Source organism: Pyrus communis, chromosome 1 (genome assembly GCF_963583255.1).
Source record: "Pyrus communis chromosome 1, drPyrComm1.1, whole genome shotgun sequence".
Taxonomy (NCBI): Eukaryota; Viridiplantae; Streptophyta; class Magnoliopsida; order Rosales; family Rosaceae; genus Pyrus; species Pyrus communis.
This window is the reverse complement of record NC_084803.1, coordinates 34,887,828-34,958,924: the sequence shown is the minus strand read 5'-3', so window position 1 is coordinate 34,958,924 and position 71,097 is coordinate 34,887,828. Positions and strand designations below refer to the sequence as shown.

Below are 71,097 nucleotides of genomic sequence, written 5' to 3'. Positions count from 1 at the left end.
TTTGCTGCTCAAAGACCATAACGCCCTTCCCAACTTATTTTTTGGTTGAACTGTTTATACTTCAAATTTAATCTCAGTTGGATATAAGTTTGCACAACAAGAAGGGGAACAAAGAGCGCAGATCAAATAGTAAGCGGGTTCTTGAGTTCGATATTTTGTAAGTTATGAATCTGCTTGGTTGTGATTATGGATAGGGGCAATTCTCAACCCGAAAGTAGGAGATAACTGTGGTTCGCGCACTAGTTATCCCTTGTTAAAAAAAAATAGAAATTACATAATCTATTCTGACACCAAAACTATACTCTTATCAGTAAAAAATCGTAATTCAATGTCTTTTTATTTAGAAGATTTAGTTTAGTTAAAACAAATTTTATATTTTGGCATAAGTTGATAGACATTTCATATTTTACCATAGGTCAATAGAAGCAAGTTTCTTCTTCAACTCTTTTAATTAACATTTTCGCCACTTAATACTACGATCTAATGGTATTTCTCTTCACTTGTAGGTAAGAGTTCTTAAGTTTGATTCTTGTCAAAGGAAAATTTAAACCACATTATTAATAGTCCATTGTGAGGCCAAGTCCACCAACTTTTCTTTTAGTATAGATAATATCGTTTATTAAAAATAAAATAAAAATTCAAAAGTCATTAGTATTGAAGATGATATCTCGCTATAAAAAAGAAAAACAAAAATGTTTTTATATTTAAAGATTCAATAGTTAAAACGCACAATGTCAAGTTTTTAGTAAGTTTCAATAAAACGAGAAATAAGGTTTAAATCCAAGATGCAATGAATATGAGACGAAAAGTTATAAAATAAAAAACACTAACCACCGAGGCAATGACTCGCAACGTCAATTTGATAGCACGTGTTATGTGTATTTTCATACTTTCATACTAGTAAATTATACATATTTGATCGTCGACTCTACACGGCTAATTAAGTTGTTTTAATGGCATTGTATCTTTTTAGAAGAAAGAAAAATGGTTCACACCAAATCCACCTAATAGCTACTAGTCATCAAGCAAAATCTTCAAGACTACAACGTGAATTCCAACTGAAACGCACTGAGCTAGTTCTATTTCGAGTAAACTTCAACTTAAACAGTGCTTATTGGATCGACCTAAATTCTAATAAGCTTCAACTTAATTTGTAATTGACACATTTCTAAGTAAGATCTTAAAATTAAAGATTCAAATCGAAAGTTTTATGTTTTACTGCACTATTGGCGTGTTTACATAACCGTAATGAAAATAGGAGGAATTGAATTGAGGAGGAGGAGTTGGAATGAGAAGAAGTCGGAATCAGATTCCTGTTGAAGCTATTTATATAAATATTCTGGAATCAGAATAGAAATGACACTAATTTCATAAAGCTGTTTACTAAGTTAGGAGAATCGGAGTGTAAACCAGTATAATTACTAAAATGCCCTTATCCCAAATCAAATATTTTATACTTTTTTTAATAAAATTTGATATAACATATAATGGTAAGAAAAAAATTAAATTGCTTTTTTATTTCATAGACACACTAAAATGCTTTTGTTTATTTTATTTTTTTTTATAAATTTAAGTATTTACTTTAATATTTAAATTTTCTTGCTCAAGTTGTAGTTTCTTCTCTTCGGTGTATGCATGGAGTTGTGCATAATGTGAATGAGCATGAAAATAAATAAAAAAAAGTAAGGAGTTCTGCATAATTAAACTAGGGTTAATGGGTTTATAAGGAATAGTCTTGGAAATAAAAAAAGTAAGTAAGGGCATAAAGGGAACAAAAGTGTCATTCTGATTGCCCAAGCAATCAGGAATTAGATTACCACCCATATCTAAGGAATCCAATTCCACCAATACAAGGAATTGAATTTCAAAATTTGTGTGAGCCTCACTGCTTTTTTGATTCCTCAATGTTTAGTAAACACCGGAATACTCCGTAATCGAAATTCAATTCTACGTGTTCATTCCGATTACGGATACGTAAACACTCCCTATACATTGCCGACATGAATCATGCACTTGATAAAAACTCACATAACCAAACATTCAAATCAAAAGTTCCACATCATATAAAACAGGTCAAACTCTCTCGATACAACCAACTCTTTCCTCTGCTTTTTAGGGTTTTCATTGTCTCCTAATTTGAATTGCAATAAAACAGTCATTCGACTCATTCCTTTTGTATCATTTTCATGCTTGAGAGAGAGAGAGAGAGAGAGGGGGAGAGAGGGAGGGGGGGGGGGGGTGTGGTTCTGGACCATCATCCAGTTGTGTCCATCAAAGCTCATTCAAGAAGAAAATGAAACATTCTTCAATAGACTTTTATTGGTAATTATCATGATGAGGATGAAAGGGATGTGTTGGACAAATCTAGCCATCAATTGCGTTTACTTTCACCTCAAATGATGGATCAACATGGGGTGTCAACCTTTTTTTTCAACCGTAAAAAAAAAATAATAATGCTAATAATTTTGTTCTAGTTTGAAGTAGAATTTGAATCCGAAACCCAATGACTATGTCATTGATGATAAACTTCAATAGACAAGAGATGCTAGGAAGTAAGAAATAAGAATGAAAATCCTTATGACTACATTGAGTGTATATACGATATATACTCAAGGAAATGGTAAAGTACCATTTGACCCGAAACAATGAAACCTTCACAGCTAATTGGTAGCTTAAGGTGACTACACTCAAAGAGAATGGTTGACTTTGAAGAAACCATCTTTGACGTAGTCTTGGTTTCAATTAATTCGAAGATTGCTAGCTACAACTAAATGGTGATTTAATGTTTGGACATAATATGGGTTTCCGAAACCATTATTAAGATAGTATTGATAATATATGTCTAAAACTATAAATCACAAGACAGGTTAGTTGTAGAGATCCATCCATCATGGATCTTAGCAAGCTAGTGGGAGCTATAAGCGTCTTATGAGAAAAGATCAATTGTTTGATTTCTCATAAAGATGTAAATGAATCTTTTGTTTACTAGGTTTACAAAAGATTAGTGGGAGTTAATCGTATTCCTAAATTTAAATATATATGTATATGATATATTAATTTTTGGAAATGAAAAGAGTACTTCTTCGTTAAAGTTATTCTATAACGATAGAATGTATATGGGAGATATAGTCTATATAATGGAATGGAAATCTATAATGATATATTTCAAGATATAATTGGATTATATCAATCCCTAAAATAGACAAGAGATGCTAGGAAGTTTCTCATTTGATGATAAACTTCAATTAGAATGACAATTCTAGTGAGACTAGGAAGTTGTTCTTCTCAAAGGGAATGTACCATTTGACTCCCAAAGAAATAATGCGTAAATAGAATCCTTTATGCATAAGCAGAAAGGTGATTTATGTATTTCATACTGTATGAAAAACATTGATATAAGATGTACCTAGAAAGGTACAAGACAATATCAGTGCAAGCCCAGGATCAGAACCATGGCAACTGTCAGTGAGTCCTTAAGTATTTGAGAAATACTAAAGGATATATTACTCAATAATTGAGAAAGAATTAGAGTAACGTAATGGAAGCGTAAATGTATTAGATTATGAATCTAATCCATCATTGGATATTTCTTCATTATGAATGAAGAGATAAACAGATATCTCTTTATTATGACTAAAAAGATATTTGGATGGAAACATTAAAGTAATGACTTTAGTGTGTTCCATTATGATTGCAAAATATATTGCCATATAGAAGTTTACAACAATGATTGTTTGGATGGGAAAGTTCATTTATGAACTCTCTATTCGGTTCCAACCAGAAAGTGTATGACACTAATGGGGCGATAGCTCAAGCCAGGGAATCAAGGTCTCATCAAGGTCCGAACTCAAATGAGAGACTGAACCACATGATTGAGAATCATGTATAATGGTGACGTCGTTATTCTCAAGGTTGCTTCTATGGATAACATATAGATATCCATTGTCTAGGCCTACTACTCAGCCATTTATGAAATGACTACAGAAGAGGTATCATCACTGATGACTAAGCTGATTGGCTCTAGTGCAAGTGGGAGATTGTTGGAAATGTGCCCTAAAACCAATCATATAATGATACTTTATGGACATTTCACATGTTAAACTAATCTAGTTTAATATTAAGGGCAAACATTATTGTTTGAGCCGTCTCATATAAATGTTATATGCTTAAACGATAAGTCCAAGGAATATGTGATTGGAAGAATGCGATCTAAAGAAGTTAGATTCATGAGACCATTCTTTCGTTGACACATCCTAAACGTTCCTGATCATAGGATTGTCAATTGGGCATTGATAGTCCGTTAAGATCAGTACGTGTTATGTCTTCTCTCAGGGAGAGTGACTAGTCTCGAGTCATTGGTGTGTGTGACATCAAGACAAGTACGTAGGTGCTCAATAGAGAATGAGTTCACTGAACACGATCAACGAAGAGTTCTCATATTCATGTCACATGAGAACTCATGGTTGGGATAAAGCAAATTAGTCTTTTGACCTGAGGCATCACAGTTGTCTTGTGGTTAGGTCCTTAATCTTTGATTATGTCAAAGTCACTCCATCAGGAGGGTGTCCACGGCATCGTTGGGGTTAAGCCACTTAGCCATGGAGGCAAGTGAATGCGCAACAAGGGATCTCTAACCTTCAAACTGTTTGAGGGAGAATACTCTATGATATGATTAAGAATCTTTGGCCAAAGTATGAATGAGATTTAGGAATGTGTTCCAAATCACATTCAAGGTAATCATATAAGCACAAGACTCACATTGGATAGTAGACATGAATAAACTATCAAACCAAACAATGTGGTCAAGAGTATTGTATTAGAGAAAGACCGTATTGCATTTGTAATCCTAAAACTGAATAGGTTCTCCACCTCTTCTGATTAGCTTGGGTAACCATGACATGCTGCTAGGCGTCAACCATGGTTTGTAGAAGCCCTAAAAGTGTATTATCACTAACGGGAGAATTGAAAGTAAGTTTCAATTCACAATCGATTTGAAAGAGTTTGAATCGCCCACTGCCTCGCTAAAAGGAACCTAATGGATCGTACACCGTGTAAGGTAGAGATTGAAGATTCAACGAAGATGAGTAAGAATAATTAAATGGTTTAATTATTTATGGCAAGGATTAATTAATATGTTAATTAATCAAACGAATAAGTTCGTTAAAAGACCTCGGGATAGTTTTGGACCTTAAGGCCCAATGGGCTTCGAACGTCAAGTCCATTGACTTAAGTTGTGTGACAACTTAATGAATAATGATTCACAAAGGCCCAAATAGCCCAATGAATACCCTAAGGCCGGCCATTTAGAGAAAGAGTGGGTTTTGGACTTATTTACAAGTTTGCCACTCAAATGAATTAAGGTATAAGTGTGACTTTATAGCCAAAATTGATTTAGGGTTGTTTTTGGGGAAATTGGAGAAACACAAATTCTCCTTTCTCTCTAGAAATGGCCGGCCACCCTTGAGGAAAATATTTAGCAATCTTACTTCCTCAAGGTCACTCATTTCTTCTCCAATCTTACCTTGGTGTGGAGACTTAGAGGTTCTCAATTTTGGGAACTTGGAGAAACCTTTTCATCCATCCAAATCCATGGATCTAAGATGCAAGGAATGAAGGCCCTCTCTTTGGGTGATTAGCCTTTGCTTATGCAAAGAGGAATCTACAAATGTATTGATTTCTCAACTCACTTTGTTTTGAGTTGAGTCTTGGTTCACCTATCTACTAGGCTTTGAAGTTCATGGGTTAAGTTTTGTTTTTTAGTGCATATAAACATGATTCCGCCTTTTAATTGTTAATTGCATGTTGTTGATGTTGCTCAAATGAACTTGTTTTTCAAAAATCATCCTTCAGAGGCCTTTTGGGACCTTATTGGCTTCGGATTCCATCGGAACTCCGAAGTTAAGCAAGTTCGCGTGAAAGCAATCCTAGGATGGGTAACCCATTAGGAAGTTCTCGTGTGAGTTTCCAGAAACAAAACTATGAGGGTGTGGTCGGGGCCCAAAGCGGACAATATCGTGTTGTGGAGTCAAGCCCGGGATGTGGTGGGGCCCGGACCAGGATGTGCCAATACAAAACTTAATTCCAAAATTGTTAACAAAAAAAAAAAAAAAATCAAGGAAATACAAAAATTTAACAAATTATCAATTTGGGAGTGAGAATTATAGGTCCCTTACCGTTAAAGGAAAAATTGACTAACCTCATACATAATTACATATAGCTGAATAATTAAAAATACGAGGTTAAATTTTGGAATATCTCACCTTTAAATTGGAGATAGCCTAACCACCAAAATAATTCAGTACTTGCGATTTTCCTTATACTTTCTATGGGAAAGTTTATTTTACCATTAATAATCAAACAACCCCTCACCCACCCACCGGATCCTAAATCCACAGCCACCCATTTTCACTTGGCAAAATATGGATTCTTGGAAGCCCCTTTGTTTGCTTGGCAAAAATGGGAACTCCTTGCATGCAACATTGAACAAAATTCCGAACTAAATAAGTAGTTTTCTCCCTTTATGTTGCGTATAATTAATTTAAGCAGATCGCTTGTCACTTCACTTGGAGAAGTCCTTCCAGGGTCAGAATACACCTATTTTGTGACGTCTTGTGTGTTATTAATAAATCGTTACTATGGTGTTGCATGACATTGTACTATTAACAAGAAACGTTATGGTAGCGTTGTAACTGTGCAACAAAGATTTTTCTCTTTCCATGGTGGTCTTGTTGGATTCAAAATATGAAGATTGGTGTAGTACTTAAATGTATTTAACATAAATACCACAACGATCATGTAGTGATTGTATAAAATACATATATGTTATATGTATTGTAAACAAATCTCAAAATATGACTCTTTTCAAAAAGTAGAGGGCAAGCCATCTTCTTCCTTCTCTACTATAATGGCGAGTATAATGGTGAGTATGGGGTACGGCAACCTATATATGGGATGGAATTCAGTAGGTGAACAATTCAATTATTACAGTTCACCTAGAAAAACAAATTAAAAATAAATAAAATAAATCCACTTTTCATGGTATATATAAACTATCAAACTGAAGTTTCTCAGAGAAAATTAAATTTGAACAATCAAATTTTTGGTAGAGTCAGTCAGGTTAGGGTTTATACTGCCCCAAGTATAGTAATATAAGAGATCTCACAAATATACTAGGATAATTAAAGTTTATTGGCTCAGTTAGATAGTTAAATAAATTTTGGATCCAAGACAGCTTGAATTTTATTCAAAATAATGTCCTTTTCACCTAAAACAAAGTCACATGAAATGAAAACGATTAAAACAATATCACACCAATTGGTACTAAAATTGTAATTTTATGGTAGTGGTTTTTATCCATTGTGTCTCGTAGCCTAATCTCTCATTTGCTAATATAGCTGTATAAAAAAAGATAAAAGTACGAAGATGGTAACATCACCACCACCATCCGTTTTAGTGTAAACCATAAAACTAGGGACACTCGTATCAATGCCCTCCACCTCAATCACTGGTCCTAACAGATAATACTCGGGAGAACAAATTTTTAAATCAAATTTGCAAATCAAATGATGAATCACTAATAGAAAATAAAAACGTTAATCAATATTTAAATAACAATCCAAATTTTTTTTCTTGGTCCCTGTGATGACACAGTACTTTCAATGTGACCCTTGTGGTGAAAAAGTTATTAATTAAACTCTTGTGGTAAGCCCTGTTAGCAATTGAGGTCCAAATCCAAACTTCCGTTAGTGTTCTGTTAAATAAACTATGTGACTATCACGTGGAAATTCACCATTTCAATCCAAATTACATCCTATTCCATAGACATCTAGCATGACTTAGGTATAACGTATATATGTGTTCTTTCTGGATGAGTTATGACATACACTTGTTTCTTTTGTGAGTTGGCATCTGATTCCAGTATACAAAGCAAATTGAAACAAAGGGGAGATAATTTACATTAACCGTTCACAAAAGAAAAAATAACTTCATTTCTCATACCATAATGTATTTTGCACACTAATGACAAAATCATATATCCAACCCCACCCCCCCAAACCCACCCCAAAAAAAACAAAAAAAAAAAAAAAACAAATTCAATTCCCTTCACTTCATCATTTTTTTTTTTTTTTTTTTTTTGCAAGGTAGTGTGCTTTTTCATTTGTTGATTTTCCATGTTGTGCATTGGGGCCATTCCAGAAGGTCTCCAAGGATTTTTAGCATTTGATGATATTGCAAAGGTCATTCGAGGAGGTCTCCAAGGTGCATTGAAAGGTTGTGTACTGCAAGACAACAACCTACATCAAACCACACTACCAATTAAAGACAAAATTGAAAGGCATATATGTAGACCGGTACAAATTGATAGAAGAATTAAAATTCAAATAAGACTAAGTCTCTAACTTATGATCAAAGACGTGTTGGCATTAAAAAAAAAAAAAAAAAAACAATAGTTTATTAAAAGTATTAGGATTTCCAAACGAAATCATACCTAAGAAATTAGGCGCAACTTCACGTTCACCTCTTCTCCTAGCCATTGATATGGTTTTATAGGTTTAGTTTCACTGCGTTGTTGTTTTTTTTTTTTTTTTTTTTTTTTTTTTTTTTTTTTTTGTAAAATCTAATTTCAGTTAAACCCTAAAGTCATACTAGATGTCCACCACATACAATGTAATTTGGATTGAAATGATGAATTTAACTCATCCATGTGATAGTCACATGAGTTTATTTAACGGAAGACTAACAGAAGTTTGGATTGGACCTCAATTGCTAACAAGACTCACTATGAGGGTTTAATTAACAACTTTTTCACCACAATGGTCACATTGAAAGTGTCGTGTCACTACAAGGACTATGAAAAAATTTGACCTTAGAATTTTAATCTCTCTACTATTACCCGATCCTAAATAAGCTTCTTCTCTATTTCAGTTTCCAATGAAATCTCAAAAGACCAACATCCTCTTAAGGTCATTTCATATTTTCCAAAAACCCACGAGCACCCAACCAGACTAAAATAAAATCAACACTAAACTGCACATACCCCAACATAAATTGGATTTCCTGGTCCCCACCCCCCCCCCCCCCCCCCCCCTCTCCTCTCCCACATCAAGAAACAAAAGACCCCTTTAAATAATTAAATAAAAATTTCATAATTATTAAACTAAAACAATTAATTAATTCATAATTCTTGTTAAGCAATAAACGTATACACACATAAAACCCCTCTTAACTTTAAACATATTTATATTACCCATATATTATTGTCTTAAAGCCAACTTAATCATGCATAATCCCATTGGGTGGACTGCATCAAAATTTTGGGACCCATGCAGTTGATCGTTTCCCACTTTGGTTTGCTTTCTCCGCCGTTAGATGGGTCCTGAAGAGTACCATTAAACGGCTAGGATTAATTTATTGGGTCATGTATTGATATTCGATTCAACTTGAAAGCATAATTCGTGAAGAAGCATCATCCATTTTGTCCCCCAAGGAAAAAAAGTAACTAACTATAAATTATGTATTAATATAAATGTTCTCTTGATCATCTAATAATCAAGTAATACAATCACATATCGTTTGTTTTGATATTAAGAGTGAAAAATAAATAGATGTTTTTTAATGTTTAATTTCAACCGTTGATGTTAAATTCAACGTAAATAACTTTGAATCATTGGTCACCAAATGATTAAGAAAACGAGCATGTAGAAGTTACATATTAAAAGAGAAATTTGGCCTAAAAAGACTGATTTATGCATGGTTGGAATTGGTAAAAAGGTTAAAAAATTACCAGACAAATTACAACATAGAAGGAACCTCATCATTCCATTTTTTGAAAAAATCAACAAAACAAGAAAAATATCTAGGAAATAGAAAATCCCACGAATTTCAATAGAGTAGAAGGGGAAATAAGGAGCCAAGTCAGTAGCTCGAGGAAGGAAAGGAGGAAAGAAGAAGCCAAAGAGCATGCAATTTTAGGTAGACCAATTTTTAGATTAAATTTACAAACTATGTCATGTATCACAAATAAAAAATAAGCACGTTAATCAATGTTTAAACTCAAGTGATAATTCAATTATCAACAACCACGTCATATGATTTACAAAATTTAATTAATTAGTGTCTTCCTAATACTACCCAAAGAATAATATTGAAACCAAAGGAACTAGAAGATGAAGAACTGATAGTAGAAGTAGAAACAAGAGAGAAAAAAGTCGGTCAATCCAGTCAAACACTTTACAAACCAAGAACCTCAAATCCAAAAATAAAAATGATACACAATTCCAACTAAAATTTTGTAAACATACCCACTTGCATTTGCACCTCTCTCTCGCCTTCTCTCTCTAGCCATTTTTCCTCCCCACCCCCCACCCTACATGTATAAAATTGATCATGGGCAATCGGGCATGCTGCTTTAAATAAGTGGGAGAAATGAAAGGCAGAAAAGCAAGAAATTGGAAGGGAGCTGGCTCATGAAAACTTCATGCTCTGTTTCTGTTTCTTGTATAAGTATACCTCTCCTCTGCTAATTAGCCAATGACCCAAAACTCCTCTCTCTCTCTCTCTCTCTCTCTCTCTCTCTCTCTAGCTTCTCTCTCTGAACTAAGAAGACGCACACGCAGATACAGATAGTCAGTTTCTTTTTTGGGTATTTTTGGAGGCTTCTATTTTGTTTTGTTTTATAAATCTTATGTCTTTATAATTATTTTCCACACATCCCTTCATCCCATCCCATTAAACAATGAAAATGGCATATTACCATTCATCATTTTCCCTCTATAGGAAACACCCATCATTGCTCCCAACAGTCGTTTTCAACCTTAGAAACCTGAGCTTCTTCTTCTTCTTCTACTTGTAAAGCTATTCCCTCCTTAGAATCCCATTCCTCTCTCTCTCTCTCTCCCCTCCTTCTTCTTCCTCTCATCATTTAAATACCACCCTCTGTTTTTTAATCCCACACAAAATTTCAAGCTTTCAAACACAAGCAAAACAAAAGAAATTTGAAAAGAAATTGAAAAGGAGAGGAAGATTAAAAATGGATCCTTCATCTACCAACTCTGTCAATGGCTTCTACTCGTTTCTGACTCGAGGGATCGACGATCTCGAAAGGGTTTTTCTTTCCAACAACTTTATGTCAATCCAATTCCTCCAAAGGGCTCTTTCCCTTCTTCGATCTTTCCACTCCCAGCTGACCCTTCTCGTCCAGAAGCTCCATTTGCCCGTCGGAGACAAGTGGCTCGACGAGTACATGGACGAAAGCTCCAAGCTTTGGGAAGCCTGCCATGTCCTCAAGTCCGCCGTCTCCGCCATGGAGAATTACTACACTTCCGGCCTCAACATCACCTCCACCCTCGACTCCCACCGCCATCTCACTCCCCAGCTCTCTCGCCAGGTGGGTTATTCAATTCGATCACAAATTCACAATCTTTAACTTGCTTAATACGTTTGACTGATTCGTTGTGGCATTTAATCAAACAGGTGGTGCGCGCGATTTCTGGGTGTCGGCGACAGGCGTTCGGATTGGAGGAAGAGAACAGGGGGCTGATGGAGACGAGAATCCAGCCGCTGTCGCTCAAATTCGACGAAAGGGTCATCGAATCGAAGCTCAATGGATTTAATGGGTTCAGGGGAGTCCTGTACGCAATGAGGAACGTGAGCTCGCTGCTGCTAATTATCCTGCTGTACGGACTGGTGTTCTGCTGGCCGGAGGAGGAGTCGAGCTTCTGCAGGGCAGGGTACAACGAGGGGTGCGTGATCTTCGGATCGTCGTTCATGGTATCGACGGCGAGGCTGCAGCAGAGGGTTGCGGCGGAGATCAGGCAGATCAGGGAGAGGCCGGGGGTTCTGATGTGGGAGTTCAGGAGGTCGAAGGCGGCGATGGAGGAGCTGAGGGGGGATCTCGAGAGGAGGGGGGCACAGGGAGTGGTGGAGTGGGAGGAGGAGGGCGGCGGCGGCGGGATTAGGGAGGGAGTGGACAACTTGAGAGAGTGTTTTGGGGTGTTGAGATCCGGTGCGGAGAATATTGTGAACCAACTTGATGATTTCTTTGATGAAATTGTTGAGGGGAGGAAGAAGCTTTTGGACTTTTGCGGTCATAGGTAAAAGTAAATAACTAAAAAAAAATTACAGAGTAGAGGAGTTAATTAGTAGGGTTTTGTTGTACCTTTTTAACCCTCCTTCTTACTTATGTTTGTATTTTTAAAGTTTTTTTTTTTTTTTTTTTTTTTTTTGGACTTTTCACTTTCCCTCGAGTGTCTTCTTCTCTTTTGTTCTAATAGTTAATAGTTATTCGTCTATAATCAAGTTTGAATTCTCTTTCGTGTAATCTAAGATTTGATGTAGCATAGACTCATCAACAAGTAGTTACCAGTTACCATGGTTGTATTCATGAAGAGTTTTTATTTTTAAACCACACCAATAAAGCCTTATTTCACTAAATAGATCAGCTAAATATATAGGTGAATGTTGTTGCAGTCGGTTTTATGCCAAATATTTCATCAGCTCAAATACTCCTATCTTTTCTTAAGAGAAGTGTTATTAGTACTTCAAAAATTTCATTTTACACTCCTCACAAGTGTATTTTTCTTTCTAAATATAGAAAGTTTGAAGTGTAAAATGAGATTTTTGGAGTGCCAATAACAGTTCTCTTTCTTAAAATCTCTTTTCAAGTCTTCCTAGGTCCTCTATCTCTTTCACATTTAGCCTCTGTTTCATAACACATTTTAGCCAGAGTATATGTGGGTTTTCGTTTCCCATGTACAAACCACCTTAACCGATTTTCTCTCATCTTATCTTCAATTGTGGTCACTCCTGTTTTACCTCAGATATCCTCGTTCATAATCCTATACTTCTTGTGTGCCCACACATCCAACGAAGCATTCTAGTTTTCGCTACACTCATTTTGTGCACGTGTTGATGCTTAACCGCTCAACATTTTGTGTCCTAAAACATTGATGGCCTTATTGTCGTCTTATAAATTTTCCCTTGAGTTTTAGTGCCATACAACGATTGCACAACACACCAAATGCACTCTTCAACATCATCCATCCAGCTTGTATTCTATGGTTGAGATCTTCATCTAATTCTCCGTTCTTTTGCAAGATTGATCTAAGATAACAAAAATATCCATTCTTTAGTACTTCCTGATCTCCAATCCTTACTGTTATCTTATGTGGACCCTCATTATCGTTGAACAAGCACTTCATATACTCTGTCTTTGACCTACTTAGGCAAAGACCTTTAGATTCCAACATTTCCCACCAAAGGTTAACTTCGCATTTACTCTCTCCTGCATTTCATCTATCAACACTATATCATTTGGGAAAAGCATACACCAAAGGATATCATATTGAATAGGTCATGTCACATCCCGACCCTGGCTCCACCACATCCAGGGCTCAACTCCACCGTAGCACGATATTGTCCGCTTTGGCCCCTGACCACGTCTTCACGGTTTTGTTTCTGGAAACTCATAGGAGAACTTCCCAGTGGGTCACCCATCTTGGGATTGCTCTCGTGCAAACTTGCTTAACTTCGGAGTTCTGATGGAACTCAAAGCCAATGAGCTCCCAAAAGGCCTCGTGCTATATGGAGGTGGGCATGTACATATAAGGCATAGAGGATCCTCTCCCCTAGGCGATTTAGGATCTAACAATCCACCCCCCTTAGGGGCCCGACGTCCTCGTCAGCACACTTCCGGCAAATGATTGGCTCTGATACTAAATTGTCACATCCTGACCCGAGCTCGACTTCGCCGTAGCACGATATTGTCCGCTTTGGGCCCCGACCACGCCATCACGATTTTGTTTTTGGGAACTCACATGAGAACTTCCTAGTGGGCCACCCATCTTGGGATTGCTCTCGCGAACTCGCTTAACTTCGGAGTTCCGATGGAACTCGAAGCCAGTGAGCTCCCAAAAAGGCCTCGTGCTATATAGTGGTGGCCATGTACATATTAGGCATAGAGGATCATCTACCTTGGGCGATGTGGGATCTAACAAGTCATGTTAACTCATCTATTACCAATGCAAAAAAGTTAAGGACTTAAAGATGAGTCTTGGTGCAACCTTATTGTTATGGGAAAACTTTCAGTTTTTTCTTCATAAGTTCTTACTGTAGTCCTTGTTCCATCATACATATCTTTTATTGTTGGAACATATGTTACTCGTACTCCTTTATTCTCTAGAATCCTTCAAAGAATTTCTATTGGCACCTTATCATATGCTTTTTTCATATCTGTAAAGACCATCTAAGACTCATGTCTTTTGCCTTAGTTATGGCCCATTAACTTAATACTAGAGTTAAAATTAAAAGAAAATTGCAATTCTAGGTTGAGAAGACCTAGTGGAAAATCCAATTTGAGGACTAGTTTTCAAGCAGGTGCAAGATCTTACAAGTTGATTAAAAAAACGAAAAGAAGAAGAAAAACGGGGTTAACAAAGATAGGAAAAAGAATGGAAAAGGAGATTCTTGTTATACTATTTTTACACTTTGTTTTTTTTTTTTTTTTGGGGGGGGGGGGGGGGGGGGGGGGGGGGGGAATGTGTGTGTGTGGGTGTGCGAGTCACTGAGTTGAGTTGTTATAGTAAATGAGTCATGATTCCTGGCTTTGCTTTTATGTCAAGAAACCCACCTTTTCATCTTGGGAGGAAGGTTTTGTATGATTCTTCGCTTCCCTTTGAAAGCAATGGTCTTGATCTTCATCAAACCTTCTCCCCACATCACCCTCTCTGTTCCTTCCGACTTATTTTTCCCGTCAGTCACATAATAAGAGCTATAGACATATAATTATATAAAACCGACCACACTTACGAATCTGTCTTCCCTCGTTTAGGCATTTCTCTTCTTCTCCCTTCTTTAGGTTTTTGATAAAATATTAGTCACGTAATAGTTTAATCACTCCTCATAGCCATAAAAAAAATTCAGTTATTGATCAGTCATTTATCGGTAGGCAAAACAATATTTCTTCGGTAGTCTGAGAAAAACAGTGATAATTGACTCTAAGAAATTAAACGGTTGACTGTAGAAAATAGAACCGTGAAGATTGTTTAAAAACTCAGAATACTTGGTTGTTTAGACTACTGAAGACAAAGTAGCAGAGATAAACATATCAATAAACCCGTCATCACTTATGTAACATTTTCCCTTAATGTAACGTAGATAAGTTTGTTCTTTCTTCCCCTTGTTTGGGGGGTTTTGGATTTGGAAATATTATTAAAATATGGAGGGGGAGAAAATTGAGGGTCACTTTCTTTGCTTGTCAACCGTATCTCATGCTTTTTGTCCCTTGCCGGAAATTCATGCCTTGCCTCCTTCCAAGGGGATCCATAGCAGCGTCCAACGTAAACAAAACTGTCCAAGGTCAAATATTGAAATAACTTTAGAGGTTTTCCTTGACTTTGTCCTAGTCAACAAACAACTAATATAATATTTCAAATCAAAGAACTAAAAGAATACTTATTATTTTAATAAATTAAAAATCGTAATATCAGGAAAAATAAAAAATAAAAAGAAAAAAACCAGCTTAAAGAAGCACTTTTGGCAGAAGCAGCAACAGCAGAAAGCAGAAGCGGCAGCTCTCTGAGTTTCTCTGACCCAACAAAACAGTATTGTCCTTAAAGCAGCAAACAACGGCTTAAAATTCATAACCACCGCCATAAAAAAAAAAAAGGATGAGGATCCCATCCGGATCCAAATAGTGGGGATCCTAGGGATCTTCACATTCTAATCATTCATTGTATATCATACGGTCAGTTTTCGTCAGGTACTATTTATGTTTAATTTTAAATAATAAAATTCAAATGATTTATGACCGTATGATATACGATGAACGGTTAGGATATGAAGATTTTTAGAATCCCCACCATTTGGATCCGGATGGATCCTCATCCATAAAAAACCCACACCATCAATTATTATGACTCCTTTTAAAAAAAAATAAAATAAAATAAGTAAAAAAGGAAAAAGAAAAGTGCAGCGTGACAGGTTTTTGAGCTTCTTTGACAGAGGAGGTATCGTATAAAATCTGCAGAATGTTCAATAAGTTCCGACAAATGCAGTCTCTGGCTGCCTCTGCTGCATTCAAGAGTGAATGCACTTGAGTTTTTTGTTGCATCAACTGCTGCAATTGCTAAGGCTCCGTTTGGTTCTCGAAATAAGGCTATTCGGGGATGAGAATTGAAGACTTCATTTCTTGCGTTTTGCACACTTCCTTTCTCAAGCCTTTAAACCGAGAAACAAACGGACCCTAAAGGATGGACAGCGTCTTGAACCAATGATAGAAAGTCCTATATTGGTCTCGAACACCACTAGTCATTCCAAGTTGGATTGAAAGGTTCTTTTTAGCAGAGCAACTCACATAAAACAAATATGTCGTCACCGTTGCTTTCTATTCCAAAATACATTGCTATGTGAAAAAACTTACACATAACAATAAATTATTATACCAAAACGTCATACATTTCATTCCTTCTTTGTCATCTCCAGAAGAATTGCCAACTAGATGAATGTACGAACGGTTAACACAAGAAAAGCAGGTCTAAAAGTGAAATTGACAACCACCCAAAGGAAGCCTATCTGGATGACAGATGGGCAAAAGTACCAGGTACAACTCTGTTCAATACAGTTTCAATAATTACGGCTTTATCTACAATCCAGATCAACAACATCGAGGCTAGCGAGAGAAAGGGAGGAGAGAGACAGCAACCAAGCCCAATAAATTTGGTTAATTACACCTTCACCAAAAGAAGTAGAATATAACCACCTAGTAATACGGTATAGTAGTATTCTTTTTTATTTATAAATGAGAAGTTTTATGTTTAATTTTCGAGAAAGGTAAATTTGAACCAAATTATTACTATCTTTTGTTCAAAAGAAGTAAAATGTTAATCATTTATTTTCTATAATTTATACAAATCAGAAAGAAATAGCGAGGGCGGGAATGTCAATATCGTATCCTTCTCCTCCTCTAATTTACAAGAGATTAATGGAGGGAAAGAAATAAGAAATGAAGATGTTCAAATGTCAGTCATATCCTGGCATTTCAAACTGGGATGCAAATGTTTCGACCCGATTTCTGAGCTCGACAATATCTTTGCTGTTGTGGAGACCTCTGATAAAATCTTTCTGGAGTTTTCCATATTCCCTCTGTATACAAACAGTGATCTGGGCAGCCCTCAGAAGAAAATCTGCCATCATTTCGAAATCGGATTCCACACAACCTCTGGTAGTCATAGCAGGAGTACCTGCAAAGACCAACAAAGAAGGGCAAGCTTAGTTTCCGTTATAATACAATGACCTGAGAATGACCGTACTTTGAAAAAGAAAACCGTTGAACAAAGCTGCGTCGCAGAATTATTCCACCACGAAATTTTAAAAAGAATCAGAATAGAAAGAAGAAAGAAAAAATGAAAGGAGATTTGGACTAATGAAATTTAATAGTTACATCAGCGTACAGTTAAACCTCTATAAATTAATCTATTGGGTATTAAATTATCGAGGTTCCACCGTGTGAATGAATTCAAGCAGAAAGTACCCTAGTGTGCAGCTTTCAGAATATTGAAGATCAAGTTCAAATGCCAAAGACAACTTACCGATTCTCACTCCCCCAGGAGAAAAAGCACCATTATCACCAAATATAGCAGTTTTATTGAGAGTAATGTGGCACATCTCACAAACCTTTTCATAATTCCTCCCTGTATCAATAAGAATGTGAACAGGAAAGGGATTAGATACTGAAGTGCTGAATTAGAAATTGAAATTCCATATTACGGTAAGTCTAAGGAAACAAAAAGAAAGCCAACGAGGGAAGCGGAAATAGCGAAACAATTCCAAACTTGGTTATGTGCAGATGTATGCTTTGGACTGTAAAATTGGAACACAGATACATGCTCGTATGAATGATGCTTATTAAACTACTGAAAACATAAGACCTCCAACTACAACACACTTGGGAGTACACCTTTGCTCCTTCTGAAGCTATCACTTATGAACATCAGATTTGTACAGCAAATCAGGGGAAGACCGTCCCCCTCAAAAACTTCAAAAATTAATTTAGTCAAGGGTCTCAGGGCACAATTGTTTAAAGCAGTGATTGACAAATTGTAACTTCGCCTAATCGTTTAGCAACCTTGACCACCAGAACCCAACCTGGCAGCTCTGGTCACTTGGTGTTCTCTTTCTTTTTTAACATTGCAAATAACCAAAATATCACTACTAACGAAAAGACGTTTCCGTTGACATTAAAGTTAATCAGCTTCTGTTGACGTATAAAAGCTATCATGTATTTCTATTGCCAAATGAATTGGGCTATAAACTTAAATGTTGGCCTAATTACAAATTGATTAGACATGGGTCTAAAATCATCGTGAAACTCAACAGGTAAACAGTACAGTTACTCTAAATGTTCATGTACATATAATTTTACAATCAGATCTGTGAAAATTAGGATGGTAAATATTATACTACCTGTTAAACCAAGAGCGGTCAGATCCCAAAGCAACAAGTGATTGTCGGTGCCCCCAGTTACCAATTTGCATTTTCTTCTTAACAAGGCATTAGCTAAGGCCTGTGCATTCTTCTTCACCTGTTGCATGTATGCTTTATATTCTGGAGTAGCTACTTGTTTTAAGGCTATGGCAAGAGCAGCAATATGGTTGTTGTGTGGCCCTCCTTGTAGTGATGGGAAAACAGCAAAGTTTATCTTTTCCTCAAAATCATAATGGTTACTACCATCCGCATTAGTATGATGCATGCCTTGCTTCCTTAATTTTGGGCCTTTTCTGTAAAAAATAATGCCTCCCCTTGGACCCCGAAGACTTTTGTGAGTTGTTGACGTGACAATATCACAATAATCAAAAGGACTTGCACATTCCTGCAATAAAGAATTGCAAATAAGTAAGAACTAAAAACGCATTTGGCATATTTCTTTTCACAATTATTATGAGTCCAATAGATTAATATATAGCTAGAATGTCAGCTCATTATCGTTCACAGGGAAAAGGGAGCTTCTAAATAAACATGAACAACGCACTTTAATTCTTTTGTGTCTCTGGGGAATTGAACACCTTACATGTTACAACTTGTGTACAAGCTCATGGAAGAAAAGACTAGTCAAATATACAAAATTACACCAAGTTCCAAATAGCCAAATAATGTTATTTGATGATTCTTAAGCACGAAAAAGATAATGCATACAAAAGGACGTCTTCCGTGGCTTAACATATGTACTACAAATCAATGATTGAAGGCTTAAAAAAAATTAAAAAAAGATCCTTCATCCCTCCGAAGAGATTAGCAATATCACAATATGTTAAAATATCAGCTAGAACACTCATGAAATATGAATATTTAATAACACAAGATAATCTCACACTGGAATGAAGAAGACTTCACATACACAAGAAACAACAAGATGAAGAAAGCAGAAGAGTATACAAATGAGACACTGGAACTAAGAGCATGGTAGATATGACTTTGGAAAATCAGGAAGCCCATATATATCGGTTAGATCTAGGGTACTTGATTTTTCCAAAGTCTCCATCATGTTATAAAATTGTGAAGGGAGTGGAAAAACTTTTTCGCATTCAAATCTAATATTTCGATGAGTACCCTCTCACATTACAGCTTACAAGATTTATACTTAGAAACAAAAATCTATCACTCGTAACAAAAACCAGCAATTCTTTGGTGTACAAGAAAATAAGCCCAAAGAACACTTTAATGGAACATGGCAAATCTAAAACCAATTTGAATTAGCTTATTGGAATTGATTGGGTAACTAATAAAAGTCAAGGTACATTGATGGTAGTGGTGAATGATTTTTCAATTTGAGGTGATTAGACATAAAGGAAACTTGTCCCTACCAATCCTAACACTTTGGGAAGATAGGAATGGATAAGTTTCCTTAATGTGTAATCCGTTTCCTACCTTTTAAGTTAGACACTATTATTTCATTTCCTCCTTGAACTTTCCTTGAATATAGTGGGTTATCCAATCCAATCCAATTCTAGACACCCAACAAGTCTATACACTTAAGTTAATGCGTTTGCATCTGATATCATTTATGAAAAACCGTTCAACAGAATTTCTTATTGATGAAACAGTTCAAATAGCATTTAGTAGCGGCCAAATAGGACATGATATGATATCTTCATGGCTCAGTTAATTGTTTTCCCTTTTTTTGTTTCGTCGATAAAAATGAAGGAATGTTTTAATTACTGTTACTCCTAGTTAAACACATTTTCAGCCTATTTTTTAACATTAATACTATGTATGGTTTTCTCTATTGCCAAGTAGTAAATGAACTGCGAAACAATCGGTCTCTCCTACAACAAACAGCCTACAACTTGCCAACTAGCTCTCAAGCAACAATAACAGCATCGATCATTAACAGAATAGGTAACAAATTCAGCAGCTAAACAAAGTAAAACAAAAGTTGGGATGTCAAATTTTAAACCTTAGCTGCCGTAAGACCGCTGATATGAGCCATGTCACACATCAACACAGCTCCGCATTTATCCGCAATCTGCCTAAACCTGGCATAATCCCACTCCCGAGGGTATGAACTCCCACCGCAAATAAGTATCTTGGGGCGATAATCAACCGCCTTCTCCTCAATCTTATCATAATCAATGTACCCTGTTTGTGGGTTCACCTTATAAGGCAGACTCTCAAAGAAAATCGAGGCAGCCGAGACCTTCTTCCCACTAGGGGTATAATACCCATGACTCATGTGCCCTCCAGAAGGAGAATCCAACCCCATAATGCGATCATTCGGGAGCAAAAGCCCAGTGTAGACTGCGAAATTTGCAGAGGTACACGAGTAAGACTGGACATTGACACCCCATTTATCCGAATCGAGACCGAAAGCCGCCAATGCCCGTTCACAACAAAGCAATTCAATCTGATCAATGTGCTGATTGCCCGTGTAGTATCTTGCTCCGGGAAAACCCTCGGAGTACTTGTTCGTCAAGTGGCTGCCCAGAGCTTCCATCACAGCCCTGCAAACGAAATTCTCGGAAGCTATCAATTCAATGCCTTTGTACTGGCGATGCCTCTCCTTCTCCATAATTTCATGGATCTCCGGATCCGAAACCGCGAGCGGTTGGTTCCCCCAAGACCGGACCGCCGCTCGCCTCGCCTCGAGCCCACCGGACTCAACCGCCAAACATTTGGCCGGGTTCGCTCCGAACCCAGACCCATCCCTCGGCCTCTTCGGGCAAATCGAGTGCCCCAATAGGTTAAATTTCTCGTCTCCGTCGCGATCGTCCCCGTTCTCGGCCCTAATTTTCTCTTCGTTCTGATCGAGCAGCTGGAGCGGGACGGATTGGACTGAATTCGACGACGTCGTATTGTGATGGGAGTTTAACCCGAGAAATAAACCAGGCTGAGCCTCCGTGTAAACCATCAGCACCAAAATTTGTCAAATTTTGAAAAACCAGGGGCTAAAATTTAAAAACCAAAATGTCGAGGGTCTCGAAAGAGAATATGGATGTTTTGTTGCACAAGCAACAACAGTAGCAGCGACAACAGCGGAAGAATGACGATCGTGCAGCAGTCTCCGGTGAAGAGGCAGAGTTTTCCATGCACAAACCCTAAAAGTCGCCGGAGATTGGTAGCGAGTTCCGGTGAGAAGAGAGAGAGAGATACGAGAGAATTGGGCCATTTGCGTATATATTGGAAATGGTGGGTGAGAGATGACGGGGGGATGAACCTGGACAGGTTCGGGATTAACCGCCGACCGGGAGTAGGCGGTAGCGTTGGGTTTGGTTTCGGTAATGAAAAGTGAAAGCAAGTAGTGGGACAGGGACTTGTGGACGTTTGGTCCACCAGGACGGGATGACGCCCAGATTCGGTAGAAGAGATTTGGCGGGCTTTGCCGCGTCTGCCACGCTAGTGGGGCCCACACTTGCCAGTTGTGATGCTGTGACGCGAGAAGATTTTAGTGATCTTGAAAATGTATAAAAATTGAAGGGTGGATGGAGGTATTCTTTATTGTGGAGTGATCAGAACCGTCCAACTGTCGGAGGTGATAAAGTGGGAGCGTCGTATAACCGCAAAGATTAGAGAAAGCGATGGTTTTCGTGCCTTCAACACGGAAAATTTTTAGGTGTTCCGGGTACACCAAAAAATTTTGGTGTACCCACACTCATTAAAATTTGATTTTATTATTTTATTGAAAAAAAAGTGAGGGTAGGGTCCACCATTATGAGTGAGGGTACACCAAATTTTTTTGGTGTACCCGGAACACCCAAAAATTTCTCCTTCAACACGAGTTAACATTATGATGACATCCGGATAGCATGTGAAATTCTTTTTTTTTTTGTTTTTTTTTTTTTTTTTTGTTTTTTGGATAGCATGTGAAAGTTGCTACAACTTTTATGAATAATAGATACATTAAAAAAAATGTGTTCACCAAAAAAGCAACATATCGTCTTATTTTTGGCTATGTTCATCGTGCTTTTTATAACATCTCACTTTATTGTAGTCTTATCACTTTATTAACGTAATTTCGTAATCATAAAAGTGATATTCTATTTTGTTTTATCTTACTTTTTATTTTGTATCGCATTTTACTTATTTCATTAAGTGAGTTAAGAAAAGTGTTAGCGAAGCTAACGTGACACGAACTCTTTGGTCATTTCAACCATGAATACAAGGATAGGTTATATAAGGGAAATTGTTATTAGCACTCCAAACTTTTTATAATTAGAAAGAAAAAAAATACTTTGTGAAGAGTGTCGAATGAGATTTTTGGAATGCTAATAACAGTTCCCTATATAAATTGTAAATTTAATAAGCAAGCTTTAAGAGATAGGGGGATGGGAGCAAAATATGCATTGAACTTAAAGAAAATGTGGTTTCCCCAATTGTAGTGCGCCACCTGAGAGAAGATTTCGTCCACCAAGCGAGAGAGAGTGTGACCCCTAAGCAATTGGAGGTTCTTGCCGAGGTCCATAGTAACCAATTAGATTTACGACGAAACCTAGAAATCGATCACTAATCTTTTATAATAAAAAAATAAAAAAAAAATTAAATTCCATTAAATTTTAATATAAAATAAAAAGTTTAATTTTGTAAATTTCCACTCACGTTATCAGTTTGTCAACAAGTTAGAAGTTGAATTTGAAGTCGACTTGTGAAAATTGGGTGGGCCTTTCTACCAAGCAAAGTGGACCAAAAACGATAAGAAAGCTAACCAACTCAAGCCAACCCAATAAATATCTTGTTTGATTAAATTGGGCTTGCAACCGTGATCTCATCAGCCCAAAACCGAAATTCTATATATTTTTTTGATCGCAGCTTTCCTCCTCCTCCTCCTCCGACGTTTCCTTGTTGCTGCAGTTGGAATCCACACGACAACCTGCTCATCCAAATCAATTTCACCACCCATATTCTTCCACATCGTTCTAAACCCAAAGCCCAGATCGCTGTTGCTCATCCAAAACCCACACAGCCGCCGCCACCACCACTTCATCCACCACCACGTTTTACAAATTCCTCTTGACTGAAGGTAAGCGAAAATTGCCCTCTTCATCTCCTCAAGTAAATTGGATTATCTATTAATTTCCCCCAATTTCTTTTGATTTCAAATTTATATCAATTGCTAGGATTTTGGGTAATTTTCATATTATTTTGGGAGTTTGCCCACTTGAGGTAGAGCTTTTGTAGACAGATATTGGCTCTCTGGGCAAAGTTCTTACCTGTCCAAAATGTTGAGGAGGTCATTGAAACTAAACTAATTGATTAAGTTAAAAAAAAAAAAAAAAAATTTATCATCTTTTAAACCATTAATTGATAATTTTGGCATTTGAATTTGAATTGGTATTGATTTTTTTTCATAAATTTTGGAACGACGAGATGAGATGGGCCGTAGTTTGGCATATTGCTGTGGTCTTGAATGATATTTTGTTTGGCATATTGCTGTGATCGGATCCTGGTTGCTTTTCGTATGAATATTATTATATCTTCAGGTCATATCTTATGCGATTAGTCATGTTTGTACTTTAGTACACGGTATGAGTTAGTGAACATAATGGCGGGAAGAAGACTATGGTGATCCTTTTTAGGTGGAACATGTTAATTTGCAGTCTTCTGTGAACATTATCTGTATTTGCTGTGTTCTGTGAAGATTATTTGTGTTGCTATTCTCTCTCTGCATATTTTGTTTGTATGAAAGTCTGTCCTTTTAGTTGTTGATATCTGCTTTTTTGGTTGTACATAGAACTCTTAACGTAGAGTCAGTAAAATGCAGGTGCAAACTGAACGGACTAATCATTGTGGGAAACTTTTGGAAATGTATATAACTGTAACTTAGAAATCTCCCCTTTGGATTGCACATATGCTCTTGATGTAAAGCACATAGAATTTAAATTTAACTTAAAAGACTTATTTTACCATGTTGGTTTAGTTGTTCTGTTAATTTTTTAAATATTTAGATGAATGTATTGATTTGTGGTTTTATGGGATTTTTAGAAGTAAAATACATAGTAATGTGTATAGAGATATATGTGTTTGTGAATGCAGTTAAGCCGCTGCTAGCTTTTGAGTATCAATTCATTATTATGTGCTGTTATCGGAACTGTCTCTTTTTTTTCGGAAACGATTCGTAATTGCTGTAAACTACGAATTTAAACCCACAGCGGAGCACAGACACTTTTGCTTGTTTAACCTAAAGTCAAAACCCAGTACACAAAACCAAAACCAAAAGGCATTGGAAACTTGTTGAGCTCATCAAAGGAGTATTGTCTTCTTCGGATATGTCTCTTTCCTACTGGGACTACCTCAGCCTCCTCCTCCTCCGTCCTCTTTTTGCCATCATAGTCGTCTTCTCATTTATCTCAGTCGGTAATTACTGCTCCTCTGGATTTCCCAATTTTTAATTTCAACTTGTTCGGGAATTTTGATGGTAATTGAATGTGAATTGAGAATTTGGATCGGTGACAACTCTTGTACATGATCGAATTTTCAGGTTGGTGGCTGGCGTGGAAGCTGGTTTTGGTTCACGTTCCTCTGGTTCAAGAGATTTTCGGGTTGCGAAAAAAGCCAGTCCAGCCCAAACCCCCGACTCGTCGCTTTTCTAAATTTTACAACACCATTGAAGCCCACAATTGAGCTTCTAAATGGTAAAAAAATTATTTTACCTTTTGTTTTTATACCCTTCTTTTTTTTTTTTTTTTTTTTTTTTTTTTTTTTTTTTTATAATTTCTGCTTCTGCAAGTCCAAAAATTGATGTCGGATAACTTTTGTGCTAGAAACATGAATGGTTGGGTATAAGAGAGAATAAAAATCAGAGGTAAGTAAGGATTTGAGTATAATCTGTGTTGTGCGGCGGTTTAATCTGGTACTAGTCATATGTTGTTGCTAACTAATGCGTCATATGTTTTTTGCTTTGCATTCAAACCAAGAACATTTGGAGAAGATGGTTTTTTTAAAACACATATGTTGGGCAGCATTGTCTTTGATGAATTTGTCCACAAGGGATTGAAGTGTCAAAAGTCCAATTTCATAAATTCATCATAGTTTTAAATACAGTGTCATTGAATGCTTCTTGCAATAAATAGGGATATCAGATATGTGACTCAAGAAATCTAATCAGGGGATCTGATCGTATTGCAGACTCGGTAGTTTCCTGTGTATTTGGAGGGCAAGCGACTGCGAACACCAAAGTTTGTTTCTTTGATGCAACAAACAAATTGTCATTGGAAATTCAGGTACTTGAACGCCAGGAGATTACGTTGTGTATATATAGATTTTATTTGATCTCTTCGTTCTGTGATGCAAGAAGTTTGTGAATTACATGTAATTTTCCAGAAATCCAAGATGTATAGAGTTTGCTTGAATTTAATTTAAGTGCTGTCACACTAAACTATCAAGTAATTATCAATATTTCCTTCCAATATGGGATATCTTAAAACTTTTGAAGCAAAGGAAGCCATCGATGTGGTATTTTACTTTTGTCCAAATCCAATAGTTTCTTCAAGTCAAAAGGATGGCAAAATATTTGGGAAATTAGCTGTTATAGAAAGGTTACAAACACTACTCGCCCAAATAGAAATATTGACATGAACTACATGAATACGAATGAAATGGTATTGAAAGGGTGAAATGTCTAAAACAACCCAAATCGATACACTATTGATATGGTGTAGATTTCATAGATAAGAGTATTGATACGATGTCGATAATGTGTGTGTATTCATAATTTTGTCTATAACACCAATAGATTGTTTATATGGGTTGTTATAATTATCGATGTCTTGGATATATCGTCTATATGTTGGCAATATTGTTCAATACTGCCGTCCACATTGTTGCGTATCACCAAAAGTGCTCGCAATCACAAGTAGAACGATTCACAAAGCACCAAGGTCGAAGCTAGGAAATTTTTTCCCCATTGGGTTGTATCCATAACCTACAGCCTGTCAAATTGCCTCCTGATGTTATTTCCACATATGCGACTAGAATATACTTGTGAGAAGTGTATGATGAGTTTTTAGAGTGCTAATAACAACGTCAAAATAATGTTGTTATTATAAAACTTGACAATACGAAAGGCTTTCATTAATAACAAGAAATATACACGTGATCAGGGAGACGTAATAAGTCTTAAATGCATACGAATGAATACCACTATTATTGTAGTTAGAAATACAAGATTACTGGGATTATCTTCAATTGTTAGTTGGTGGCCACATTTCACATGGCGTGATAAAGTGATATAACTGGAGCTTCTCAATCCTACGACTAATATTTCACTTGGGCTACAGCCCAAGGCTTGCCCACACATAGGTCCGCCCCTGGGATTGAACTTGAACGAGTCGTGATCGACTCCAATTCAATTAGAAAGCATGTTACAAAGTTAGTGGCAGATCTAAGATTTTAAATTCCAGGATTCCCAATAACAGAGGTAAAGGAGTTATAGAGAAAAATAATACTGGCAAGTTAAATGTAATTACATTTCATTCATAAATCACTCAAAACAGCATTACAAACTACAAAATCCTAATTAAGTCGTCCACAGTGATATGAAATATGGAATTGCGATTGAGAATTCAGGGTTTGGACCTTGGGGAATTAGGGTTTACGCACATGGAATAGGGATTGGGGAAGGGGAAGTGGGGGGATCTAGGGTTGGGACTTAAGCTCCAAAAAATAGAAGACTTGGCCAAAACATCTTTTTGGGCCAAGTCATTTTAAAAAAAAAAAATTAACTTGGCCAAAACGACATTGTTTTGGGCCAAGTAATTAAAAAAAATAAAATTCCCGTCTTTTTCGCAATTGTCTTCTCTGTGAAGATGCTAGTGCAAAGCTGGAACACAAAGCAAAAGTCCAGAGGTGGAGCCTTCAACTTCCAAAGTTCCTCTGGACATTTCAAGTAAGGATTTCAGATCGCAGAGGAATCCTAGGACCACTCAAGTACCATTATAGGTCCGGTACTACCCACATTGACCGTTTCGTTTTTCATCTCCCCTCTTAACCACTATATAAAAAAGGCTTTGGAGAATGATAAAAACACACCAAGAAAAATAATTCTCTTAACTCTAGAGGGGAGACATCAATCTTTCTACCCTTTTAGTATCCTTTTTCTCTCTTAGTTTAGCCTCTAAGGTATCACCTTGACCCTAGGATTGGGAGGCTACTAAGAACTATGGTAGTTTGATCCTTGTGTATTGGCATAAGGTACGTAGGCAATCTAGTTGGACTTGATGTAACAAAATTCTCCTTTTGGTGACTTTCTTGTTTGTGGTTCGTGCAACGATTCATGGGAATGAGACAACGATCCGAAATTCATTAATTAGGTATGTCCTATAACGAATTCCTTGTTTATTTATAGATTTCCAACACAAGTTTCCAGGCCTCAACATTACCCCAATTTAGCTAGTAGCATTTGGCAAAACTGAGATTAGGTGATCAAAGTCGCCTTCTGGGAAAGATTAAAATTAATGTAGATGGAGCGTGGAAAGTAAGGTTGGAGGCGGCGTTGGAATCATTATCCTATGTACATCTAGAAAATTTATCACGACTACTATACCAAATTTGTGAACGTATTCTCCCCCCTTAAAATCGAAGCGTTAGCAGCTAGAAGTGGCATTGCCTTGGATGCCGAAAGGGGTCTCCAAAAAGTTGTCATTGAAGGTGACTCACTCCAGATCACATCAGCAATACAAGAGCACTCTATGTACCTATCCATTATCGGTCACATCATAGAGGATGCGAAAGTTTTGTTATCCAGGGTCGTTGTAGCTAACATAACCGCCCATCGTCTAGCACGCCCAGCTTTATGGAAGACTTCAAACATATTGTTGGTTTGAGTAATCACCACATATCATCCTCGACTTGTTATTTGAAGAATGTCAAGACTAAGCCCCAGTTTGGCCTTGCGGTGCTTAATTAAAAAGCAGCTTTTTTAAAAATTTTGGATCCTTCAAGCGTTTGGTAATTGGAAAATAAGCAGCTTTTTCATGAAGCACAGTGATAAAAAGCAGAAATCAAGAAGCTACTCTGACCCTGCTTTCAAAAATCGTAGAAAACTGCTTCAAAAAGAAGCATGTGGAGCTACAGTGAAGTTTTAATGAAATTTTCTAAAGGCCAATAATACCCCCACCTTTTTTACTAAAAGGCCATCTTTGTCCTCCATCTCTGTAATGTCCTCCATTTCTCTGTGCTAAACACCACCCACCCACCAACCCCGACCACCCATCCACCACACCTACCCCTTACTAACACCATGACCACCTCTCCGAACCCACTGGTCATTAATTTTCACGCAACCCACCATAGCCGCAGCCCACCTTCTCTCTCGAATCCACAACCACTGCCAAATTCAAAACTACTGCTATGGACTCGCCTTCAACGACAGTGTGGAAGCCATTGGATCTGACCGATGACTGGTGAATACTCGCTTCTGTCTTAGGGGGTGATGAAGTCGTAGCCTTTGGTGTCGCTGAACCCCCACACCTTCTTGAATTTTTAAGCTTCATCAATTCTGAGTTGCTGAACCCTCACACTCCAAACCTTATTATCACCAAATCTGCATATTCTTTTGCTGCAATTATAGAATCGAGCCCGACCAAATTTAGAAAATAAATTATCAAATTTGGGGAGATCATCTTGGTCTTAAGGGTGCTACGGTGGGGGATGGTTGCAGGTGTGTGGAGAGGGGTCTGGAAGATGTGGAAAAGACAAGGTTCTAAAAGACACTAAGCGCTAGTCGGGCAACGAGCTGGGGCCTAGCACATAGTCAGCTAGGCGGGGTCTAGGTGGGCGCCTAGGCGGATTAGGCGGATTTAACTAAATCTATTATATTTCATGTAAATAAGTGTATGTTTATACTTAAAATATATATAATTTCATCATAAACTACAAAATAGATTGACACATATATTATGAAGTATTGGAACATAATGAAAACATGGGGAACAAACATATAATGTGTGCTCATTTAAGTTTCGACAAGTTTCTTACAATTTATTGAAGAAAGAAAATGCAAAATGAAAGTTATCTATTTTCTGCCTAAGTGAGTCCATGCCTAGGCGGGTCTGGACGGGTGCCTAGGCGGGTCTGGACGGGTGCCTAGGCAGTCTAGGCGGTCTAGGCGGGCGTCTTAGTAGGTCTGTGGGCCCTTTCTTAATTTTCAAACGTCTAGACATTAATCAGGACGACGCTAGGCAAGGGTTTTTAGAACAATGAAGGGAACAGGGGGTAGAGAGAAAATTGGATGCTTATAGAAAGAGTTACATTATGAATAAAAAAGTATAACATCTAACATCATACCCTTTTTCGTCATTTAACATTGTTACATCAGTGTTATATAAAAGTTTACCAAACACTTAAATAGTGTTTTTTTTATTTTTTTGTTAAAAGCACTTTTACAAAAAAAGTTACCAAACACTCTAATACTTTTTTTTTTACAGTTGTTAATTTTCACAGCACAGCAGAAGCAGTTTTTTAAAAAAGCACAGCAATACCAAACTAACCCTAAGTCTGTAGCTTTGTGCTTCTCTGGATGTTTTTGTTTTTGTTTTTGTTGATGTGGTTGTCTCTGTTTCATAACTTGCTCTTTTAATGAAAGCAATTCTGTCTGTGCATAGTGGTGCGAGTTCGATTTCTAGTAATCCTTTCCCTTTAACAATTAATAATTTAACTTACTAACACATCGGATTGTCAAAATGAAAATACCAAAAGAAATATCCTAGACAACCAAATTACATTCAACCCATTTAAAATAATTACTGTTTGTCGAAAATGCCCATATGAGTTGTTCTCCAATTTTTAATGTCAAACTGCGATATTTTTTTTGCTTCAGGGCTTTTGTGTCCAAGTATATTCGGTAGAGATTGGAAAAATTATTTGTTTCAAACTACAAAAGACGCTCTACTACATTGGTAGGAAGGAGAGTTGTCCTTGCACCATAACTTAACTTTAAACCCTATTGGCTCTATGATATAACAAGTAATCTAACAAATTTGATAAAATTAAAAAAAAAAAAAAAAAAAAAACCCTAAGTGAAGATAACACTGAAACGAGAGAGTTTCGTTGGAGAGGTAAAACCCAACCCTCCATCTTAAACTTCAAAAACAGAAAAAGACAAGCCCATTACATTGCTCGGCCTCTTCTTTCTGTATCTTCGCGCGCCGCAGAACTGTGCTGCTGAGTGCTCCTCCTCCTCATCCATTTCCTTTGCTTTCTACTGGGCGGATTTGTCATCTCATCATCGATTTCTTTCGTTCTGGAAATGGGAATCCTTCGGACTTCTTTGCTTCCCAGCAATCCCCTACACGCGGAAGCTTCCCTCTCACAAATACCCAGCAGTTCTCACAAACCCAAGTTCAAATTTCAAGCTTCCACCGCCACTACCGTCGTTTCCGCCACCGCCACACTCTCAAACCCACCAAACCCGAAAGCCCATCTCCCCCTTCCCGCCAAAAAGACCGCCAAAGTCAGCCACAACCCAGTAGCTGCTCAACCCAGTTCTGAGATTAGTCGCTGCCTTTCTTTGCTAAAGAGCAACCCCTTGTCCGACTGTAGACAAATTCATGCCCAAGTTCTGAAGTTGGAAGCGTTTGAGGATAATGGTTGGGTAAGAAACAAGCTCGCTATGCTTTACTCTAAGAATAATGAGTTTTTAGACTATGCACGTAAAATGTTCAATGATATTCCCAACAGAACTGTACCCACTTATGCGGCGTTGATAAGCGCGTATTGTCGGTCGGAGCGGTGGGAAGATTTGTTTTTGGTGTTTAAGTTGATGGTTGATGAGGGCGCGATGCCTGATAAATATGTTGTGCCTACGGTTCTGAAAGCGTGTGCTCTGGTGAGGATGTTGAGGATTGGTAAGATGATTCATGGGTTTGTGATAAGGAAGGCTTTGGATTCCGATGTTTACGTGGGGAATGCGCTTATTGATTTTTATGCCAATTGCGGGGACTTCAGATTTGCAATGAGTGTGTTTGATGCAATGAGGGAAAGAGATGTGGTTTCGTGGACTGCCCTTGTTTCCGCTTTCATGAATGAAGGCATTTTTGAAGAGGCAATAGAGGTTTTTAAGTCCATGCAGCTGAATGGTGTCAAGCCTGACCTGATCTCTTGGAATGCGCTTGTATCGGGGTTTGCACGGAATGGAGAGACTGATTTAGCTCTTCAGTATTTGGAAGCGATGCAGGAAGAAGGGTTGAGGCCGAGGGTTGGTACTTGGAATGGGATAATTTCCGGTTTTGTTCAGAATAACTTTTTCGAGGATGCTTTGGAAGTGTTCTATAATATGATATGTTTCCCTGAGGATCCAAATTCTGTTACAATTGCAAGCATTTTACCAGCTTGTTCAGGCTTAAAAGATTTAAACTTAGGCAGGGCTGTTCATGGATTTGCTCTAAAGCGTCAGCTTTGTGGGAGCATTCATGTGGAGGGTTCGTTAATTGATATGTATTCAAAAAGTGGGATGAAAGATTATGCAGAGAGAATTTTTTCCAAGGCTGAGAGCAAAAGTATTTCTATGTGGAATGAGATGATTGCAGCTTATGTAAATGAAGGAGAAGCAAATAAGGGGTTAGAGCTTCTTAGGGCGATGCATCATCATGGCTTAAAACCCGATGTGGTATCTTATAACACAATATTGACCGGCCATGCAAGAAGCGGGCAAATAAATGAGGCATATGAGTTGCTTTATGAGATGGTCCGGATGGATTTGAAGCCAAATATTATTTCTTTCAACATTTTAATTTCTGGTTTTCAACAATTTGGGCTTAGTTTTGAAGCTTTACAACTGTTCCAGACCATGCGATCCTCATCGAGTGGTTGCTTTGGGAATGATGTGCTCCATGAGTCAATTCAACCGAACTCCATTACTATTGCTGGTGCTCTTGCAGCTTGTGCTGATCTCAATCTACTATGCCAAGGGAAGGAAATCCATGGATATTCGTTGAAGACTGGCTTTGAGCATAATATCTATGTTTCAAGCGCATTGATCAACATGTATTCAAAATGTCTTGATATTGTTTCAGCGACTAAAGTATTTAGGAGAACTGAGGATAAAAACACAATCTGTTGGAATGCTTTGATTGCAGGCCATGTCAACAACAAGCAGCTGGACCGAGCTCTTGAACTTTTCAGTGAAATGCTGGAAGAAGGTCTTGGACCAAGCTCTATTACGCTTATGATACTTCTCCTTACTTGTGGTGATATGGAAGCTCTGAGATTTGGAAGAGAACTGCACGGTTATATCATAAAGAGTCATCTTGATCAGTCTAATTATAGCCTTGCAAATGCCTTGATAGGCATGTATGCTAACTGTGCTAGTATCAAGGACGCCAAATCAGTCTTTGACTATGAAGTTAAAGGGGATGCTTCTGTATTGAACTCCATGCTTTCTGCTAATTCAACTAACGGAACAGCCAAGAAGGCCATTGCCTGGTTTGGGGAGATGCAGTTGGCGGGGGTTGAGCCTGAGTTATAACCTTTACTGTAGGCTTTGAGCTTGTGATCATGATAGCTTAGTGGAAGAAGGATGAAAATGTCACTAATGATTGAAGAACAAACTTCGTGCTGTTTGAGCTTCTCTTTCAGGCATATAGATGGTTAATTATTTCGGTAGTGCCAGTTTTGATTTCCCCATAATCAGGTTTTGGAAAACAAAAATTAGCAGATGGAAAAGTTTTCACATGCTAATCCTCCAATTTATATGTTTAAGAATTTGATATCTATCGACTGCTGGAGATCAGCCAAAGTTATATAAGATTGATGAGAGGGGAGATGTTCATACTTCTATCACCATAAGAAGGCGAGATGCCCAAGTTATATGTTTTGGAAGTTACTTCCTGGCAATGGTGACATCTGTGCTGGAGTCAAAAGAGCATACAAAAAACATTTGGGGAAGCATCAAAAGTTGGTGTTTTTCCAAATTGAGCTTCGATGTTGTTTGATCAAGGCAAAGTTCTTGTGCACAATTATCACAAGCATACAGAAAAGGCGAGTTTAGAAGGTTCCTGCACCGGTCATGCTCTAAGCTTACCGGCTGGAGGCTGCAAAAACAACAGAGTTATCTTCCTTGTTAAAGAGGTTTTGGCTATTTGTATTCCTACATTGTTGCGGATATGTGACCTTCCAAGTTTTCTCTTAAGAAGATATTTGTAAGTTAAGTGCAGATTTCCACTGGAGGAAGCACTCACCGTGACATTCTCCTGGGTGTTCATGTCCCATAAGAAGCTACACAGGGAAGGTAGTATTCGTCTTTCATGTTTATTTGTTCATCTACTTTTATTTTGGGTGTATTTTTGCATATTAAATAAACTTAGCCGACTACATTGTTAATATTAATTGTATTCTATAATTTAATTCAAATAGTTACCTTATGCTTTTACCGACTGATGCTTGGATCAATGTTTATGAAACCATGGTCTTAGTGAACTAACTAAACATTTTTGCCTCTCAGATCACATTGAAACTTCACTTACCAATCAGGGTGCACATGAACACAACACAAATCACAAGAATTATATTACTCACTGAGCATAAGTTGCATCCCTGTTCAGGTTGTGCTTCCCAGGACTATATACATTATGTCTTACAGCCAAGTACTATTTGCAGGGTTCAAGTATATTTATACCCCCTGGCATTGGTACACATTCAGCTGATCAGAAGCTCCGAAGATTATGGCCAAGAACTAGTAATGTCGTGGATGGGTCCGCCAGGGCTCCTTTGCTTGGGATCAAAGTACCTTCCGACCTGTGTCACCTTCAACACTTTTTTAGCACTCTCTATTGTTGTCTGGCTGCCCTTGTTTGACAACGTGCAAGGAACACGGGCTTCGTTGCTCAGATTTGAAAGCAAAGCCAGAAATCTGCATAACCAGACTTTCATGCTACCGATTATGAAATTTGAAGTCTCAAAACCACTTGTGGAGGCATAGAGATATATGGTGTTTGGACATGTATGTATACATTGTCATTCATATCATTATTTGATAATTAAAAGTGAATGGAATCAATGTGGAAGAAGCGTCATTTCTTTCCACTTGGATGTTTTAAATCAGGAAAAAAAAAAAAAAAAAAAACATGTATAGAATCTACTTAGCCAGTTGGTATCTCCATTCATTGAATCAAAGAGTATCCCCAAGAGAAGTTTTATGCCAATAGTTTGTATCTCCATGTTTTAAGCCTGGTCCATGGCGTGCCATGCAATAGTTGTTTGGAGTGTAGTAGTTTTGAACTGGATAATTCTCTAAATTCAAGTTGTATCGAAGGTAGAGGAGAATAATTTTTTTTATTTTCTGGAGAATATAGTTAAGACATGAAGAAAACTTCTTCCTTTTAATTTCATTTTTTTGGGAGACTGAAATGAATAAGTTTTCTTCATGATTAATCCACGTTCTGTCTCCAAGTTGGGGATAACTTTTTTCATTTCTTCCTCAAATCCTTTGTACCAAACAAGGCCTTTAGGTAATATCAATGATGAATTAGTCTCGTGACCTTTAGACTTTATTTTGTTGAAGGAGATTATGAATTCAAATCTCATGAATGATGGTCATTGGGTTAAAAACCCTATGACTCTTTCACAATTAAGAACCTCAAAACTCCATTTCATATTCAAAACATATTTTATTTTATTTTTTATTTAATCCTTTTAAGTGGGAGATTTGAGCTAAAAACACAACGAGCCAACCATAATAACTAGGTTTCAAACTCGTAATTTTTGTAAGTAGGGCATGAGACTTCTTAGTTGTAAATAAAGAGAAATACCAATAACCTGTAGTTCTAATAAACTTATTCGAAAACACCATTTTATGGCAAAACTAAAAAGTACTTAAAAAACTAGATGAAAATCATGGATCTAACATCATTGCATCCGACGTGAGACCCTTTTTCTTCCTCTGTAGTTTCATTCTTAAAGTGTTTTTCGGATTCCACAAACAAAACTTTAACACTTGTTCTGAAGTCGAATTCATTTTGGATGTTCCCAACTCAAATCGAAATCGGAATTTTGAATCCAACCCTAAATCCTAAGCCCTAAACCCGTAAACCCTAAACCCCTAAATCCTAAACCCTAGACCCTATAAAGAGTAATTTACCCTAAAGTTTTTGATTTGTTAATAGGAAGGGGATTAAGTGGGTAAATCCTAGATGGATTGAGATTTGTTTTAAAACAAGGATTAGGATTTATAGTCTAGCATATATAGTTTAAATAGGTTAGTCTTTGACTTTGACGTTTCGTTTTTTAACAAGAGGTATTTGTCAGTTTTCCCTCTTACTGTTTGATTGTAAAATCTTTCATCTAATTTTCCATTCTTTTTGTCCCATACAATTGTCGTGTGTTGTCTGCATGATCAAAATTGATGGAAAATTGGATGAAATTTTTTAAAATCTAGCACCACGGGGTGAATTGACTATTTATAAAAGCTCAAGGGGGGTAATCGGCTAAAATTAAAGTTCAAGGGGAAAATTGGCTAATTATAAAAGTCTAGGAGATAATCGGCTAAAATTAAAATTCAGGAAAAATTGACAGGTCTATACAAGTTTGGGGGCAAAATCGACAAATATACCTTTTATCAATATTATTTTAGATTTCAGATTAAGATTGTACAACGAGCCCAGCCATATGCAATGAGACTAACTTTGTTCCTTATATACACATTACATGCAATATCACATTAACACTGGGTACAGTCAAACAAAATAAGGAGGAGCTGCATCATCAAGTTTCATAAAAATATAAAATTTAAAAGTATTTTTGAACAAAGTGGCTCATTACTAAAACATTTCATTTATATGTTACAGTGAATAAAAATTGTAATGAGAGTAATAAAGATCAAAGAGTAATTAAGAAATTGAAATTTAATACGATCGACACAATTAAAAAATTCTGACAACCTTGAGAGTGGAAACAGTAATTTATCCTGAAATTTGTGATTTATTTGAGTAGTATTAATAGCAAAGTGATTAAGAGGGAATATCCTAGTTGGATTGAGATTTCTTTTAGAAAAAGGATTAGGTTTCTAGGCTAGCATACTCTAGTATAAATAGGTTATTGTTTGACTTTGGTGTTTTGGTTTTTATTTGTATTATTTTATATTTCAAATTAAGAGCGTACAACAAGTTGGGCTGGCCCAACCTATTTATGACGAGCTCAATCTTGTGCATTGAAACTAACTTCGTTGTGTACATATACATTACATGCAATATCTTATTAGCACCGAGTACAAATAGCCAAACAAAACAAGGAGGAGCTAAATCATCAAGTTTCATAAAAACTAGAAATTTAAAAGTATTTCTAAACAAAGTGTCCCATTACTAAAACATTTCAGTTATACGTTACAATGAATAAAAATTCTACGTTTCGCCAGGAGAGAATACATGATTGCCCAAGTCATCCTTCTTAGACTTGCAGTGAAGTTCGCCATCAACTATTGGCAGCTTGTTCTATACGTCCACATGGATTCTCCCAATCAAGCTTGCAGAAACATAATAGACTAGGACAAGCACACCAAAAATAATTAATATAGTATAATTAATATAGTAGGGTTTCTTCGAGCCATTAGAGTATCTCCAACAACTTCATTTGGCTATTAGAATGTAAAACACAAACAAATCGTAAGCAAAACAAAGAGCAAGATTGCACAAACTAGTCGTAAAACCAAGACACGAAACTGGAAGCAAACCCTCCTCACTACTTTTGCAAACGAAATCTACCATTGAAATAATTTAAAAATTGCTGACAAACTTGCGGGTGCAAACAGTAATTTACTCTAAAGTTTATGATTTATTAAGTAGTATTAATAGGAAAGAGATTAACTAAGTAAATCCTTGTTGGATTGAAATTTCTTTTAAAACAAGGATTAGGATTTCTAGGCTAGCCTACTCTTCTATAAATAGGTTATTCTTTTAACTTTGGCGTTTTGTTTTCTTGTCAATATTATTTTAGATTTTAGATTAAGAATGTGTAACAAGTTGGGTTGGCCCATACTATTTATGACGAGCTCAACCTTGTACAAGACTAACTTTGTTGTTTATATTAACATTGCATACAATATGTTACTAAAAATGAGTACAAATAGCCAATCAAAACAAGAAAGAGCTACATCATTAAGTTTCATAAAAACTAGAAATTTAAAAGTATTTCTGAACAATGTGTCCCAATACTAAAATATTTCAATTATATGTTAATAAAAATGCAATGAGACTAATAAAGATCAATGAGTAGAGGGTTATGTCCCATAAATTGTTGTGGAACGTAAAGTTGTACGCGCCGCCAGGAGAGAGTACATGATTGCCCAAGTTGTCCTTGGACTTGCAGTGAATTCGACATCAACCTTTGGTAAGTTTGTTATGTACATCCACATGGATTTTGCTAAATAAAATTGCAGAAATAGATTGGCCCAGGACAAACACAACAAAAATAATAAATATAGCAAAGGATCCTTCTAGTCATTAGAGTATCTCAAACAACTTCGTTTGGCTATTAAAACTTAAAAACAAATAAATCATAAACAAAACAAGGAGCAAGATTGCACAAACCAGTTACAAAACTAAGACACGAAACCAGACAACAACCCTCCCCACTACTACTACAAACTAAAATCTATTACCATCGGAATAATTAGAAAATTGTTGACAAACTTAAGGGTGCAAAAGGTAAGTTACCCTAAAGTTTGTGATTTATAAAGTAGTATTAATAGGAAATGGAAAAAGTGGGTAAATCCTTGTTGCATTGAGATTTCTTCTAGAACAAGGATTAGGATTTCTAGGCTAGCATACTACAGTATGATTAGATAGTTCCATGATTTTCGCGTTTTGTTTTTCTGTCAATATTATTTTAGTTTTCATATTAAAAGTGTACAACAAGCTCACGTGAGCCGACCTATTTATGACGAACTCAAACTTGTGCAAAGAGATTAACTTTTTTTGTTTACATATATATTACATGCAATATCTTATTAATAATGAGTACAAATAGCCAAACAAAACAAAATAATTTTTTTCAATTTGTAATATTGAGATTAAATGGATGCACACTATTCTTTCTACCAAATAAGTGAACAACTCCAAATGGCCCTTTCAATGTAATACCATTCAGCATTGGAACTTTTTATTAGAATAATGACCGGCGATTTGTATTTGAGATTTCTTCTATTTGATAACCATTAAATTTTATTTTTACTTTTTTTAAAACTAAGAATTGAAATCATGTTTAGTAACTCTTTTCAGTTTTCAAAAAAATGAAAAGTGAAAACTACCTTCTCTAATTTTCAAATTTTGCCATGAATTTTCACTTTTTGAAATTAAGTTTATACGTTTTTGAAAACTAAAACCTGAAAACTGAATGGAGTTACCAAACAAAATTTTAGTTAAATAAAAAAAAAAAAAAAAAACCAAGAACTGAAAGCCAAAGACAACATGAAATGGTTATGAAATGGCCCCGAAGCTTAACGAATGTATATAACATTATGCAGCACAAATTAGCATGTTGGAGATCAATGAGCAGCATTTTCATTCTGCTATCAAGAACCATGTGATTAATACAAAACATTCCCAGAATCACAAATAACGAGTGCTTTCTTGTGAAACAAAAGTATAGCACCTGCAAATGTGACAATTTAAATCGAACTTTCAAAAAATGAGCCTGGCTTATTGTACATGCCAATTGTGACAATTTAATTTGAACTTTTATACCTCGGTAACTTTCGAAGAACCGTAGCCGTTGACCAAAAACTCCAGATTGGCCGATGAAAGCAGATGTATCCTAACTTCTAATTCAGCTTCCATGAGAAAGCTTATCATTTCTCCACTCCTGCAGTTGTTTTCTCGGTGGCCACAGGGGATTTCTTACTGCCAGGCCCTGATGAGACTTTAACCATTGCTGGTCTCAGAAGCCGACCTCCGAGTAAAAATCCACGGCGGATTTCTTCAATTATAATCCCTTCCGTGAACTCTTGAGACTCTTCCCGTGCAATAGCTTCATGCAGCTGTAATAGAAAGTTGAAAACTTAGATTTGGCATCGGAAAGTTTATCAAGGTACAGATCAATTGGTGGCAGGGAGTAAAAGATTTTCACCACTCATCACTGAGGTACAAGAGTCAGAAAAATATTATACCTTCTACACATACCAAAGAAATTTTCGATCCATCGGAGCCTAAATAAGAAGCAAAACACATAATAATGGTATGCGAAGTGGGAAATTAACCACTCTGCATAACCCTTAACATCAATAACAAATAGCTTTTAGTGAATTCAATAAAATGCTGTTTGGCAGGAACAGGACAATCTCCTAACCAGGCGGATGTAAACAGTAGACACACAAACGAGTAATTTTCACTCAAGGTTCTGAAAATTTGATTCTTGATAAGTCCCTTGAGCAATAGTGGAGATTGGAAACTGCAAAAATCTTAGAGCATGTACTGGGGCCTTAGTGCACATTAAGGTTGTCCCAATCTTTTCCGGGTAAAGAAATTTGAATGCATACATCAAGATTTATACTGAGCCCATATACACAATAATTCCATCATAAGAATGTCTCACCCCTAAGTAAAACAAACAATAATCTACGGAAAGCATGTTTGGAAGGGAGAAGGTAGGAAAAAGTACAAAGAAAGATAGCTTTTCCTTCAATTGGTAGAAGGAAGACAGTATAGAAAGGCAAGGGACTTAACCAAAAATAATCTTCCAAAATTTGCATAGGGAAAAAAATTTCATCCGTTCTTTTCCATATCATTCCCTTATCGACATCCTACCTCAAACACCGTTCCAATTTTCTAAACATGGAGTTTTTTTTTTCCATCATTTGGACCCAAGAAAAGATATCATATTAAATCCTTAAAACGGTACACATAGTCAAGATTGAATTCTAAGATCACTTTAACCTTAAATATGGTTGACCAGAAAACATAAGCAAACAGGCATAAATTAAGTTCACCAAAAAACAGGCATAATTTAATTTTTGTAGTATAAATTGAAGTAAGTAATTCTCAAAAGCTTTCACTTACTGAAGGATCAAAAGGCTTTCCCACAGTTGGAACGACAGCTACACGCAAGCTCCTCATAATCTCAATGAATTGCTTGTAAATACCTTGGTAACTTGCATCAATCTTTTCTTCCCTTTCAGTCTCGGGTTTAAGGTACTGTTTGGCTCTCTCAAAATTGTCAACCATGGGCAAAAGACTCTCAATCACTTCTCCTTGGGCGTCAGTCCTTACAGTAAGCCTCTCCTTCTCAAATCTTTTTCTACAATTATCAAAATCTGCTTGCAAGCGGATAAGTTTCTCCTTCCCAGATGTTATCTCTGCTGATGCAGAAGATACTTTCTTGACTAATTCATTCTTCTCGTTTTCTATTACTTCTATAATAGCCTCTATTTCGGAAACAGTTTTTCCATCTCCGTTAAAAATAGCCTCCTTGTAAATTTGAAGGAGGGTTTTCAAAGGGGGAAAATGCTCTTGATCTGCTCCGCTTTCAGAAGATCCTGCATTGCTCTTACTATTTTCCTTTCTGGAATTCAACTAACCATAAAAATATAAAGATAAATAAGCAAGAATATAAATTATAAACGAAAAACAAATAGCACAACCGTATAAAGTTATAAACAAAGGATCAAAGCAAGACAAAAGAAGTACAAATAGTTAAAAGTCTGAAGAGTGTTGATTAATACAAAATGAGCGAATCATGTAAATATAAACATGGAAGATTTCGAAACCCTAAACCCTAAGAGAAGTAGGGATTCATCACGAGTGTCTGAGTCCATTAAAATGTGCATATCAGAATCTACGAAAAGCGAAATGCTGGATTGTTTTGTTAGACTGGAACCAAAAGTAACTAGAATTGCTGCTTCAGTTTGAACCAAAACTTTCCAAAACGATGTTGCGATGATGCCAAGTAATCTCAAATGCCACCAAATCGAGAATTCAACTTATAACAGATAACGATTTAGCCAATTTCCACTAATTAGAGATGAATAACGCAAATAAACAGAAAGAAATTAAAAATTATAGAGAAAGCGAAGTTAGGAATAAGAGAATGAAGAAAGCCTACTTACTGGGGTAACCGAGGCTTGAGGGGTGAGACGAGATTTGATGGAAGAGACACGCCTCCTACTGCCGCCACTGCTGCCACTGCTGTGATTAATAACGGAGGAGGAAGAGGTGGTGGTTAGAGAGAACCTGCTAAGTCCTAGAAGACGAAGAGAAGGAGGACAAGGAAGAAGAGGTGGTTGGGGTTTGTTGGGTTTCGAGGAGACGGAAGCAGAGAGGGTACGAGGAAGCGGAGCTACCAAGGTGTGATTTGGAAGAAACAACGAATTCGCCATTAAAATTCAGACGGATAGTTGGTGAAGTAGAGATGCGGTGACCGACCGTTCGAGGCCTTTAAGCAGCCGCACGGCAGCTGAGGCAGGTTCAAGTTCTCGAGGCAAAGAAACGACGATGGTATGTGGCAAATGGCAGGTCTGAAATTTGTAGTTTTGGTTTCTTTTAGTTTTGCAGAGAGCTGGATGAGATGGGCTTCAGGATCCATCAGTCTTTATCTTTTGGGCTCAAGACCCACTACCTTTCTAGGCGCTTCTATCACCCCGAAAACGATCTTGAGACAACCAGGACTGTTCCGTGTCTTTCTTTTTTCTTCAAATGAACAACTTTTACTCTAATGGCGCGTTTACTAATTCGTAATCAAATTGAAAGGAATTGAATTGAGGGGGAATTGGATTGAAGAGGAATTGAAATGAGGTGGAATCAGAATCAGATTCTTGTTGAAGTTGTTTACTAAAACTGTCTGGAATCGGAGTAGGAATGATGTTGAGTCCATATAAGTTGTTTACTAATTCACTTCAATTGGAATGTAAACTAGATTGACTACTATATTGCCCTTACATAAATAAATTATTTTCATACCAATTAATTAAATTAAATTTATATAATAAAATTCATCTATATAAGCATATATAAATAGGTTTTATTTATTTATTAAAAGATAGCAAGAATGATGTTGAGTCCATATCAGTTGTTCACTAATTCACTTCAATCAGAATGAAAACTAAGTTGATGACTAAATTGCCCTTACATAAATCAATTATTTTCATACTAATTATGTGACATCCCACATCGCCCAGGGGAGTGATCCTTGTATGTATATTCTCATCTCTACCTAGCACGAGGCCTTTTGGGAGCTCACTGGCTTCAGGTTCCATGGGAACTTCGAAGTTAAGCGAGTAGCGCGTGAGAGCAATCCCATGATGGGTGACCCACTGGGAAGTTGCTCGTGAGTTCCCAAAAACAAAACCGTGAGGGAATGGTAAGCCCAAAGCGGACAATATCGTGCTACGGTAGTGGAGCGGGCCCGGGAAGTGATCCACCCCGGGCCGGGATGTGACAATTTGGTATCAGAGCCTAATCCTGGCCGCATGTGTGCCGACGAGGACGTTGGGCCCCTAAGGGGGATGGATTGTGACATCCCACATCGCCCAGGGGAGTGATCCTTATATGTATATTCCCATCTCTACCTAGCATGAGGCCTTTTGGGAGCTCACTGGCTTCGGGTTCCATGGGAACTTCAAAATTAAGCAAGTAGCGCGTGAGAGCAATCTCATGATGGGTGATCCACTGGGAAGTTGCTTGTGAGTTCCCAAAAACAAAACCGTGAGGGAATGGTTAACCCAAAACGGACAATATCGTGCTACGGTGGTAGAGCGGGCCCGGGAAGTGATCCGCCCCGGGCTGGGATGTGACAAATTAATTATATTAAATTCTTAATTAAATTTATATAATTAAATTATCTATATAAAAATATATAAATAGGTTTTTTTTATCTATTAAAAATGATATGATGAGTGTCAAATGAAGGGCAATGTTGGGAAAATAAGAAACAAGTGAGGGCATAATAGGAATAAAAGATCCATTCCCGATTCCCTTACCCTCAGGGAATTCAAATACCTCACAAAACTAGGGAATCCCGTTCCTCCAACTTCAGGAATTGGATTCCTTGTTTCGTGTGGGCTCCACCACTTTTTTGATTCCTTAATGTTTAGTAAACACCGAAATACTCCGTAATCGGAATTTAATTCCCTTTCCTTATTCTGATTACCCTTACGTAAACGTGCCATAAGATTAGGGGATGAGTATGTCAGTCACTAATTAAATATCAAACTCGAAATAAATATATACATTATCGTTATTTATGTGAGTTAAATTTGATATCAACGTCATCAATAGAAATTAAATATGAAACTTCTCACTTATAGGTAAAGAGAGATATTATTATACCCTATAAGTAGATTTTTTAATACAAACTATATTACTAATTTAATTTACACTTGAGGAAGAAAAAAGGGTTTAAACTCATAATCACCATGACAACAAAGATTAAGGGTCGGTTAAAAAAAAACCGATAACCGAAAACCGAAAGAAAAAAAAAAAGGACCGAACACCAAATTAAAACCGAAAACCGAACCGAAAAAGGAAAAACCAAACCTTTTGGTTCGGTTTTGATTTTGGAGGTTCGGAAACCGAACTGAACCAAACCAAATCCTTTACACTTTATGGATGTATGCCTATAATGTTTATTTTGTGAAACTTTGTTGCCAAGTTTGAAACTAAGCCTAGGGCTTTTTCAAGGAGTGCACTTGGTTCAATTAGGAAGGACATTCCATTGGTTATAGAAGAAAGTTTTGGAAGGCTTCGGAACTTGAAAAAGCTTCTTTATTTGTTTGCTTTATGAAAGGATATGGTGATCATTTTTCTTTGCAATTGGATGTTGTTGATAGAGTAAGATTGGTTTATATGATCTTGTATTTGTACAACTACCTTCCCACTTTTCCTTTTTTCTTATAATTAATCTACCAGTGCAAACCTCTTTTTAAAACTCCATATTAAAAGAAGAACAAATTTTATAAAATAAAAAAAAAACAGAAACCGAACCAAACAAAATCAAACCCAAAAAAAAAAAAACCAAACAAAAAAAACACTGAAAGAAAATTGAATTGAACAGAGCCAAACCAAAGTTTTGGTTCGATTTCAGTTTTGGTAAAAAACCAAACAATCCGAACACATCCCTAACATAGATAACTAAAAAGGAAAATACCTTGCTTAATGTCAATTCGTGCTGTGTCCGACAGTTATTGCAGTTAACGGGACAGGTTAGGTCAAATTGTAATTTCAACAAACAATTCGTCATAAAGTCACATTGATATGATGACTCCAGCTAAATTCTTATCCATGACAATATCATAACCCTTTTCTGGCTGCTTCTTAATACGAAAACCATAATAGGATCCCATGAAGAACCATCACACTTGCATAACAATAATAAATAGAATTAACTCATCAAAGAAACAATGAACAGCAATGTCTCAACTCTGAAGCAATCAAAGGTCACAATCAAGCATTAACATCAATCTGGTTGGAACATGGAAAACCAAGTCCGCAGAACGTTTTAACCGTCCAACACCACAAACTAAACAAACCCCCCACACTACACACTTCACTACTTCAACGGTCAGACTAGTAGTCAGCTTCCTGCCGGCCTTGAGCACCTGCAAACAGATGCAGCAGAACGAGCATTAGGCAAAGCTCGGTTGTAAACAAATTCAGGTTGCACATACCATAACCACTAGAAACCATTGGTTTTCAACAAATCATAACTAGTCCCCACAGTATTTGGTCTCTTTCGATTTTATGTTTAATTATGAGTAATAAGTTCAGGCAATTAACAAGATGTTCAAATCAGTTCAGTTGGATAACATTTTGTTCCTTCAGAAAAGCTTAACTGACAGTTGCGGCTGGAGAATCAAATGCCAAAGGATACAAATGATGCACATAATGCTTAATTTACAGGCTCTACAAACTGTTGTGTTGTGTTGTGATACTCCAGTTGTGAAGGAATATTTCCAATCTCGTATACTGTAATAAAAAATCTAACAAACCAGCAAAATCATTGAATAATAAAATAGCAAAGAACTTGATGATGAAAACGATTTCATCGTCGTAAACCCAAGAAAATGCAATTGAAGTATGGAAAGAGCACTGTTCGGTGTGGTGGTGTTATATTTTAATAGCTTTAAGGTTACACAAAGAATATATTATGTACATGAGGATGTGGTTGTTGAAGGGAGTGGCAAAACAGGATTTATGCATGCAAAGTCCAATAAAAGGAATAAAGATTCAAAACTCATGACTGTACGATTGAAGCATGCCAGATCCAAATCCAATCATAACGTACGTGCAGATTAGACATTTCAATGTGATTTAGTGAGAAGAGATTTTACCTGCACAGCAATTTATGGCACAGCAGCCACCAGCACAGTTCACAAAGTACAAGAATCAACAGCTGAGGTTTCTTGACATTTAATATCAATCCTTTCAAGAAGTTCGGTAAAATTAAGATCCAGTTGGTTGTGCCCTCCTTCTACTACATTGCACTCTTTGTTGCCACTGTCCTCGGTGCAACCAACATCATCAGAACCACCTTCAGCAGACTGGTTTGTATGAATGATCTTACCAAACAGCTGAAAGGAACTTGTGCCAACCTTTGTCTGCAACCGGTTTCCATCAAGTTCCATCCCAAAGGATGGCACACTACTCTGGCTATCTGGTGACAATTCATCAGACTGTGAACTACCAATGTTCAACTCAGTACACACCCTCTTCAGCTTTGGCACCTCATTGTTGCCAAAGGAATTGTAAGTGCACGCCTGAGGAGTGTTTTCACTTAACAAGTGGGATAGATTAGATACAGAGAATGTATCTTGCCTGGCTCCCTGCATGCCCGCGGGAAAATTGTAGTTCAACAAGGATGCACTAAATGGCCCCATTGCTGAATTAGCTGCTCCTGCCATAGGAAAGAAGAATTCTTCCTCTGCATTGATCAACAGCCCATGACTCAAAGGAGCTCTGAATCTCTTTGTGGGGCAAAACGTTGTCTGAATTGTAGGTGTTGATCCAACAAATTCGACTTGCCACGGGCTCACCCTCTTAGCATTGTGCAGAGCTTCAGGTTCGTCCCATGTAACCTACAATACAGAGGTTATTAATTATTTTAATTGCTTGGCAAGAATTATAAAACTTAACATCAGTCAATAATGAAGAGAAAGAACAATAGTATCAGAATGTAACAAAATGTTGAAAATTGCAATATTGTGTGTATGTATTTTGACTTAAAATTTAACTGTAAATAATAAACACTCCTCTCTCCGTGCGCGTGTATGTACATGTGTGTTAAATTTCATTTCTTGGGTTTGTATGCCTGATATAATCGCCTCTTTAAGTCAGCTAGGATTTGCTGTGAAACATTATACTTTGCTAAACTGCAAACAAACGGACCAGGGCCTCAACACAATAGATAACAGCCCACAACTCGAATCAGATAATCCTGACACGGAATTTCTTTTCTTAACGGTAAGTTTGGCAGCAACCTTTTCTCGGCAGCAAGAGAAATGTAAGTTTAGGAATTTTAACATAATTGATATCAAGTATTTGAACCAAAACCTACAGAAAAGTCAGTGTCATGCGATGCAATACCGAACTATCAACTGCTCTTTCTTGTCAACTTCTACTCCAAAATTAAAGCGCAACAAGAAGTGGGCTATTTGTTACAATCCATTAACAAATGCCAGTAATTGAACAGGACTATAATCCAACGGCAAAATCAGCCAAACCGAGCCATATTAGAATGCCGCCGTGGTAGCATCGACTGTTTCCTTTAAATTTAAATCCCATATCTGCTTCCTGATAGATATAAACTAGTACCATGATATGTTCCCTAATGGAAAGAGGGTGGATTAACACTACTTACTAATGCCCAATTCTTCCGTTCAAAATACAAAATGAGTTTCTTAATTTTGCATCAATTGGGAGATAATAACAGCTTAAAATCAACTAAGACTAAAAGCTGAAGAACCAATACCTGAAGCATGCGCCAGGGTGAGCCCTGCCAAGGTCCATTGTCCGGTACCGAAGCCGTCGACAGAGTGCCCTGAAACCAAGTCATCCGGGACGAGTCCTCCGTCTCCATAGCCAACTTCACTCTCATCCCAGCCGTCCAAAACACCTTCAATGCCTTCTCCACCACCTCAGACTTCACCACAAAGTCCCACCACCCCGCTTTTGGATAATACACCACCTCAAACGGCTTCCCCTCCGCCGCCATCTCCGCCACTTCGGCCACGGCCTCCGCGGACATTACCTTCCTTCCAGAACAGTCCTGATCCTCTGTCATCAGCCTCATCGAGTTCGTCGGTCCGCCTCCAATGTGATAGTTCCACCTGGCGCAGTCAGAGCTGGCGCTGGCCCTGACTGCGCGACGGACGCCGATGAACATCTCTCCCCTCCCGTTCCTCATGAAGACGATGGAGTCACCGGCGACGAGCATCTTGTGGTTGACGAACTTGCTCCAGCCAGTGGTGAGCAAGTGCCGTCTCGGAGTACCCCTGTATATGTGCCGGAATTCCCAAACGACGCCGTGGAGGTCGGTGAGGAAGAGCGCCTGGACCGGCGGCTCGGCCTGGTAGTTAAGCGGAGGAAAGATGGAGTCCGCGCAGAACTTCGGAACAGAGAATCCACCGCCATTGTGAGCATCCGAAGGCGTCAGTATCTTCGCGAACGAAAAGACTCTGTCATCCTGTCGTTCCAAGTCCCCATTATCGTCGGCGTTGAGTTCGTCGCCATTGGGCTGCTTGACGTTGGGGAACTCATTGGGGATTGGGACGAGAAGCAGCTTGGCGAAGACCTCGTCGGTGGTGGGGTCAGGGAGGAAGTGGAGGTCGGAGATCCGGCAGAGAATGAGAGGCTTGGAGAGGAGGAGAGGGGAGAGGAGGATAGGCGCAGCGGAGGAGGTGGAGGATTGCTCGAGGTGGCCCTGAGGGAAGTAGTAAACCCTAGAGTTGAGGGTGGGGATTTGGACGGAGTTTCCGGCGCAGGCGCGCCAGATTTTGGGGTCGATCGAACGACGGTGAGCCGGAGGCATATTGGATTATTTCGGCTAGGGATTTGGGAAGAGGGGAGAGAGAGAGAGAGAGAGAGAGAGAGAGAGAGAGAGAGGGAGTGTGTCTGATTTGGTGGTGGTTGCCTCAGAGTATGTGACAGGAGGAGAGAGGGAGAGAAATAGAGAGAGAGAGTGCCGTCTTCGTGTTGGGGTCGGAGAACGGGCACGCAACCAATACCCAAGGGCAATAGAATACTGGCGATATAAATTGTTTCGGGGCGAAATGGTCCTCACAATATTACAGTGTTGCCCTACCCACAGAAATGCAACCGCCTCCTATTCCAACCAACTGCCATGTACTCTCTCTTTCTCTCTCCTCACTGTTTGTTACATCGTTTTTACCATTGCCCAATGAGCTCATTTTCTTAATTTACTGTCCCAATAATCGTAAAAGTTTGTTCTTATTTCGGTTACAGGGATTAATACCCGACTCCGAGTCATAAGCCAATAAAGGAATATGCCTTAAACATGCTATATTGTCAAATCGCTTTCATAAAATAAAAAATACACGATTTATCATGTGTATTGATTTATTTACTCATGTGCGACACATTCAAACGTTACGTGTTGATATTAATGATTCTAACGGAAGTCTATGTTGCCAATGCAGTGAAAAAAAGAATAAAACTCCCAAATTTAGTGCTTCCGTGTCAAAATCGTATCATATAAATTTACGAGACTGTTTTATGTTTAAACAGCATCATATCTGCATAGTCACGTTATGCAACAAACCAATTAGCGGGAGCTGACAAAAGTAAATCCAGTAGAGAATAGAGCATGCCATTGCAGTCTGCGCGAGATGATTGTTATTGTACTTGAAAATCCCAGAGGCAGCAGCATTTGGTGTGCCCTCACTCTCAGTCAATGAATGCCACACTGACACTGCCTGAATAAAGTCAACATATCAGGTTGTTACGATTTTATTCTCAATTTTTTTAGGATTCTTTTTTCAATTAAATTATGTTTTAACTGTCCTTATCACAAATAAAATTTATACAATTTCAGAAATATAATAAAAATGAAGGATTAGCTTCCACAGTTTAATCGCTTCTGGTGTTTGTCATGTTTTATGAAACGTTAATATATTGGCGCATAAATTAGCATTAATTCTATGTTTTTTGTTGATTCGAAGAGCCTCATAATTTTTATTTTTATTTTTTTTGTCAAAAGAAATATTTGTTAGATTAGATGTTATAATAAAAAGTTGATGGAATTATAATCCATGTCGTAATGTAAGGATAATATTCTTTTGCACTACTGTGGTAGAAGGCCTTGCAGCCACATAATACTATACGGGTAACAGGATGCCCTCTTAAACACGATGTCGTTTCTTTTCTTAAAAAAATGATGAGCTGATGTTAGGGTAGCGATGGCACGGACCGGGTTTTAATCGTAGCTGTTGTGTTGCCTCTAGACAAGGACTCTCGGCATCATCAAAATTCCATAATTATAAACGCAGTTAGGTTTTAATTAATTATTACTTCTATTTATTTTGTTATTTAAACGTTTTTAATTTTCTACGTTTATGAACTAATTTTCTGTCGTAATAAGATAAGCATGGCAATCAGATAAGTTAGGGTTTTGAATTCTGTTTTTACACGTTTTGTAATGATAAGGCACAAAAATATTTCTTCAATACTAATATTTGAGTCCATCTTAAACTTTTATTTGCAGTAATTTCAATATTTTCATGATATTCAAATTTGAAGATTATTCATGATAGATAATGATTTTCAAAACCATTATCATGCTCTCTCGACTTATGTTTATTATATTATTTTTATAAAGAAGGTTTTACTGAATCACCTTTTTCAAAATTTCAAGAATTAAGTACATAAAAACTTCCAATCTTTTATTGTCATTCCGAGTTAGTTTTAACATTTTCAAATACTTCAAAAAAGTATCCAATTTACTAGAAAAGTCAGATTCGTTAAGCCTTAGTTAAAAAATTTCAGTTAAATTGTACGTGTGGTGACGATGGTCCCAACTTATAAGCTTATGTGGACAACAAAATTATAAAATAAAACAAGTTAAAAAAGGAAGATTAAAATAATCCAAATAAACCAAATAAATAAATAAAATAGGTTAAAAAGGGAAGATTCTGCTCAAGCGAATTCCGTATTTGTCGATTCTCAGCTAGTAGAGCCCTTAGATTTTCATCAAACATTAAGCACTTGGTTCCCCCATGCTCATAATAATTATGGTTGCACTGTTGCAGTGCATGGTTGATACCATGTCCAAGACCGTCTTCTCAATGTTGATAGCTTGAGTTGTAGGGTGGAGTCGATGGTGGTGCGTTGGGTTTAGAAGTGATGTGGGTGTTGGTGACTGTTGATGGGTGGACAGCGGCAAGAAGAGGTCGTGGGGTTGAGTGGGTTTTTTCTTTCATTCTAATTTTTACAAAAGAATACCTTAATTGAAAATTTTGATTATTTTGAGGAAAAATTAAGCCCAAACGTGGGAGCATCATTGCCATCACTTAACAAAAAAAATTTAACTAGCGTAACAAATTTGACTTTTTAAAAGATTGAATATCTATTTTGAACATTTGAAAAGATTACGATCAATTTATAATGATACTAAAATGTTAAAAAGATTTATGTACTTAAAACAAATTTTAATATACATCAATTCTTTTCGTAAAAGAAGGACTTTATCAATTTTTTTATGAAATCAAAACCAACGATATTCTAATATGAGATGAGAAAAATTAAAACTAGATCATACAACAAATCAATCATAATAATTAAAAATGAAACTTGTTATTTATACGAATTAAACTTAAAAACTTGTACTAAAAAAGAAACCATGAAGAAAAAAAGTAGAATGCTCTCTGTTTTTATTCATATCTCATTTCGTCCCTCCTTTCACATTTTATTTTTTATCTTATTATCTATATAAAAAAATCAATATAATTTGTTGACGTGATTTCACTGTAACTGTTCAAATAAAAACAAAATTAGAATGAGAGAATACTTCCCTCACGAAATGTGAGAACAAAATACCTTGTCTATGACGTGGACACGATTTTTATCTATTTGGTAGTAGAATAAAAATAAATTGTTTAAAAATGGGCACATAAAACCTGAATTCGGGGTTGGTTAGTTTAATAATTACTAAGCTTGAATATATAATATTTTTCTGACTTAGGACACGCGTGTCACGTGTCATATCAGACTGACAAGACTGCCATTTTGTTGTCCTTGTTTTGTCATGTACAATGACATAGACGTGACTCGTGTCATTGTTGTCATCTTGTACTTGAAGTCAAAAGTTTTGGAAAAAATGTGAAGTGGATTAAGTTTAAAAAGCACATTCATTAAACTTTGTTTTGAAAAATTTGGTGTTAATTTTCTGTTTATCAACCTTCTTCTTCTTTTTTTTTTTTCCTGTCAAATGTTTATCGAACTTCTTTAATTTGTTTAATTTGACAGCAAAAAATTGAAAATAGTGTGTAAGAACTAAAAGTGAGTGTATAAATAACAAAACCTTACTAAAATTGTGTATACATGATTTTGACAATAAAAACTTGCAACGGATTTTAGCCATTGATGGTTGAGAGCTTATGACAAAATTAATTTGTAAGGTCATCGGTTTCTTCTCACTCTTCTATTATCGCTTGTATAATAAATAAAAAATGAAAGTGTTATTGGCACTCCAAAAATCTCATTATATACTCCTCACAAGTGTATTTTTCTTTCTAAATATAAAAAAATTTGAGTGTAGAATGAGAGAATTTTGAGTGTGAATAACAATTCCCATAAAAATATATGTAAAGAATTTTTGCCAAAATGAACTTATATCATCTCAAAAGACGTTAATTTTTTAGTACGGGGATATTCAATCCTAACATTGTATTAAAGGATATAATTGAATTGAACATAACTGCTCTTCTAAGGTTCTTATTTTGAGAATATTTGAGGTTCGTTTTTATATGACTCATCAGATTAATCTTATGATAGATTAAACTATCAACATAAATAATAATTGTTACATCAAAACACAATAATTCTACAAAGTGAATAAATTAAAAAAACGATCTCACATAAAACCTTAAGTCTTCTTCCCCTACAGTCTCTCTCCATCGTTTATTCCCCTTCTCTTATCCTAAGTTTTTTTTTTAATATCCTTTTCGCGTATGAAAAAGGAAGAGGGTTATGTTTCATATTTTTCATCGTCCGGTGCAATCAAGAAGAAGGAGATCTCAATTTTTGAAACCACACAATCTCAAGTTTTTTTGTGCTCTGTAACTAACTGGGTTTGAATATTATTTGATAAAAGACTAGATGAAATTGGATGTGTAAAATTATTAGGGTTTTACGCAATTAGATTTGCTGGATTTTATTATTTGGTGAGGAGACTAGGTTTTACAGATGAATGTGGTTCAACATGACATGAAATCTTCTTTTTTATTGACGGGGTTTGAACACACGCTGTCATGCATGAAATCTTCTTTTATCTTCTTATTTTTGTTTTATCAATTAGTATTTTATTTTCTTGTAACAAGAATTAATTAGGTTAGCATAATCTAAAGTAAGAGTAATTTGAAGGTTTAAGTAAAAAAATGACCCCACAGATCCTAAAATGAGGACCATAGAAGAGCAGCTCTCTTGAATTGAATGCCAATCACGATGGAAGGGAAGAGTTTTGTTAGAATTGATCAAAGATGATTTTGTCTTGAGAACAATAAACGAATCCAATAGCAAATGGAAGAAAATAAATCATTCAAAGGTATTATTTTCGTTTTGTCAATTAAAATCCATGTTATGTAATTACATTGTTAATCTGGAATACTTAGTTTTTGGCAGTTTTAAGGGTTCTTTATCGCTTTTAATACAGTTTTGGACTGTCTTTGGTACGATCTTACGGTATTTTGAATAAAACATCTTATTCCAACAAAAAAAATTTGGAAAGTAATTACCGCATGCTCATCATCTTCCTCAGTATACCCTGTTTATTGTCTTCCCCAAATTTTTCTGGACCCAATTATTATCGGCCCATGGGCTAGCGGTTATTATAGGCCCATGGGCTCAGCAATTCATGAGATGTATGATTGTGTGGGATACAAGAAGCCTTCGATGAAATTATATTACAGCAAAAGTTGTCTTACGTCAGACAGTTAGAACAAATTAATCAGTGTTTAAAACAAATTAATCAGTGTTAAGCACTCAAACACGCATAATTCGTTGCGCTTTGTTTTCCTTCCGTGTACCTTCTACAACCTTAAGGTCTCGTTTGGTGTCTACAGAACAGATGGGATATTTTTCTAAAATTTAAAAAATAAAAAAAAAAATAAAAAAAATATAGGTGCATCTCAAACTCTCATCCGTGTCATAACTGAAAGTAGATGATAGATTAACCAAGAAAAAAACTTATCCCTTCCGATCCTTTTTAAATTGTGGTGATTAGAAGGTATAAGTTTCTTGGTTAATATTCATCTTGTATTTTCAACCATGACAAATTCAAAATACATTGGATCTAGAGCGTTATCAAATCCACTCAAATCTCAAATCCTAAACACCAAACGAGGCCCAAGTGAAAGCCAGAATTACCGCGTCTGTTTTGCAAGCGTCAATATAACATTTCTCTAAACATGATCTCTACACGTACGTTGTATCATTGGCACAGGAAGTAGTATTGTACAAGTCCCGCGAAAATCATCAAATCAAGAGAAAAACAAAGTAAAATGATATCATTACCCAAAAGGTCAACATGAAAAGACATAATTAGGGCAAATGCATAAGAAAACCAATGTCACTTACAATAGTTGGTCAAACAGACACCACCACCACCAAATGACTCGCACTCGACGTTAAAACCAAAGACAACAACAGCGCAGCCGAGGGGTGAACAGAAGGCCTGAAAAGCCAGAACAGCCATCCACCATTATTTCAAGATACAATGACAAGCATAAGCAAACAAAGAAACAGCACAATGACGTTTAAAATAACGATCGAGAAATGCCCGTCACTCTTGCTCTGACTCCGACTCGGCGCTCTGGAGCCATTCGATAAACGGCTTGGAGTTCTTCCAAATAGGGGAGCTCTTGTTGTTCCCAGCTAAGCCCTGTTGGTACCACTTCATAATGTATTCCTCCTCCAGAATGTCAACATCATACAATGATTTCAGAACCAGAGCCACTTCCTTTGCGGCATCAGGGTTTGCCTTCCCACTGAAGGACTCGATAGCTTGCAATAGAACCGTCTGAGATCCCTCTGTCTGGGTGGCTGCAGCGAGGTAGTTTTTCTTCTTGGAAACCTCTTTAGAGAACCCCTTTCCAACACCTTCAAAGAGAACCTCGAGTAGGGCGTCCATAACTTCTTGGGGTGTGCCAGAAAGAGTCCCCAAATAGGATTTAAGCCGAGCTGCAGAAGTCCCCTTTTGCAAGGATTGTTTGATCTCACTAACAAGTCTTTCATGGGTACTATTATCAGCACCGTTCTGATGACTCTTCGTCTCAGGCTTCTTCACTTCATGATCAGGAGACTTCTTTGGTGACCTTTTCTCCTCTTCAACGGTAGAAAGCATCACCATATCAGCAGTAACAGCACTCAACTGCTCCTGGATTCGCTTCTTAGCTGCCTCCAAGGAAGTGTCCGTCTGCCACTGGACATCATCGTCATCGTCCTCCTCAGCAGCTTGGTCATTCTCATCTCCCTGGCTGTGAGTAGGGGAGTGATCCTCATCGGAACCAGTGTTTTTCTTCTTGCTTGATACTTTTGAACCAGAAGTTCCTTTCTTCTTTGCTGCCTCCTTCTTAAGCTTCTTTTGCTCCTCGTCAGCGGCCTCCCCTTCCTTAAGTTGTTCTTTGTCAGCCCTCCTCAAGGCTTTCTTTTCTTTAGCTGTCTTCTTCTGCTCTGGAGGATTCTTGAGGATAAAAGTCGTAAGCTTGTCCCTCATATCAACATCAGATACAAACCCACATGCAGCACATTTCAGATTTAGCATCTGCGTCTTGGTTATAATAATTTCAGTTTCTGGATTCCCGCAACCATAGCACTGCACATATTTCTTAATGAAGTTCTCCAGAAGTCCAGCAAGCTTTGCAGTGTCATGAGCACCATTCACATGGGAAGTTCCAGTCTTCTCATCAAATTTTGATTGGGCTCCAAGCTCACAGCCAAAATACTTCGTGGTGTACGAAGCAGGTCTAGCCAAGGCCTTTGCAATATCGACCATATTAACCACATTAGTCTTGATGCCATTTCCTCTGCCTTCAATCTTCGTTATCATCCTTGGCATCTTATACCTGTAGAAGGCATCATCACGGTTCGAAGCACCAATGTTTTGTAGAGCCATGGTGTGAGAGATGATAGATTATATCAGAAGGGTGTTGCCTCTTGACACTAGAAATCCTCCTTTACCACAGGGTTGCATAAATTGGCAACCAAGAAACTCTGTGTTATTCCCCTCTAATAAACCAAGATGTATGCATTCAACTTCAACAGAAGCAGCTCTGCTCTTTTTTCTAGATGTAGGACTATATTCACCGAGTAATCCAATTGACGATAAAAAAAGAGTGGCCCGTTCAGACATAAAATAAGTTCTAGACGTCACACGCTCCACTTTGACAAATTGCAGATACAGCAGACTGAACTGACAATTTCCTACAATAACATAATATAGCTGTTTAGAAAACTAGTTAGAGTAAGATAATAATATAAAATCAAGAAAAACAGACCAAACAAAATTATTCATGCTCCCAACTCATACTTTTCTTCTAACAGCAGCAGGAAAACGAAGAGATAATCCCGATACCAGACCTAACAAAAGAATCGTTCACGCAGGCAAGTTCCTTGGAACAATTCCAAAATAGTCCCCACAAGCCTAGAAATGTACTACATCCCAGATAAAATACAACTTAATTTTCCCTTCATGTCCAGCAATTATTAACTTTCCAGCACAAAAAATAAGCGCAGTGATTACATTGTTATGAGCTAACCTGAAGTAAAACGGCACATATATGTTCAACCTATGCTAGTACAACAAAATCGCAATCCACAAATTTCGAAGTCCAAACAATCAAGCAAAATTGTGATCCAAGAAGAAACCTGGACAAGGTTTACAACACAAACATGAACACGAATCTAAACATATTATTCTTTTGTAACTAAGCAATTCAAAAAATATAAGAGGCAAGAAATTATATATCCGTAGACACAGTTTTAGCAGCATATATAAACACACAATACGACTTTCCCTATCAAGGAAAACAAACATTTTATAAGAACCAAACGTATTCACTTGTTTAGGCAATATACTAAGCATATACATACATACATGTGTGTGTGTATACATATATATCGTAACGATTCACAGAGGAATAGGTCAAGAACAATTAAATATATCACAAAAGTGGAAGAAAAATCCAAATCCAAGCAGCACGGAATAAATCCATCATATGTCCTACTCAGATTAAACAAATTAATACAAAAAATAAACCCTAAAATCCACAGATCTGTACCGATTTACAAACACAAAACTCGATCAAGAAACGTAAAAACTTCAGCTCGGGTCGAACAACACAAACTCTCACGCAATCAAAAACAATAATCACAGATAAACTAGTTCACGAAATCGAAAATCAAAGAGCAGAGAGATTGTGGGGGAGAGATTATACCTTGTTCTCCTGGATGGGAAACGAAGAGAGAGATGAAAGAAGAACCTAGAGAGAGGAAAAAAGAGGGTATGCGGCGATGCCTTTGCGTCCGATGGGTGAGGGTAATGGACAAAGCGGGGAATTTATATGCGGTGTGCTGGGGGCGAGAAGGCACGCGTAGGGCAACTCACCACCTTTGATTTATTATTTTGTTATTATCATTATTATTATTGATTTCTCGCTACCAACCGGGTGGTGTTTTTGGGTCAGAATAATGATGGTATCGTTACTCTGTTTATTTAGCTTTGCAACTAAGTTTATTGGTTCATGACAGGACTTTTAAGGTATGCGTATTACTCCGGTCCTGAAAAATCATATTCTCACATCATATTACAACCCCATTTGGAAATGCTTTGAGGTTGTCCGGGTGCATATAATAACATCGCATTTTGAGAGTGATAAAACTAGAAAAGTTCAAATAGAAAAGTTACTAGCATTCCTTAGATTAAACGTGGGATAGATATTAGAAACTATTTTTTTTATTTTGTTTTGCTATGTTTTTGTTTTGAAGAGAATTTGATAAATTTATATTACAAATTAAACTAACAAACATAGAGATATTAGCAACAACCAAAAAGTAAGTGAAAATATAAATTGGATAGATGATCACGTGAATAATTCGCCTATTAAAGGAGCGCAGGTTGGACTGGTCGGTTCAACCCAAATCTGCCCAAAAACTTTAATCTAAAATTATTGGACCGGATTAGAGGAAACATGTGTTCAGTTGGGCTGGCAAACGGAACACAATTAGGTTGAACTAAGTTGGGGCAACCCATTACGAATCAACCCAATCCGCCTAAATTCCGAACCTTAGTTGGCAATCGGAAATATGAAGAATATAATTTCATTTGATATACTTGTCTACATGCATATGGTATATATAATAGATTTTACCCGTTGTTGCCATAAGGTAAGTTTGATTAATGGGTAAATTATATCCCCTCATGTTTGGATCGATTGCAATCTCATACAATATCTTTAAAACATTTCAATTTCATACATTTACTTATCATTTTATTTTAATTTCATACATCTATTAGAAAATCTATTAAGTAATGACCTGACAAATATAAGATCTAGATTTATGCTGATATGATAATAATTTACCCTATTTAAAAATTAAAACAATAAATAAAACCTTAACACCCATCTCCTCCAACCCACCTTCTCCCTCTCCTCCACTCTCTTCACCTACCCTCCCATCATCATTGTCATCCTCACAGCCACACTCGTGGCCTCAATCTGCCTCTGTCTCATCCTCCGCCACCACAACCGTCAATGCATCCGTCGCCTTGTGCCTTCCCTCGCCGTCTCATCCTCCGATTCTCGCCGTCAATCTGGTGACCTTGCCCACCCTCCCTCTCTTCACCTTCTCCTCCATCACTCGCCGATCATCCACCACCATATCCGCCGACAGCGTTGTTTGCCTGTCGAAATTCGAGCCGGGTGATAAGCTCCGTCTCCTCTCGCTCTGCTGCCACGCCTTCCACACCATCTGCATCGACACGTGGCTCTAGTCGTAGCAGACTTGCGCACTCTGTCGGTCCTCAATCGTCGCTTCCGACGCCGAGCTCATTTCTGTCCGGCCTCCATCTTTTAATTTTTAATTTTTTTTTTTAAATTTTTTTGGGGATTGGGGTTGGGTGCGTTGATCTGGAGAGGGGAGGTGAAGAGAGTAGAGGAGAGGGAGAAGGTGGGTCGGGGAGGTGAAGAGGGATGAGTAGGTCCCTGCGGAGAGAGAAGGGAGGGGAGGTGAAGAGAGTGGAGGAGAGGGAGAAGGTGGGTTGGGGAAGATTGGTTTTAGGGTCTTTTTATTAAAAAAAAATTTAATAGGGTAAATTATTACTTTTTTAAATGTATAAAAAATTATTTTTTTCTACGTGGCACAAATTTGACAGCCATGTCAGCACAAATGTAGATCTCATATTTATCACGTCATCACTTAACGAATTTCCTAATGGACGTATGAAATTGAAATAAAATGATAATTAAATGTATGAAATTGAAATATTTTAAAGATGTTGTATGAGGTTGCAATCGATCCTAAACCTAATCTATCTTTCATGAATCTCATAAGTTATATTTATACAATGATTCAATGATATATAGATTACAGTCTTAAAAAAAATGATACATAGATTATAATGTGTCGGTGATGTTCACACTGCCAGAAAATGGCATTTTCTCTACAAAAGTTTGGCCAACGAATCAAATTTCTTTTGGCAAAGTAACTTTACTCAACGAAAGATAAAATTTGGTGGCAAAAGAAGAAATTTTTTAAACACAAGATGCAAAGATGTAAAGATGGGGAGAAAGACTTACATGACACAAATACACTATCACAATTACATACCGTGCTAATAAAATAAAGACATATAAGACTTTAGCACAAGATGTAAGGCTAGGACCTCACAAATTAAAGAACCTTTGGTTTCCACCCCGGTTTGGTTCTCATATAAAATAGTTGCAAGTAAACGAGGGTTTTAAAGCTCAAGCAAACGCCACCACCCCAAAACCGGAACAATTTCTTGGAACGAATTGAACTGATTCCAGTACATGACCCCGAGTTGCAGAAAAACATAAACTGAATGTGTCACGACCAAGTCTTTTAATGTAATCAACGTTAACCTTCACATCTTCACATCGTCGGGTTGCGAATAAGGGAGGAAAAATTGTATTTTGAATAGACACTACTTTAGTTTTAACAAATTAACCAAGACTGGTATCACATTACAAACATTTACAAAGGTCAAGAAGTCTTCCATATTACCTATGGAGTTGCAAATTGAACCGTATTTACTATTCATTTTCCTGTCTCCTTGGTCCAAATGCTTGAGGAAGTTTAAATGATACATGCACGGCCAATTTCCTCACTTGCGAAATCCAGGTTCCAAGGAAAATGGTACCGCTGGTAGATCACTACTTACTCCGGGTGAGCAGTCCAATAAATTAGCCCACTACAAGAAACCGAACGTCAGTTAAACTAGCTGGTAAAAGCATGATATGCAGAACAGTATGGGTTACATGAAACTAAATTTAAAGTATCAAAATCAGTGTCCGGCCAGCATAACTTGTTCACCCTCAAGGTTCATGTCTCAGTGTGTATCCCATTAGAGGAATGTTGCTCTAGATCTAGGGTGCCCCAAGACAGAAATATGCTTATATTCGTCAAAAACTTATTTTGTTCTGACAAACCCCAATTATTCAATAGCTGAAACCAAAGTTATCGAGATGCATAAAAGCAACAGTAATCCGAGGAGAAATTACTTCTGCAGGTAAATTATTTATGCATCACTTACATATATATCCACGAAGGATATACATATACACATGAATAGAGCAAATACACACAACATGCTTGTCAATGTCAACAACTAGCGCCCTCATTTATAGATGTCAAAGACAAATGGGGGTTTCGGGCAGACGATTTTACCTGATCAACACAAAAACTGCTTGCAACACACCAGCAGTTCCAGTCCACACTGAAGGGCCAGTCTTCACTAAAGAATCTTGTATTAACAGACCCACCGATGCAGCTAGAGATACAAATGCAACAACATAAGCAATGAACAGCCAAAGCTTCAATCTGTTGCAAATTCACAGAAGAATTAGAACCAATTCAGGACCACGCAAAAGGGCAATAAAATCCATTCTCATAACCCAGAGGATTGATCAAATTGAAGAGACCCTACTCAATTCACCTAATTCAACCTCACAAATTGAAATAAAAACACATTTACATATCCAATGTATCAACATTCCCACATTAAATAATCTAAACTTAAAATAATTGTCTATGTTAAGACAGCAAGAATACCAATTACATAAACAATCAAATTGAAACTAAAAAAAAAAAACCCATGTTAAATTTGGCCCTAATTCTGAGCTGTGTGTTCGATTGCTCACCTCCACTCGCCTTCTTCATAAGGGGAGTAATCAATGTCCTCCTTTTTGACGCAATTGAACATCAGAGCCGCTATCGACGCAAATATGCCTGCAAAAAATCACATTCGCACACACAAATCAGAAACCCTAGAAATCTAAAAAAATGCAGAAACAAAATTTGGTTCGGATCGGGTCGGACCAGGGAGGTAGTGGAGGAAGGCGACCTTGACAGAACTGCAAACGACAGCGTCAACCCAGAACCACCAGCCGGCCCCAAACACGGCTCCGGCAACGCCAGGACCGAAGATCCCCCAGAGCTCCGACAAATCCATTTATAAAAATACGACTTTCCCTGACATAAAAGGCAATTTCAGGTATAGGTCAATAACATTCACAAAGTGAAAGAATAATCCAAATCCAAGCAACACAGATAAACCCTGAAATCCACAGATCTGTACCGATTTCCAATACAAACACAAAACTCGATCCAGAAACGTAAAAGCTTCAGCTCGGATCGAACAACACAAACTCTCACGCAATCAAAAACAATAATCGCAGATAAACTAGTTCACGAAATCGAAAATCAAAGAGCACAGAGATTATCGGGAGAGATTAGACCTTGGTATCCTGGAAAACGACAAGGGAGGGAGAGATGGAAGAAGAACCCTAGAGAGAGAAAGAGAGGGTACGGGGCGATGCTTCGCGTCGGACGACTCTGCGTGAGGGTAATTAGGATAATACTTGCTCACTAACGAGCAAAGCCACTCACTTTTTACATTTAGCCCGACACCACTTTAAGTTAAGCCCCTTAGGTAACCTAAAGGGATTTTCATATTATTTTTACAAATAGCGAAAAGTTGTGGTATTCGCTTTATATCGGTGAAATTTCGATGTTTATTAGAGAATAAAATGTTCGTCAATTTTTTTGAATTCAATTAGATGCCTGAAATATTTTCGACTTGGTTAATATTTTGTAAGGGTGATCTATGACGTGAAACTTAAAAAATAGACGGTTCAAATTAATGAAAACTAATGAAAATGGTTTAATAACTTTGAGTTTTAACGAAAATGACAAAATAAACGGTAAAGTAAATAGTACCAGGATTGATTTTTTAGTGTAAAAATATGATTTTTTGTTAACATGAACAGTACTGGGAGCTTTTCGTTAAAGTTTTCTTCAAATTAGGGGTGGGCAAATGGGTATAGAAACAGCGGGTCGGGACGGGTAATCAAGGTTTGGGACGGGTACGGGTCGGTTCCAATTTTTTAATAAGAGAAACGGGTCAGGGCTTTGAAATTTTAAGGGCGGGTCGATTCCAGATGTATAGGAAAACGAGGCCCCGGACTGGCCCCTTTTGTAATTGCAATGGATGGACGAGATTGAACCCTAACCTACCATCCAATCTTAACGTTAGTTTTAGCCTAGGTTATCTCTCGTCGAGTCCTCAACTCTGTCACTGGACTCAACCTCAAAGCTCGAACTCAATTCTCTCTCACCGACATCACCATCAGTCATTTCCTTCACCACCCCGACATCAACGCCATCGCGAGTCTAGGCTCTAGCGACCACCATGACGGCCCAACAACCTCGATTGTCTTCCTTAAGTCCTCGACGACATCCCAGACATAGAGAACCCAGACACCTACAACACCCATCTTCTTGATTCTCCTTCTCTCATCCTTGACGACATCATCGTGTCACGACCACCAACACTCTATCGCAGAAGCCAGTCAGGTGAATTCTTTAACCTCTGATGTTAATTGATGCTTAAAGCCTTAAACTTGCCAAATCTAAACCTAGTCATTCCCATATTTTGCATAATTTCTTGTGCTAATTTTTATCTGGGATGTATGTAGTTTGATCTATTGGGTTTTTGTAATACCCTAAAAGATTTTAGTATATGAGTTGATATTCATAATTATGAATACGTGCAGAAAATCGAAAATAAATCGATTTATGGTTATGAAAATTTTAATTGAGAAAATTTAAAATTTTATTACCGGAATACATCCTAAAATGTATCGATAAGCGAAAAAGATGAAAATGACCCTAGTTAATTTAACGTAATTATATGAGGACGTATTTTATCCTTATATGTTTTATCATATTTCTTGGCATAGTAGGATAAAGCTCGATCTCACGAATGCATAAGCGTAAACCGTTTGTGAAACGGACTTATAACGAATGAGTTATTAACGAACGAAGTTAGAGGCAAAAATGGTAATTTAATTATTAATTTGGAAGGCTGCAGATTTGTTGGAGTGTGGATATGGTGCCACGTGTGTGGCTGAGATTGAGGGGAAGACCAATCAGAACCGCCAGGGGGGGAAGGGGAGGATGATGGCCAATGAAGGAGGGGGAATAGGAGGGAAATGAGATAATGAAAAAGGGAGGGGAACGGGTGTCCTACCCGACCTGACCCGACGGCGGCACAAGGTTTTTTGACGGACCTGGAAAAATCTCCCTAGCCTTCCCTAATCCATTTCCACCCAAAATTAGAAGGAATTTGGTGGTGGTTTTAGGGGAAAACGGACGGTGGTCTGTGTGGGTGTACGGCGACGATCCGCAAATCAGTGAAACTAACTCAGCCAATGACCACCAACAATAGGCTCCCCTCAACTCCAGGAAGAAAGCCCAAGTAGTGGTGGAGGCATCGGAGTGAGTATGAAGGTCGAATCAAAGCACACCCAATTCTAGGGTTTCGGTGGTTCGAGGATGATTTGAGGTGTTTCCCGGCCGAATTAGACTTAGGCCTAGGTATGAAAGTTGTTCCTCTCATTGAACTCTACTCGCCTGTAAATTTTGATAATTTTTAGAATAGACGAAAATTGGGTTTTTGTTCGTTGGAAACCGCCACGTGCGGAAACACGTGGCTTGTGACAACCCATCCCTAATTTTAAGTTTTATAAATTTTAAAATAGTGATTTTATGAAAATGCCCTTAGAGGCGAGGATGTTTGACTTTCGTTGACTGTTCTAAGTCACAATTAATGTTTCTAAATAGATCTTAAAGCTACAAACGCATAGGCGTTTACAAGTCTGAATTATAACGGTATAGTTACGGACATTTGAAATTGTTTACTCAAGTTTTAGTTTATAAACTAATTAAACTCCCACCATGTGGGAATTGTAACCAATCAAATTAAAGGGGGAATGACCAATTAGAAATTAGAAGAGAGAAAGATAGCCAATTAGGAAAGGGGAGAGAAAACTCTCAGCCTTCCCTTTCCGTTGACCCGTCTGTGCACCCACCCGAACAAATTCCGACAGTTTTCGACATTTTTCCAGTCGAACCACCATCATCCAACGCCTGCTGCAATCTCTTCCACAACCTCTCCTCTTCCATTAAGCAAATTGCATTCATAATTTATGAAATCACAACTGGAGGTAATCAATTCATATTACATATATGTTCATGGTTTTGAATCCACCTCTAACTAAAAAGAAATTAGTTCCTCATGTTCGCACTTAAACAAAGATAACTTAAATTAAACATTGAAAGCAAAAGATAGAATACACCTAGACGTTCCAGCAATCCAAACTTGAATGTGATGGCACATCTAAGGCTTTACTCTCCTTCCTCCTTGCAAAGCTGCGGCACAAAAGGGATTTGTGTGATTGATGGTTGTGTGGTGTGAATTGTGGTGAATGATGGGTAGAGGGTGATGTTTTGATTTGTGAGGCATAATGTAGTATTTATAGGCTAGGGTTTTGCACAATTTTTGAAGGGAAAAGGATTGCATAATCATAGGGGAAAAGGACTAGCTATATGGCAGAAACCAAAGAGGAAAATGAGAGAGAGGTGCGGCAGGTTCTTAGGGCTTCTAGAAAAGGGTTTTGTGACAAGTTTCTAGAAGGACAAAGGATAAGATATGTGGCATAACTTAGGGCACAAAAATAGGGCTTCTAGAACCTGATATTTAGGTGATTTAATGTGAAAATGAGTCCTCTTTGCAGCAGGAATTAAGGTGGAATAAGATTAGGTTAGGATAAGATAAGATAAAGTTGGATAAGATTTGGATAAGATAAGGTTGTTTGGATAATGTCCCTTCTTTGTAGCTGATTCCTTATCTTCAATGCTACCAAATTTGTTTCTCCAGATATTAAGCACATTCCTAGCCTTTCTTGATCTTCAAATTTGTCTATCCACCTTGCTTCATATGCAAGCTATCCATTCCATGCCCAAAACTGCTCCAAATAGCTCCAAAATGCACTTTCTTGCCAACTTTGCCATTAGGACCTACAAACACACGAAAATAGCTTAAAACACTATAATAAATGGAAACTAACTATGTAAATGCAAGAAAACAAGCTAACTAAGTCGCATTTATATGCTTCTATCAAATTCCCCCATACTTAGCTTTTGCTAGTCCTCGAGCAAAACAAAGAAAACAAAACACAACCTAAACCTTCCAACAATTGTCTCAGGGATTTTCAATGTAACATGATATGTTAAAAATCACTACTCCCACAGATTTTAGTTATCCCTACCCTTGGGCATACACTTAACCGTAGTCACCACTCACTAGCTCGCATTTAATCAATTAAAACAACATTTTGAATGTAGTAACATGCCTTAGAGAATTCACTCAATTTCTCACTGGATATACTCTCTATTTTCACACAGATTTTCTGACTACACTCCCTACACTAGGTATATGTGAGAAGATTAATGTAAACATGTAGACTAGCACTCACATATGTATATAATGAAATAAGGCACTTTTTGGAATTATTAACATGTATATGATTATGATCTCATGAATGGAATGACACTACTTAGATGCGAGAACCAGGGATACCATATGCTCATACCAATTTTAAACTCCACATATTGAAACACATAACAATCAAGATAGAAGTCAAAGGGTTGTAATGGGGCTAAGGTATTGGCTAACAAAGAAAGGTTAGGATAAACAGAAGTTCTTAAAGTAATAGTAAAAAAGTAATGAAATAAACACTTAGAATTTACTTTTGAATGTTGAAATCAACTTTAAACATCCATGGGAAATTCACACATCACTTAGGCCCATATTCAAACTTTTGGACCCTTTATTCAACAACCAATACTAGTGAGTTCATTCTCACTTATTTTCAACTCTTTTTCTTTCTTTTCTACAACTTTTTCTTCTTTTTTCTTTCTTTTTCACGTTTTTTTTTTTTCGTGCCCTTTTCTTTCTTCTTTGGCACATAAATCATACACTTTCCCCCACACTATACTTTAAAAACAAGGGTATGGATAGTCCTATTCTAGGCTAGGTAAGGATAATGTGGTTAACAAAGAAAATAGGCTGAATAAGGCTCAAAAGGGTTAAACCTACAATACATATGCAAAGGGTAAGGCTTTTTGGCTCTGATTTAACTAAACAACTTCATCTTGTTTTATGTTATGCACTCAATTTTATGGTTTGAATGAAATGGGCATGAGTTCTAGTATTTGGAACTATAGTGATGAAATGTATTCTAAGTAGCAACCAAGCAAAGAAATAATGAGATCATGCAACGACTTTAGAAAACAAAAACATCAAGATTAATAACTCTCCAAATAAAGTATAGGCGCAAGTCTCTCAGGGTTGTAGCGTTAGTTTAAGTTCCTTCCTTTAAGCATGTTCCAAAAACTGATTTTTTTTTTTTTTTTTTTTTTTTGTTTTGTTTTTGTGATTACATGTGAATTCGTAAATGACAACTACAACTAAGCATAAACCAAAGAACATATCAAACTTCCATCCATGTTTGTAATTTTCTTTAACAGTCATGCAATTAAAAACCAAATCTTCATCATTATGTTGGCAGGTATCCTAAGACACAACACACAAAAACAAAACCGGCTCTAAAAACAACTTTTTTTGGGTTTTTCAAACACTCTTTTTCGATTTTTTTTTCTTCAAATTTTCGGATTTTTTATTATAGGACACATTGAAACACCTAAAAACACACTAAAAACACTTAAAAACAGTGAGTAACAACTTTAGAAGTGATAGGTGATAAAATCTAACGAAATTCAATGCAAAATCATTTGTTTACCCCCCCTCCCACACTTAAACCAAACATTGTCCTCAATGTTTTAAACATAAACTCACAAACAAACAATCAAACACACTACTAACAAACATGACAATTATGGCAAAGTAAAAGCAATAAAGAGTAGGGTAAAAGAAAGCAAATCCAGTTGTAGGAGCAGATTCCTAGGTCTTCTTTATTTGAATACATGGGTTGCCTCCCAAGAAGCGCTTGCTTTAACGTCTTCCAGCCGGACGATACCTCATTTTAAGCTCGCCTAGGTCCCATGCCATGGAATTGATATTTGAATGGGAGGTGATACTTGAAATGATCCGGTAATGGTTTAAATTCTAGAGTGGGTGCCTGAATCATTAACAACATATTTGTATAAAACAAAATTGAAATTCAGGGAGGCAGCTTACCTGTGTGCTCCGACATGAACTCGAGAATAAACATTCTTTCGAAAGTTGTAGGACTAGAAAATTTAGCCAGATTTGGTGTTTTGAGAGTTATGATTTGTCCCGTGTCATAAAATCCAACTTTTTTGGGAATTGTTGTCTCAAGTATATCCTCTTTGATGAATTCTAGACATTCCCCAGCCACTTCTTGCTCTTGATCCTGCAAGGAATAGGGACATTTGGTGGAATGGGGTCTAGACGAATTGAATTTGGGCTTACCTTGGTTGTAGTGGACGACATAGAGGGTATATGGGGCTGCGACAAAGGTGTTGGGGTTAGGTTAGGTTGCAGCAAGGGTGGTTCTTCCCTTGCCGTGGCCTTGTTATCCTCCTCTTCTTCGAGCTGCAACTGTTCATCCATGTTTTGGATTGGTTTGGACGTCTTGGGTTCATCTCCAACCTCCATGCCACTTCTCAATGTAATGGCCTTGGCGGTTTCAAGGCCACCCCTTGGATTCACAACGGTTGAACTAGGAAGTTTGCATTGTTCTCTAAACTGCCCAAGGAACTCTAAGGTCTACCTTATTTACTTTTTCATGTCACTCATCTTCTTGTCTTGGTTCGCTATTCTATTATTTTGATTTTGTAATTCCTGTGATACAGAAGTTAGTAATTGATAGCTTGATCATTATCAAATAGTGAACCTAAGTTTGGTTGAGCAGTTTGTGATTGAGGTTGAGATTATGCGAATGGCCTTTGATATATCCCAGGGGGTGGTTGTCGAAATCCTCCTTGTTGAGCCTCCTTGGTTTGATTTTGTGAGCCCTGCGCCAAAGAAATTAATTCATCAAGAATTTGAGCATAATCTATTGACGAACCTGAGTTTGGTTGGGCATATTGTATATGAGGTTGTGGTGGCTGCGCAGGTCTTGAATATAACTCCTCATATGGCTACTAATATCCTTTGTGTTGAACTTGTTGAGATTCCCACCACATAGAGTTTGAATGATCACTCCAATCTGAATTGTACATGTTGGAGAACAAATTGTTCCCTGATTGATTATGATCTTGACAACCCCAGGTATTGACATTCTCCCAACCTCTTTGTGGACGTTGATTTGCTTGATATTCTTGCCTATAAGAAGCACCAAATGTAGGGATACTTTGCATTGTGGACCCTTCGGCTTACTGTGACAACTGAGAAGTAAGATTCGTCATTTGAGCTTGAAGATTAGCAATTGCCATGTCTTGCTTCTCTAGTACCTGAAATCAAAGAAATAAAACTAAATCAAATATCAAAGAAAAATAAACAAACAAACAGAGGGATTAACAATTTTACTAATCCCCGGCAACGGCGCCAAAATTTGATGTGATATATTCTAATACACAAATTAAACCCTATAATTGTAGTATATGAAAGTAGGGATCGTTTTAGGCCGGGGATTAGAAGGGATGCTAATCTACTCAAATTAAACTCTAAAACACTAAACTAGACTAAAAAAAACAGAAAACTAGACTCTAACAACTCAAAATAAGCTAAATTGACTCAAAACACACAAACTAAGTTAAATTGACTTGAAACATACTCTAAGAAGTTATTTGGACAAATTTTAGACTAGTAAGACTCAAAACACTAAATTGGACAGATTTGAACACGTTTCTAACAAATCTGAGACACTTGATTAAAGAAGAGATTGATTTGGACGAAATTAAAGTAAAAACAAACAGATTTAAAGACTCTAAACAATTTGGACGAAATTGGGTGAAATATGGGTGAATGGCTAGCTAGAGGGTCTTTCTCCACACATGACACACTTGCATAAAAATTGATTTCCAGTTGCTTTTCCAATAAACCATGAACCTCAACACCCCAAATTAACTGTAAACAGCACTAATTAACCCTTAGATTTTCCTTAAGTCATGAAATTGGATGGAATACGCATCGGTAACCAAATTATTCTTCAATAGTTCCCTACATGAACAACATAATAGAGATACAATCAAAGATCAATAAGCTTTGTGAAAATCATAAGCATTGACAAGGCATTCGTAACTATAAACAACATGATACTCCTGCCAAGAATTTACTTAACACGATTGTGACTAGCAACCTCCACTACTTATAAATATAAGTTCATAATGATTAGGTGAAATTCCCTTATATTTTAGCATCAAATTCATGCATGCTAACTAATTAGGCCTCCTTAATCAACATATAAGAATAAGTTATCAATCAAGCAGTTAAGCAAATTGCATTCACAATTTATGAAATCACAACTGGAGGTAATCAATTCATATTACATATATGTTCATGGCTTTGAATCCATCTCTAACTAAAAAGAAATTAGTTCATCATGTTCGCACTTAAACAAAGATAACTTAAATTAAACATTGAAAGCAAAAGATAGAATACACCTAGGACGTTCCAGCAATCCAAACTTAAATGTAATGGCACGGCTAAGGCTCTCATCTCCTTCCTCCTTGCAAAGCTACGACACAAAAGGGATTTGTGTGATTGATGGTTGTGTGGTGTGAATTGTGGTGAATGATGGGTAAAGGGTGGTGTTTTGATTTGTGCGACATAATGTAGTATTTATAGGCTAGGGTTTTGCACAATTTCAGAAGGGAAAAGGATAGGGGAAAATAACTAGCTATATGGCAGAAACCAAAGAGGAAAAGGAGAGAGAGGTGCAGCAGTTTCTTAGGGCTTCTAGAAAGGGGTTTTATGACAGGTTTCTAGAAGGACAAATGATAAGATATGTGGCGCAACTTAGAGCACAAAAATAGAGCTTCTAGAACCTGATATTTAGGTGATTTAATGTGAAAATGAGTCATCTTTGCAGCAGGAATTAAGGTGGAATACGATTAGGTTAGGATAAGATAAGATAAAGTTGGATAAGGTATGGATAAGATAAGGTTGTTTGGACAATGTTCATTCTTTGTAGCTAATTCCTTATCTTCAATGCTTCCAAATTTGTTTCTCCAGATATTAAGCACATTCCTAGCCTCTCTTGATCTTCAAATTCGTCCATCCACCTTGCTCCATATGCAAGCTTTCCAATTCCAAGCCCAAAACTGCTCCAAATAGCTCCACAATGCATTTTCTGCCAACTTTGCCATTAGAACCTTCAAACACACGAAAATAGCTTAAAACACTATAATAAATGGAAACTAACTATGTAAATGCAAGAAAACAAGCTAACTAAGTCGCATAAATATGCTCCTATCACCAATCAAATTAAAGGGGTAATGACCAATCAGAAATTTGAGGAAAAAAAGATAGCCAATTAGGAAAGGGGAAATAAAGCTCTCAGCCTTCCCTTTTTGTTGACTCATTTGTGCACCCACCCGAACAAATTCCGATAGTTTCCACCATTTTTCCAATCGAACCACCATCATCCAACACCTGCTGCAATCTTTTCCACAACCTTTCCTTTACCATCTACACCCAAATTCGGAGGTGCTCGATGGTGATTTTTCCATTCCGGCGAGTTTCACCACCCACCACCACCCCTAATCAACTCTCATTAGACCTAGGAACAAGACCCAACTAGCGATAGGGGTGTTGGAACACTGGAAAAGTCAAATCGCTGAACACTCATTCTAGGTTTCCGACAGGTTCGTGGTTATTTGAGGCTTTTTTTTCATACAAATTGGACTTGGCCATAGGTATAAAACTTGCTCTACTCATTGAGATCTTCATTTTTGTGAA

The 71,097-nt window shown here is 37.2% G+C and overlaps 7 protein-coding genes across 8 annotated transcripts; 2 read left to right on the top strand and 5 right to left on the bottom strand.

The window, feature by feature from the left end:
• Positions 1–10,412: 10,412 nt before the first annotated feature.
• On the top strand, positions 10,413–12,420 carry LOC137718599 (uncharacterized). The gene is made up of 2 exons (XM_068458152.1): positions 10,413–11,386; positions 11,473–12,420. Exons 1-2 carry the CDS (start codon positions 11,030–11,032, stop codon positions 12,094–12,096), a joined length of 981 nt encoding a protein of 326 aa, XP_068314253.1. The 5' UTR covers positions 10,413–11,029; the 3' UTR covers positions 12,097–12,420.
• Positions 12,421–16,854: 4,434 nt separating this feature from the next.
• On the bottom strand, positions 16,855–21,646 carry LOC137746983 (serine hydroxymethyltransferase 7-like). Its single transcript, XM_068486988.1, has 4 exons — positions 20,450–21,646; positions 18,460–18,865; positions 17,586–17,687; positions 16,855–17,237 (listed from the first exon to the last, which is right to left on the bottom strand). Exons 1-4 carry the CDS (start codon positions 21,398–21,400, stop codon positions 17,017–17,019), a joined length of 1,680 nt encoding a protein of 559 aa, XP_068343089.1. The 5' UTR covers positions 21,401–21,646; the 3' UTR covers positions 16,855–17,016.
• An 8,974-nt stretch (positions 21,647–30,620) lies between these two features.
• LOC137712062 (pentatricopeptide repeat-containing protein At1g19720-like) lies at positions 30,621–34,513 on the top strand. Its single transcript, XM_068451211.1, has 2 exons — positions 30,621–33,709; positions 34,078–34,513. The coding sequence occupies exon 1, from the start codon at positions 30,731–30,733 to the stop codon at positions 32,945–32,947; it is 2,217 nt and encodes a 738-aa protein (XP_068307312.1). The 5' UTR covers positions 30,621–30,730; the 3' UTR covers positions 32,948–33,709; positions 34,078–34,513.
• A 4,428-nt stretch (positions 34,514–38,941) lies between these two features.
• Positions 38,942–41,943, bottom strand: LOC137708984 (uncharacterized). Its single transcript, XM_068448136.1, has 3 exons — positions 41,513–41,943; positions 40,467–40,979; positions 38,942–39,448 (listed from the first exon to the last, which is right to left on the bottom strand). The coding sequence occupies exons 1-3, from the start codon at positions 41,780–41,782 to the stop codon at positions 39,260–39,262; spliced, it is 972 nt and encodes a 323-aa protein (XP_068304237.1). The 5' UTR covers positions 41,783–41,943; the 3' UTR covers positions 38,942–39,259.
• A 2,822-nt stretch (positions 41,944–44,765) lies between these two features.
• On the bottom strand, positions 44,766–48,587 carry LOC137709984 (auxin response factor 17-like). Its single transcript, XM_068448959.1, has 3 exons — positions 47,368–48,587; positions 45,731–46,474; positions 44,766–44,998 (listed from the first exon to the last, which is right to left on the bottom strand). The coding sequence occupies exons 1-2, from the start codon at positions 48,424–48,426 to the stop codon at positions 45,770–45,772; spliced, it is 1,764 nt and encodes a 587-aa protein (XP_068305060.1). The 5' UTR covers positions 48,427–48,587; the 3' UTR covers positions 44,766–44,998; positions 45,731–45,769.
• A 5,564-nt stretch (positions 48,588–54,151) lies between these two features.
• Positions 54,152–57,221, bottom strand: LOC137746968 (probable eukaryotic translation initiation factor 5-1). Of its 2 annotated transcripts, none has more exons than XM_068486974.1 (2): positions 57,065–57,221; positions 54,152–56,051 (listed from the first exon to the last, which is right to left on the bottom strand). In XM_068486974.1, the coding sequence occupies exon 2, from the start codon at positions 55,741–55,743 to the stop codon at positions 54,412–54,414; it is 1,332 nt and encodes a 443-aa protein (XP_068343075.1). In that variant the 5' UTR covers positions 55,744–56,051; positions 57,065–57,221; the 3' UTR covers positions 54,152–54,411. The 2 variants fall into 2 exon arrangements, with proteins under 2 accessions (XP_068343075.1, XP_068343080.1); XM_068486979.1 differs by having other exon boundaries at positions 54,152–56,070; positions 57,065–57,143.
• A 2,458-nt stretch (positions 57,222–59,679) lies between these two features.
• On the bottom strand, positions 59,680–61,747 carry LOC137740521 (uncharacterized). The gene is made up of 5 exons (XM_068480372.1): positions 61,607–61,747; positions 61,188–61,340; positions 61,010–61,097; positions 60,537–60,689; positions 59,680–60,060 (listed from the first exon to the last, which is right to left on the bottom strand). The coding sequence occupies exons 2-5, from the start codon at positions 61,318–61,320 to the stop codon at positions 60,027–60,029; spliced, it is 408 nt and encodes a 135-aa protein (XP_068336473.1). The 5' UTR covers positions 61,321–61,340; positions 61,607–61,747; the 3' UTR covers positions 59,680–60,026.
• Positions 61,748–71,097: the final 9,350 nt, after the last annotated feature.

Excerpts from the sequence above, each read along its gene's own strand:
- LOC137709984 (XM_068448959.1), bottom strand. The coding sequence starts at position 48,426 with ATGCCTCCGGCTCACCGTCGTTCGATCGACCCCAAAATCTGGCGCGCC. Across the intron at positions 46,475-47,367 it reads CACCCTGGCGCATGCTTCAG|GTTACATGGGACGAACCTGA; the intron begins GTATTGGTTCTT and ends TCTGTATTGTAG.
- LOC137746983 (XM_068486988.1), bottom strand. The coding sequence starts at position 21,400 with ATGGTTTACACGGAGGCTCAGCCTGGTTTATTTCTCGGGTTAAACTCC. Across the intron at positions 18,866-20,449 it reads GCGGTCTTACGGCAGCTAAG|GAATGTGCAAGTCCTTTTGA; the intron begins GTTTAAAATTTG and ends TCTTTATTGCAG. Across the intron at positions 17,238-17,585 it reads TCCTGGGGGAGTGAGAATCG|GTACTCCTGCTATGACTACC; the intron begins GTAAGTTGTCTT and ends TGGTCTTTGCAG.
- LOC137718599 (XM_068458152.1), top strand. The coding sequence starts at position 11,030 with ATGGATCCTTCATCTACCAACTCTGTCAATGGCTTCTACTCGTTTCTG. Across the intron at positions 11,387-11,472 it reads CTCCCCAGCTCTCTCGCCAG|GTGGTGCGCGCGATTTCTGG; the intron begins GTGGGTTATTCA and ends TTAATCAAACAG.
- LOC137712062 (XM_068451211.1), top strand. The coding sequence starts at position 30,731 with ATGGGAATCCTTCGGACTTCTTTGCTTCCCAGCAATCCCCTACACGCG.
- LOC137746968 (XM_068486974.1), bottom strand. The coding sequence starts at position 55,743 with ATGGCTCTACAAAACATTGGTGCTTCGAACCGTGATGATGCCTTCTAC.
- LOC137740521 (XM_068480372.1), bottom strand. The coding sequence starts at position 61,320 with ATGGATTTGTCGGAGCTCTGGGGGATCTTCGGTCCTGGCGTTGCCGGA. Across the intron at positions 60,690-61,009 it reads TATGAAGAAGGCGAGTGGAG|ATTGAAGCTTTGGCTGTTCA; the intron begins GTGAGCAATCGA and ends AATTTGCAACAG. Across the intron at positions 60,061-60,536 it reads GCAGTTTTTGTGTTGATCAG|TGGGCTAATTTATTGGACTG; the intron begins GTAAAATCGTCT and ends GGTTTCTTGTAG.
- LOC137708984 (XM_068448136.1), bottom strand. The coding sequence starts at position 41,782 with ATGGCGAATTCGTTGTTTCTTCCAAATCACACCTTGGTAGCTCCGCTT. Across the intron at positions 40,980-41,512 it reads CTCAAGCCTCGGTTACCCCA|TTGAATTCCAGAAAGGAAAA; the intron begins GTAAGTAGGCTT and ends TTTTATGGTTAG. Across the intron at positions 39,449-40,466 it reads GAAAGCCTTTTGATCCTTCA|CTGCATGAAGCTATTGCACG; the intron begins GTAAGTGAAAGC and ends TTTCTATTACAG.